General features: G+C 42.6%; 1 protein-coding gene across 1 annotated transcript; it reads left to right on the top strand.

Annotated features, from left to right (window-relative positions):
- The first annotated feature begins 16,740 nt into the window (after nucleotides 1–16,740).
- SEL1L2 (SEL1L2 adaptor subunit of SYVN1 ubiquitin ligase) lies at nucleotides 16,741–49,298 on the top strand. Its single transcript, XM_074988476.1, has 17 exons — nucleotides 16,741–16,805; nucleotides 18,157–18,319; nucleotides 18,688–18,741; nucleotides 18,859–18,918; nucleotides 19,008–19,089; nucleotides 21,334–21,488; nucleotides 22,026–22,082; nucleotides 23,137–23,205; nucleotides 26,970–27,047; nucleotides 28,018–28,080; nucleotides 28,666–28,753; nucleotides 28,847–28,995; nucleotides 33,439–33,604; nucleotides 33,715–33,789; nucleotides 44,185–44,354; nucleotides 47,383–47,511; nucleotides 49,185–49,298. Exons 1-17 carry the CDS (start codon nucleotides 16,756–16,758, stop codon nucleotides 49,296–49,298), a joined length of 1,722 nt encoding a protein of 573 aa, XP_074844577.1. The 5' UTR covers nucleotides 16,741–16,755.
- The last annotated feature ends 7,334 nt before the right edge of the window (nucleotides 49,299–56,632 follow it).

The following is a 56,632-nucleotide window of genomic DNA, read 5'->3' as shown; positions in this document are numbered from 1 at the left end:
ATTCAGCACAGAAAGAAGGGAAGGCACCCAAGGAACGGACAAGATCCGTGCTTCTGACAATACACAAGAAAGGAAGTGCATTGGAGTGCAAGAACTACAGAATAATTGCCCTAACAAGTTATCTAGGCAGGTGCTGATGATACTGACAGAGAGACTGAGATCGCAGATAGAAGAGCATCTAATGCAGGAGCAAGCAGGATTCAGGAAAGATAGAAGTACCATACAGCAGACATTGGCATTAAGATTAATGCAGGGTATGGAGGGATTAATGTACAATATGGTTTAGGACAGGTCAGTTGGATAGAAGATAAGGTAGTTGCATTTGTAATTGACAGGTCCTCAGTATCAGTCACTTTAGTAATACCCAAATACTGAACATGTGTCATTTTTAAACAAATTTTGATTTTGATTAGTTCTAGCTTATGATGAACATTCCAATCAACTTCTTTCACAAGCACTCCACTTAGAACTTAAAGCACTACAAGTCTGTACAGAAATATGCTTGATCTGATCGAGCTCACTCATTTTTTTTTCTTAAACGATGGTTTGATACAAGATGTTGGGAGAAAGTATTCTCAAGTTATCTTACCAACTGTAAGTAACAAAAAAAGTAAGGATTCGCTAAGCCAACATAAATTTTAATGCTCAAATTACATTAGATACACAGTATTCAGGTCTTCAGCTTGTTACATTCTGATTGTGTCTGCAATGCAGTCAGTACATCATGGCCGTGTCTACACTAGCCCAAATCTTTGGCCATTTAGAAGATTACTAATGAGGAGCTGAAATGCATGTTCAGCACCTCATTAGCATACCGGCGGCTGCGGCTCTTCAAAATTGCCACTTTTCGCTGCCATGCGGCTCATCCAGATGGGGCTCCTTTTCGAAAGGACTCCGCCAACTTCAAAATCCCCTTATTCCTATCTGCTGATAGGAATAGTGTAGTGTAGTGATAGTGTAGATGTAGCCCATTTGTTTTTCAACTATTTTTAAGAAAAAATGTCTGTGGGAGCTAATTGTACAATTTTAGTAATTTTGGTAATATTGCTGAAGATTATTTTGCTCATTCTTTTTCCCTACAATGGGACATTTTAAATAAATATTTTAATTTATTTTATGCATTTGACGATACTTTGCACAAAATTTCATTTGGTTTAAATGAAGAAAATATCCTTTGGTTTGTATGACTATTATCACCCTGCAGCAGGGAAGAGAAAAACATCTTGAAAATACACGAACAGTTGTAAAACCACAATGGGGCTCAAGTGTAATATTCAAAAGTACTTTTAACTCATTTTTTTATCTGACTAGATTGAAGTTGGTGGTTTCCTTCTTTCCTTCTGTATTTATGTAAAAAGTAGCAATCAGTTAACATCTATCTATATAGTGTTGTCCATGTTTGCTGACTGTCACAGCTTCTTGGGGTGACCTCTCAAGGGGCCTCAGCTTCACCTGATTGGCCCATGGGTTTGTTCTCAGTGAGGTCCATGTTTGTATTGTTGGAACCTGGTTTTTTTTCAGTACCTTTTTTTGCAGCCCAAAAATATAAATGCATATAAAAAAAAGAAGTAAAAAAGAATACATTTTCACTATTTATTCACAATAATAATAAACATAATAATATAAATCTTGGTATAAGATACTTAAGTGCCTAACTTATTGTTATTACCTTAATTACACAGGAAAATATGAAATTTACCAAATTAATAGAATTGTGCATGATAATTTGTATATTTTCTAAGGACTGGTATTATTTTTTTCCCAAGGACCAGTACTGAGCCATGGACCACACTTTGGGAAACACTGGTCTAGAGCCTTGCCTTCTTTTCAGTCTATGAGCCCCTCGCATCCTAGGCTCCTCATCACTTCCAGTTGCCTAGATGTTTTCATGGAGAACATTTCTGCCTACCTTTCCTTCTCTGCATTCTTCCCTTTACAGCAGGCCCCATTTATTTTATTAGCTGGAGCAATGGGTGCCTGTCTCCATGACTGCTGCTTGTAAACAGGAGGGACAATCCTCCCCACTCTGTGCATGTTGACTGTGGTGTTTGGTAGACTCCATTATTTATACTGAAGGCCTGCTTTGACTAGCATAGGTTACCTCCCTGGACAAAAAAAATGCAAGCTTTCTGCTCAGTGCCACCCATATCCAAAAGGCTGTAGCAACAGGTACTATCTCATGTCTGTTTTGTTTCTTTCATCACTTTCAGGCAACATAAGGGAATATAATAGCTTACTAGCGTGAACTTGTTTCCTAGGCGGTTGTACCTACAGACTATTGATAACCCATTTGGCATCCAAGCACTCTTTTTCTGTTAAGCTGAACACTTTCACACAGGTGGAATATATACTATTGGGTGTTCATCTCAATTTTCCTCTTGCGAAATGACAACTCCTAGCCCTCTCTTTTACCCTGTGAATTTTCATGAGATACAAAGACTTATAATCAGCACTGCCTATTATTAAGATTATCCAACATTTTGCTTTATAATACTGTGTTTTCAGTTGCTTATAACTTTGCAAAACTATAACCATTTGGCCTGAAATTTTACTTGCCAGCTGTCTGCCACAGGCTCAATTTTATCTGGACAATTTTAGGCAAAAAGTTCAGCTCTTTCCAAGAATGAGGCTAGGGGATAACGTGTGTTTGTATATGTTACATAAAATTGCAAAATAATGTATTTTTTCCAGTTACCTTTTCTTGATAAAGCTCTAGTGCACCAATACTTTAGTCCAGAAACCTGAAATCTGTTAGTCTTTGTTTTAGCCTTTTACCATCCTTTCAAAAATCCATCCAGATTTGTTTACATTATATGCCTTTTTAAAAAATTGCAGTTTGCTTGTGCTCAGTATAAACTTTTTGCAAGTGGTTACTAAGTATTTTTCTAATTTTCTGCCCAATCTTGGACGTGGGACCTCATTTGTTATGCTGACCACTCAGAGTTGCAACTGAAGTCTGTGGAGCTGTGCCTTGAACATATGAGAGTTATATAATGCAAAGTATCATGAAAATGAAGTCCAAGGTGTATTGTATTTGGCACTCAAAATTAGTGGAAACTTTTGATCTTAATATCTGTGCCACAGCTCCCCTCTGCAAAATAGAGATAATACTGCCCCCCTTATCTCACTGGGGTATTGTGGAAATTAATTCATTACAATTTATGAACTGATCAGATGCTATAGGGGTAAGTGTCAAAGAAAAGCCCACAAGGAAATTAATAATTGTGTCTTCAGAGCAGGGTTTGAAGACCATGTAAGTAAAATGTGGGCCACACATTGAATTATAATGATAAAATACTGAAAAATTCATCACTGAGTGAGCACTATCTATTCTGGAAACAGAATAAGTGAGAAGTTATGTCTTGCCCATCTGACATGGTCAGTTGCCATCCTTTACCTTATACTTGGTGTTTCAATCAAAGCATTTCTATTTATCATCTTTTGCATGGCTTGCACATATACTATCGAAGGTGATGTGCCTTGTCGTAGCAATCGTCACCAGGTATTTCAATTTGATGATGTAGGTTCCCAGGATTTTGGATCGATGTTGAATTTTTTCATGGCGTTTTTGCATGTGTCCTTGAATCTTAGCCTTTGGTCTTCCTCTTGTTCTTAACCCACATGACAGTTCACTGAACAGGATTGCTTTGGGAAGACGTTTGTAACCCATTCTTCTCACGTGACCAAGCCATTGTAGTCTTCTGCTGTTGAGGATCGCTGTGCGGCTGGGTATGCCAGATCTTGTCAGGACATCTGCATTAGAAACTTTATCTTGCCAGTTGATATTTGTAATTCTGTGGAAGCAGCAAAGATGGAAGCTGTTCAATTTATTATCCTGGTTCTAATAGGTGGTCCATGCCTTGAAACCATATAGCAGGATACTCAATACGCGTGCCTGGTAGATTAGTATCTTTGATTTCACTGTCATTTTAGGATTTTCCATGCTGGTTTCATAAATCTGCCAAAAAATAGTAGCTGCCTTCCTGATTCTGATGTTCAGTTCTTCATCCATGAATAGGTTTGTGGTGACAGCAGATCCAAGGTAACAGAATTGTTGAACCACATCTAATGGGCTATTATCCAGAATGACATTGGTTTGCTGAGGTACACCTTGAGTGAATACAACAGTTTTCTTCATGCATATGTCAAGGGAAAACAATTTGCAGGTTCTGGACAGAGAATCCATCAGTGACTGTAGCATGTCTTCACTGTGAGCGATGATTGCTGCATCATCTGCGAGAAGAAGTTCCCTAATGAGGACTTTCTTGACCTTAGTTTTGGTTTTGAGTCTTGCAAGGTTGCAGAGAGAGCCATATAATCTTGTGTGGAGAAATACATTGCCTGCATGAGTTTTGAAATGCGCAATTTGGTAGAATATCAAATTTATTTCTCTTGTAACCATGTCACCTTTACATTTTTTCTTTCTTCCCCTATCTCATCATGTGTTATGTCTACAGAATTTATCACAATAGAAAAATATTACAAATACAAAGGTCATGTGGTTCTGCTACTTGCAAATAAAATAAAGGATTTTTTCAACATTTCTGAAATAATGGCATGGTGGATTCTTTTCAAGTTATTTTCAGGTGGTAGCACTGCAGGCTAATCACAGAGGAGCAATTCAGTTTGGCTATGGTTACAGTGCTTTGTCAACAGAAGTCACTGACAGGAGAGTTTTCCAGACAAAACTTCTGTTGACAGAGTGTGGCCACACACAGAAGCCAATCAGGAGAGCCCTCAGCTCTCTGTTGACAAAGCAGACAGGCTGCCCCGCTGCTCTCTTGACAAAACAAGCACCTGGAAGCACAGCAGACAAGGCTGCCCATTGTTGTGGATGCCCTGTCTGTTAAGAGGCCTCCCCAGAGCAGCCACACAGCTGCTTTATTTTTTTTTTTGTCGACATTGTATTAACAGCAGCGTTATGCCTCAAAGGTTTGAGGCAGAATGCTGCCGGCAAAAGTGCTGTGTTTTGTCCACATGAGGAAGAAGGGGCTTCTAGAAGGAGGCTTTCCTTCCAGTAGATCCTCATGGGCCACATCTGCACGTGCATTTTGGAGTCCTGAAGAGCTTCTTCCGAACTCCGAACCACGTGCCTATATGCTAATGAGGGGCAGGAAATTTACATCCATACCTCATTAGCATCTTCTGGACGGCTCATTACCATGCCACTTCCAGAAGAAGTCACACATGTAGACACAGCCTCTGTGAGGAATAGTGCCTATTCTGAAATAGATATTTTGGAATAGGAACTGTGTAGACATGGAATAGGGACTAATTCAAAATAAGCTGTAGTGTGTCAAGGGCTTTAATACGAAATAGGCACTATTGTGTTTTGATGCTCTATTTTGAAATAGCTGAGCACTATTTTGATATGCATTTTGTGTCTCGATGCGCTATTTTGAAATAAGCTATTCCAGAAAATCTCTTCCAGAATAGCGTATTTCGAAATAACAATGCTGTGTAGACATACTATGTCTACACGGGCACAAATCTTCGAAACTGCCATATTTCGAAGATTACTAATGAGGCGCTGAATTGAATATTCAGCACCTCATTAGCATTAGGATGCTTCTGGCTGCGGCTCTTCGAAAGCATGCGGCTCGGTGTGGCTACATAGGGGTCCTTTTCGAAAGGACCTGCCCCTTTCAAAATCCCCTTATTCCAATCAGTGATCGGAATAAGGGGATTTCAAAAGGTGCGGGGTCCTTTCGAAAAGGACCCTTGTGTAGCCAAACCGAGCCACACGCTTTCAAAAACGGTGCTTTCGAAGCACCGCAGCCAGAAGTGTTCTAATGCTAATGAGGCACTGAATATTTAATTCAGCACCTCATTAGTAATCTTTGAAATGGCCATTAGCATGGCTGTTTCAAAGATTTGTGCCCGTGTAGATGCACCCATAGGGAGAAGCAGAGGTGACATCCATTATTCCAGACCAGGAGCTATTAAAACTGTTACGGGGTGGGGAGGTGGAGGGGGGCACTGAACTATGCTTCGCTTTAAATTTACCTCCTAATTTGTGCTAAAGGTAATCTTCTCCAGCCTGGACAGTGATCCCTGCACCAAGACTTCAAGACTTTGTACAGGAGCTCTGTACCAGGGGTCTGTGGTGTGCACGCACAGCTGAATTTCATCTCTGATATTGTCCATATATTCTGACTGTGATCCTACTGAGGTATTGGTATGTTAAAATTACCTGAAAAGACTCAGATAAAAGAATCACAAAATGAGTCTCCATATGTAAGAGTACATTCTGTTTCATCAGAAGTTAAATGTATAACAAAATGCAAGTTCTGATGGCTTTTGTTATTTTCAGAAACAGAAAAAAGTTTTGAAGACCAGAAGGAAAAAAATGTTTCAGAACAGGTAAATATGTTTCAAGGTGGAGTTTATGAATTCATTGCTTGGGGCTTTTCCTCCCAAATTATGCTTTATAATCATTGTGAAATATGGACATTGTCTGTTGTCCTCTTAATCGATGTAAAAGTTGCTTTAAATAAGGACTTTACACTAGTCTGAAGCCAGGGACTCTCTGTATTCGGTGATAGGCCACTGACAGAACAGCACTCAGATTAGAGGCAATTTTTTAAGAAGTAATATCTCTGAAAACCATTAGATGTAGAAAACATTCTGTCATGGGATAATTTGAGAGGGGCCCATTTTGCTACTACATTAATGTGCATCTGAAGTGGGGAAGAAACTAGATAGTAATCAGAATTCTACAACTTTAAGGTATGATGTCTTGCAACATGCTGAGAGTAGAAACAATTGGGAAACTAGTGCAAGAAAGCCTTTCCATGCACTAGTTTTATGCCAGTGTTGGGGAAGAGAAATCCTTAAAATCCATGTGGGATTGTTCAAGGATGAGGATATACAAACAAATTCTGAAAAGTGGCTACTGATTTTGGATATGTCAAATTTGAGGTCCAATATTAAGGCACCTTGAGTTTAATTTGCAGAGATACTAAATATCTGCATGCTCACCCTCCCGCTTTGATCTAAAATGAAGTGATCCCTCAGCACTTCTGAAGGTGTGCACTGAAGTCAAGGGAAAATATCCTCTTAATTTCAATGGATGCTGGATCTGACCCTAACTATCTCAGACTGGACTCCCCAAAACTGAACCATCCATAACTGGCAGATATTTTTTAATATTTTAGGCTTAATTAATTAAGTGATTGTGCAGTTTTTAAATCATATATATCTATCAAATGTGATCAGTTATGAATTTAAAGCTTCAGCTTTGGGTATGTATAAAACGTATTTATCATATTTGCCTGGATAACACACACAATTATATTTACTAGTACACTTCTTGAAACGTTAACCCATTTTGTGCAGAAATCTAGCTGAATTTTAATATTTTTATTTGAAATAAACAGCTATTTGGACAAAACTTCATTCTGCGCTTGTGGTTTTGTTAGAGCAAATTTTTCATAAACCTTTTTGTTCTAAGCTTTTTCTGTTAAAGACTTGTCTAGTTTAGACTGAATCATGCTTGCTTTTGTAGCCATCCTTCAGTTGATGGTATATACAGAATTCTTATCTGAACATCAATCTGAAAGCAATGTTCATTCATTACACAATTCAGCTGTTTTTGTAGATGTTGCTCAGAATATATTTGAGAAATAAATCTGTGATTTCTGGATTGGTAAGCATTATGGCAAACAGCAGTAAGAGAAAGAGTATGCACAACATTGCGGGACGGTGGTCTGGCTTGCCCTCACCTTCCAGAGACAGGACACCTGGATGCAATCTGCCATCCCCTTGGAGAAGTGGGTTGTCATCACCCTCTGGAAGCTTGCTATCCTGGACAGCTACTGCTCCATTGGGAACCAGTTCAGTGTGGGGAAGGTCACCATTGCGGCTGTCCTCATGCATGTAAGATACTCTCAGTCTGCAGGCCCTGCACATGGGGAGGGGAAGAAGTCCCACTCAAGGGGGACCATTGGGGCAGGGATGGGGAGATGAGTGGCGGGGGACCCCATCCCTGAGGCACTGTAACATCCCATCCTCACACAGATGTGCTGCCGGGATGACAGCAGGGGAGCCCAACAGGACCCAGGGACTCCCTCCTTCAGTCCCTGACGCGTGTCTGGTCTCCTCCCCTTGCGGGTTGTGATGGCCATCAACGTGCTCCTGCTCTGGAGAGTCATCCACATCACAGACCTGGACATGCCCATGACTGACTTCACCACCCTGGGGTTCCCATAATGCTTTGGGGTGATCGATGGGACTCACATCCCCATCCGTGCCCCGGACCACAGTGTGGCATGGTACATCAACCACAAGGGTCACCGCTCCATTGTGCTGCAGGCCCTGGTTGACTACTGGGGATGGTTCCTGGACATGTATGTAATATGGTTGAGCCAGGCACGTGATGCATGGGTGTTCTGCAACTCAGACCTGTGCCAGAGAATGTAGGCAGGCACCTATGTCCCCTGCTGAGTGTTGGCAGTCGGGGATGTGGAAATGCCATTGTGCATGGTGGGGGACGTCACATTCTCCCTCATGTCTGGCTCATGACACTGTACACTGGCCACCTGGACCCAGTCCAGGACTTGTTTAATGCCTACCTAAACCAGGCATGAACCAGGTTGAGTGTGCCTTCAGCTGCCTCAAGGCACATTTTAGATGCCTCCTGACCTGGACGTGGGAGAGTGCAATGTCCACCTGTTGTGTCCAATAATATCTTAAAATTTATGATCTGCACAGCTACCAAATTAAACGCATATCAGAATCATAATTTTGATTATTCTGTGTGACTTTAATGTTCATTGCATTACTATTGTAAGTTTACCAAATATTTACTTAATTTTGAAATAGGTGCTGTAAAATAAGGAACAGCAGAGTGAAACTACATTTGCCTTTGTTATCTGATGATGATGATGCATGTTAGACATGCAAGTGAACAAACAGATAAATTAAGTATGGCATTGCTAAGAGGACACAATGCTTCCCCTAATAAATTATTTGCTTCTTTCCAAAGAGTCACAGCTATTCTTTCAGCTTAGGGCTGGCTTATTGCCTACAGCAAAACTGGTTGTAAAAGGCTTACACATTTTTAAGAAAAGATGATTTAGTTATGTTTCATATTCAAAATATGAAAAAATAATCATACAGAGAAAATCAAAAAGTGCTGCAACTGAACCATCTCATGCAAGTATAATTTCACCTAGAGGTAAAAGATAAATACACATGAACAAGGTTCTCAGGCTGAAGAGGACAAATTATTTAAATACTGAATTGTCAAGATGAGATAGATTTTAGTAATTTTGGACAAAGATCTACATTCAATTAAAAGAATGGGAAAAATCCAGCCACTAATCCAGGTAAGTTTTTCTTGTCTCAGGCCACTATTATTATACAGCCAGTTTCACTGTGAAAGGGAAATAAAGAACCAAGGAAAATCCGGAACTGGAAGACTTTGGTATTAATTATTCCCAGAGAATGGAGATTGCTATTCCAAGTTAAGCCAGTTATACACTATGCTATTTTTCCAGTACATTAACTTTGGATAGGCGAGCATGACTGGGTATGCAAACCCCTGGCTAGACAAAAAGGAATTAAGTAGCTGTTCTGTGCTCAGCCAGCCCGACCCTGCCATACTGTCAAGATTTGGACAGGCTGGAGGAGGAGTTAAATGGAAAGCAGGACAGTTCATTTGGGCTGTGTTTACACTAGCCCAAAACATTGAAATGGCCATGCAAATGGCCATTTCGAAGTTTACTAAGGAAGCGCTGAAATACATATTCAGCGCCTCATTAGAATGCTGGCAGCCGCAGCAGTTCAAAATTGACATGGCTAGCAGTTGCACGGCTCATCCACAGGGGGCTCCTTTTCGAAAGGACCCCGGCAACTTCGAAATCACCTTATTCCTAACAGCAGATAGAGGATTTCGAAGATAAGAGGATTTCGAAGTTGCCGGGGTTCTTTCGAAAGGGAGCCCCGTCTGGACGAGCCGTGCGGCAGTGAGCCACATCAATTTCGAAGTGCCGCGGCTGCTGGCATTCTAATGAGGCGCTGAATATGTATTTCAGTGCTTCCTTAGTAAACTTCGAAATGGCCATTTGCATGGCCATTTCGAAGTTTTGGGCTAGTGTAGACACAGCCTTTGAGGCAGACCAGAGAACCAAGCAGATGTTCAACCCCTGTGGACAGGCCAAGAGAAGGCACAAGCTTTCCTAACAATTGCCTGAAAGGGCCTACCTGTGGGATGTGAGGGTCAGTTCATGATACACCTTGAGAGGAATGCATTCTCCCAAGTTCTCCAGTTGGTTTGTGCTAATTCCCTTTGCTTTCCATTTATGGAGTACCTTTGCAGAGTGAGATTTGGAAGTGGCCTGGCCAAAGGGCCAAGTCCCTTGAAGAGGCAGGCCACTGCTGAGGCAAAGCAACCAGTGGCAGCAGACTGCAGTGGTGAGAATACTACCATACCACACCTGGCCATGACAAGGTGCCTAAGGAGAGCTTGTAATTTACATTTTTATAACAGCAAAACTTCTAGGACAAATGCAAGATTTTTTGCTGCTATAAGTTTCGTCTTTCTTCGGAGGATATTTTTTCAAGTACACCTCACCTTACAAATGGACCCGAAGTCACTGTTTTTCCTTGATTAGAATGATAAACACCACCCTGGAAGAGCAAGCAGCTCAAGAAAGATCCCAAAAGATGTGACAATTGCCAAAGGCATCAAAAGCAAGAGTAATGCTAACAGCCATGGATGAGACCTTCTAGATAATAAAATAAGGATGATAAGGGCTGTGTCTACACGTGCCCCAAACTTCGAAATGGCCATGCAAATGGCTATTTCGAAGTTTACTAAAGAAGCGCTGAAATGCATATTCAGCGCTTCATCAGCATGCGGGCGGCAGCGGCGCTTCGAAATTGACGAGCCTTGCCGTCGCGCGGCGCGTCCAGACGGGGCTCCTTTTCGAAAGCACGCCGCCTACTTCGAAGTCCCCTTATTCCCGTGATGGGAATAAGGGGACTTCGAAGAAGGTGGCGTCCTTTCGAAAAGGAGCCCCGTCTGGACGCGCCGCGCGGCGGCAATGCTCGTCAATTTTGAAGCGCCGCTGCCGCCCGCATGCTAATGAAGCGCTGAATATGCATTTCAGCGCTTCATTAGTAAACTTCGAAATGGCCATTTGTATGGCCATTTCGAAGTTTGGGGCATGTGTAGACGTAGCCAAGGATAACTTCAAAACATCATGGCTGTGTCTACACTGGCACAAATCTTCGAAATAGCCATATTTTGAAGATTACTTATGAGGCACTGAATTGAATATTTAGCACCTCATTAGCATTAGGATGCTTCTGGCTGCAGCGCTTCGAAAGCGCCACTTTTGAAAGCACGTGGCTCGGCGTGGCTACATGGGGGTCCTTTTCAAAAGGACCTGCACCTTTCGAAATGCCTTTATTCCAATCAGTGAGCAGGTTAAGGGGATTTAGAAAGGTGCGGGGTCCTTTCGAAAAGGACCCCTGTATAGCCACACCAAGCCACGCGCTTTCGAAAGCGGCGCTTTCAAAGCGCTGCGGCCGGAAGTGTCCTAATGCTAATAAGGTGCTGAATATTCAATTCAGCACCTCATTAATAATCTTCGAAATGGCCATTAGCATGGCTATTTTGAAGATTTGTGCCCATGTAGACGCACCCCATGGGTGCGTCTACACTTGCATTCCTCTTTCGAAAGAGGTGTGCAAATGAGGTAAATTGGAAATGCAAATTAGGTAGAAATTTGCATATTGGCCCCCATTTGCATATTCTAATTTCGAAAGAGCTTCTTTCGAAAGAAGAAAGCCAGTGTAGATGCCGCTCTTTTGAAAGTAAACCCCATCTTCGAAAGAATCCTTCTTCCCATTAAATAAAGGGAAGAAGGATTCTTTCAAAGATGGGTTTACTTTTGAAAGAGCAGCGTCTACACTGGCTTTCTTCTTTTGAAATTAGAATATGCAAATGAGGGGCCAAATATGCAAATTTATACATCATTTTCATTTTCAATTTACCTCATTTGTATACCTCTTTCGAAAGAGGAATGCAAGTGTAGATGCACCCCATGAAACTTAACACTTCTGTAGCTAACTCAAACGAGAGATAATCCCAAAACAAAACAGATTTTTAGGGAATATGTACATTTTGTTCTTCTTGTGCAACATATTTTGAGGAATTTAATGTATTCTTGGAAGTAAAACTAGGATTTTCTCAGAGTTAACAATATTTGAACTGATTGTGACCAATAGCTAGTGTTATTGTGCGTCTCTTTATAAAACAGAGTCCTGACAATTTTACTGAATGTCTTCTGAAAAGCTTTGGAAAATGATGAATCCTTTTCATTAAGGAGTCATCCAGAAACACACTGATTGTGCATTATGCATGAGATTTGCTGCTACAAATTGTGGCATCAGTAGTTTTACTTAACCTGAAAAGCAGCATAGTACAGTGCTTGTAAGGTAGATTCCTTAGCTACACTAAATTCTGGTAATGTGTTGCTTTTTTTTTTTTTTTTTTTTTTTAACATGTTTTGCAATTATGGTTCAGTAGCTCATATGGTAGCATAATAAGACTATGTTTTAATATACATTGTATGCATTGAGAATAAAAGTGGGTAAAGAATTGCAACAAAGCTCATGGTAATTTCCTCTATTAATCCTAATGTGTATTATATAAGATATCCTGAAATAAAGACAGCTTAATATCCATGTACAGTTTTTCAAAAATAGTAAACCAGTTCTGAAAAATGTGTACAACGTATTTTTTTCAGGAAGCACTTAATAAAAGTCAACTATTAATGCAAGATACATCGTTAAAAGGTAATAGATTTGGTTGTCACTGCATAACTTTTATATATGCCTTCAGCTTATGCTGTGTTTAAGACAGCATTTACTAGAACTATACAAGCTTTCTAAAAGGTAGAAAATTATTCATAAATATTTTGAGCTACATAAGCTTGAAAGATGTCTAATTTCTCATATGTTTGTGATATAACATGTCCATTCCACATACCACCTGTAGTTAATGCAATACCAGCTGTTGTCTGTTGAAATGCTGTTGACTATCAAAAAGTCTGTTTTAATTTATTGAGGCTGTGGGGGATTAAGCCTCGGGATGGTTTGGGGCTTCCAGGGGGTTAAGTCTGGGGGGAGGGGGTGGTTTGAGTCTGCAGGGTGTTAAGCCTCAGGGCAGCTTGGAGCTGCAGGGAGTTTCGGCACCTTTTTTTCCTAGAAAAAAAGCACTGGGTGCATACATAATTTTGAGTGTGTGCTGAAGTCTATCAACATGCCACAAAGTACTTAACATGTGCTTGAACTTTAAGTAGATGCTTAAGTGCTTTGCTAAATTTGGGGTTCAAATTCAGTAACTGACTAAAAATAAATTTAGGCAATAGTCCATATGATAGAAAAAAGAATTTCAAATGGTGTTTGCAAAAGTATAAGAGTACCAGAGTAATGTTAGTCAAGAATTAGGTATGACCAGTTGAAAACAGATATTTCAAAGAATAGCTAATAATGGGAGCTAGTAGTGTAAGGGCAGGGGTGGAAAGGGGCTGGTTACGAACCCTGTGTCTAAACGTGCCCCTTCCTTTCGAAAGGGGCATGTTAATGAGCAGGTTCGAAAGATGCTAATGAGGTGCTACAATGAATATGCAGCACCTCATTAGCATAATGGTGGCCGCAGAGATTCGAAAGTGCGGCTTTTTGAATCACGCGCTACCCGTGGAGATGGGACCTTCCGAAAGGACTCCCCAGTTTTTGAAAGTCATTCTTCCAATCACCAGATAGGAAGAAGGGCTTTTGAAAACTGGGGGGGCGTCCTTTCAGAAGGTCCTGTCTCCATGGGTGGTGCGCAATTCGAAAAGCTGCACTTTCAAATCGCTGCTGCTGCCATTATGCTAATGAGGCACTGCATATTCATTGCAGTGCTTCATTAGCATCTTTCGAACCCACTCATTAATATGCCCCTTTTGAAAGGAAGGGGCACGTGTAGACCCAGCCTAAATGTTCAATTTTCTATTAAGCATAAACAGGAACTTCCAAAATATATGATTACATTTAGTCCAAAGAGGAATTCTTAAAAAACATTGCAAATTTACTCCTTTCTTAGAGCATGCTTCATTTCCAAAACAATATAACATATCCTGCTCTAAGACGAATAGAAGAGACAATGTTTCAGATAGAGTTTTCCGTGATCAAATCAGAGCAGACACATTCTAGTCCTTTTATACCTTAGAAACTCTTTGAACACAGTTTCATGAATACATGTTCACTTATGCTCCATGATGATACATCCTGTATCTCCATGGAAAAAGAACAAAGTCTTCAAAGCTTTTCAACATTAGTCAAATTTAGAGTCTAAAGATACTATTTTTTTAAAAAAAACAGCCTTTTGCTCAAAGAACAAACTTGTTCATAATAATGATGAACTGAGAGGATGAAAAATTCGCATTCAGCCAAAGGCAGATGGTTCCCAGTGGAGAGAAAGCAAAAAGGTATCCTTAAATTTAGGACCACATTCAATGTATTTTTAGCAATGAAATACAGATCTCAAAAGGCTTATGCCACTGTGATCAATATTGCATAGTTTATAATGTTATAATGAGTACGTGTCAGAACAGTGGTTCTCAGCCTTTCCAGAATACTGTATCCATTTCAGGAATCTGATTTGTTTTGTGTCCGACCAAGTTTCACCTCATTTAAAACTACTGTATTTTACAAAATCAGACATAAAAGTACAAACGTGCATGAGCACATTATTATTCAAAAATTGCTTACTCATTTTGTTTGTCTGAAATTTTAGTTTATACAGACTTCGGGTGTGGTTACACTGACTCAAACCATGGGCAGCAGTATGCAAATAGGTGGTTTCAAAAATGCAAATGGCCACTCATTTACCTGTTTGCTCACTGGCAGATGCTGCCGTGAGCACGAAAAAAGCTGTGTAAACATGGTTCTGTCAGCAAACCCCACCGCCCTTTGTCAGCAGCCTCTTATGGCTGGAAAAAATCAGGCATAAGAGGCTGCTGACAAAGGTGGGGGTTCACCAGCACAGCCATGTTTACACAGCTTTTTTTGTGCCAGTGGCAGTGTCTACCAGTGAGCAAATATGAAAATGAGTGGTCATTTGCATTTTTGAGACTATCCATTTGCATACTGCTGCCAGCATCAGTGTAACCATAGCCTATGTGTTTTTTATATCACCTGCATTACATCTATATGAGAGGCTTTTCCTGGAAAAACTGGGCTTTTGTCAGGAAAAACTGCAGAGCGTCTATGCAAAATGCGCTTTGTTGACAGTTGACAAAACCCAGCACATCCACCAGCAGCATTATACTTCACCCTGTTCAGGTATAATGTCTCTCAAGATCTCTCAGGACTGTGTTCTGTTGACAAAACAGCTGTGTAGATGCTCCAGGGACCTTTTGTCAACAGACAGGGATTCCAGTTCACCAGGCAGCCCTGTTTGCAGAGCTTCCAGTCAGTCATTCTGTCCAGAAAAGGCCAGGCAGTCTGGCTGCTCTCTGTTGACAGAGCAGATTGCTCTTTCAATCTGTTTCTATTCATATAAGCGATCTGCCACCAGAAGTTTTGCCAGGAAATCCCTTTGGACAGTGACTTCTGTTAACAGAGGCTTCTTGTGTAGATGTATCCCTGCTGTAAAACTAGACAAATATTTAGATGAGTTTATGTACCCCCTGGAAGACCCAGGTTGCTCCAGGGTTTAATCACCCACTTACCAAAAATAAGGAATACTCAGTCCTCACAAGGGTGGATTAATCTTTTGTGGCCCCAGTCCCCAGACTGTGCTCTTGCCTCCTGCTGCTGCTTTCACTGTGGGTAGGGAGCAGAGAGGCAGTCCCACCAACAAAAACAAAAGTAAGCACCTGTGCTCCACAGCACTGTCATTTGTAAGTGACCCAATTCCAAAGTCCCAGCCCTCCAGAGGGGATAATGCTTGGCGGTCACCTACACTGGTGCACCCCTTGAGACACTACTCAAAGAAAAAGAAGTTATTCACTTTGTGTGCTCACACATAAGTGCTTTATTAAATAGGGGTGGAATTAAACACTTATTTAGGTTCCAATTCAGCACAGCATTTACTAGGTTATTGCCTAGTAAGAGGTTATTGCCTCTTCCAACACCAGTGTCACCCTTCTGCTAAACAGTAGATGTTCAGGGCTTTTCAAATCTGTTTTCCCCTGCATAAGAAATCAGTGATGTTGAGTTTGAGTATATTCTAAGAATAATACAATCTCTTTTTTCCTAAATTTCAGACTAAAAGAAATGGCCATATCCCAGTGAGCAACTCTGCCTTAAGGTTCAACTCAAGTCTGAGACAAAGGCTCTCTTGGTGCTTCTCCATCTCTGTCTCCAAATATCACTCTACAGAGAACCTTTCATAACACAAATTCACAATGCAGACAGTTTTCCAAGATTTTATCAGAATTCTGGATGCTGATATGACAGGGATATATGACTATCCGTATTTGTTTTCCTCAGTATCAACAATTGCAACTACCTGAACTCATGGACAAATGGATTTTGAATCTCTAATCTAAACTGATTGAAAGGAGCAAATTTTCAAACATAAATCTGTCATATGTATTTGCGAATCACAGCAACTGTATCAGACGAGTATTTGCTGTAGATCAAAAAATGTTGTTTTAATTTTCAGTCATTTTAATTTATATGTTTTGTACACCTATAGTGGAAGATCTGACTAGAAGAAAGAAGAATGAGGAGCAAGGTCATCACCTTTATAAAATGAGCATCAAAATACTGAAACATTCCAAAAGCAAAAGAGAGAAGGAGGAGTAAGTCTGTACTCTAGAACTTGTGGGGCTAAATCAGTAATAAAGATAACAGTGTGTTTTAAAGACACACAAGAGCATGCCCTGACTGAGGCATTTGCAGTCCAGGCTTCAGTCCCATGAGGGATTTTATCCTATTGTACATTTCCTGGCACTGAGCGTCACTGAGATCAATAGACGCCTGTGAGAGAGAAAATATTCCTGAACACAACTTTTGGCAGGATTGGGACCAACAATGTCACGTTTAACATTACTGAATATTTCTATTCTAGCTTAAATAACCACACTAGTTGGCAATTACTTGGAATTTTGCATTCTACATTGGCAAAGCATCATGCAAAGACATACAAATTAGCCAAAAAATCAGTTTGGGTCAACGAAGTACAACAGTTGTGGAAAAAAATTAGTGAATTGAGTACAGAAATCTATTTCCAGTTAAACAAATCCACTCAATTCTTTTTTTTTTGGGTTAGGACATTCACTTTGGATGAGGGAGACTTGGGTTAAATTTCCCTTTACATCTGATATTGAGAAATAAATAAACTTTGGTCTCTCATATTTCTAGGAAGTACTCTAGCCACTGGGTCTCCTACATCACAACAGAGTAGTAAAAAAAGCAGCACCCTCACCACAGTAGTTTCAGGTTGGCTAATGCTATGTTTTCTGTGAAACAAACTAATAATCTGAAAAATTTCATCCTGCTCTACTTATCACACTAATTGAAGTTACTGTTCAAGGTAGGTGTCTGCAAACAAAGAATTTAAACTTCCCTGCTGCCAGACAAGCAAGCCTATTTTAGGAGGTGCATAATAGAAATCGCTACTTGAACTAGTACCTGTCACGTGCTACATCTCCTCTCGGTCTGTGTCTGCACTAGAGGGTTTTGTCAACAAAATGCCGGTTTTGTCGACAAAACATGGGGACCCTCCAGATTCCCAAGACATTTTGTCGACAGTAAATCGACAGAACACAGCACTTTTATCGACAGTCTTATACCACTCTCCATGAGGCATATCACCTCTGTCAACAGAGATCTGTCGACATAAAGCCAGTCTGGATGTCTCGGGGGGCCCTCAGTTGACAGACAGGGCTTCCAAGATACTGGGCAGCCCTATCTGCTGTACTACCATTTGGCTATTTTGCAGAGAGTGCAGACAGGTCCAGTCGCTCTCTGTCGACAGAGCAGATCGGCTGTGATCTGTCAACAGAAGTTTTTTCAGAAGATATATTCTGACAAAAACCTGCGTCTACAAATCGCTGTAATATAGACATAACCTTATAGACACCATTGCAGTATTTGAGGTGATAAATTAAGATTAGATGATTAAACCTGAATTTCATATTTTTGAATCAGAGCTTACCAGCTCCTTACCAAAGCAGCAGATTTGGGACATTTGAAAGCTATGGAGAAATTGGCTGCTGCTTTGCTGTTTGGTTATCATGGTCCACAAAATATAACCGCAGCAGTGACATTATATGAGACTTTGGCTGAAAAAGGATCTCCTAAAGGCCAAACTGTAAGTCGATTTGTTTTGTTTTATTCTGTTCGGGGTGGAGGGAGGTAAGTGTATAAAGTTTTAATTAAGACATTGCCCAACTGGAAAGCTTATTGCTATTTGAAAAACAGTAAGGTGTGGTCTACTTTTTTGCATTTATATTGGTACAGTGTGGGACCACACAACAGTTACATATTAATCAAAACTGTTTTTAATCATTCTGTAGTTAAATCCATTTTAAATAGCACCAGATAGTTATAACTGACATTTTAAAATTTACTTTACTTTTCACTTTATAAATTTGATTGTTTTTACAACTTTATTCATATTGAAAAATTGAAATAGACTAATCTAATGTACTAACATTTGTTTTTATTTTTGAGCTGCAGGCTTTAGGATTTATGTTTTCATATGGCATAGGAGTGGAATATAATCCAGCCAAGGTAAGAAAAATGAAAAGTGATATGCTAGTCTTTTAAAAATTAAAGAAATTACTTACCAAAAGTTCTACTGGTTTGGTTTCTTTGTTCCTTGTATAATGTTTTGTTTCTGTGTTTTAGGCTCTTGTTTATTACACGTTTGGAAGTCTTGGAGGCAATTTGATATCCCAGATGATTTTGGTTTGTAAATTATGTATCTATTTCTTGTTCTCTGTATAATAATCCAAAATTTAAAGAATACGAAAAATATTTGTTATTTATTGTTTTAGGGATACCGTTACTGGCTCGGAATCAATGTTCCAAGAAACTGTGAAGCAGCACTAACTAATTACAGGAAAGTGGCATATTTCAGTAAGCAATCACATATTTTTTCATACTTTGTTTTAGAACAAATGAAAAATAATATCTGAAGAAAGATATTTTTAATTCATAACTAGTAACTATATATATATGTATTACACCAGATTCTGCTCCCAGATGGACAGATGTGCTGTTCATTAAGATCAATAGGAACAATGCACATATTTCCAGTGTTAGCATTTAAGATATGTAGTATTGCAATCTCATGAGTTCCATCAATTTTCTGGATTTTCATATAGTAGTGACAATAATATTTTAGTAGCATGCTGGAGATTTCACAGTCAGAGTTCTAAGACAGTTTCCATTAGAAGCCTGATTCTGGCACCCCACTCTTCACAAGAGGAAGTGAATCTATTCACTTCCTGGACGTCATTGGCTATGCCATTTTCCAGGTAGTGCCACCAGTTTAAAGAGCTGAGCACAACCTCTAATGGCATGATGAGGGAGGTTGTCAAGGCAGATTTACACCTCAAATATATTGCTACTCGGTACTCCTGTCCTAATAAAAGAATCTAATCTGACACAGGAACTTTGGAAGCTCCTCAACTATGGTAACCTCAAACATGGTTCTGCCAAACCACATTCAAGCTTATAAATCAAACATGTAAGGCACCAACCCAGCCAACAGAGCCATAGCTCATGACACCTGTATTCCTTCACTGAGGTTAGAGGTGAAACATATTCAACCATTTGAGCTTTGAGCTTGTCCAAACATTTTCCTCTTTGTAAGTGAAATGCCCCATATCATCTTGAAAGCAGGGGTGGTAGTTTTATCATACACTTTAAAGCCATATATTATTATGACTAAGTTTGTTACGGAAACTAGTGAGGCTGTCCAGTGTACTGGTTGGAAGAGACCAAATTAAACAGTGATGCATAAATGTTCACCGCAAGTTTTTGGAACTCCCAACATTTCACTGGTGTTTGTTAAACTACAACACCGTGGATTTTTTAAAGTCACGTTTTCAACTTTAACTTTTTAACTCTTTAACTTTAATTTTTTATTTGTCTGGGTAAAGATATTCTCTCTGAATTATAAAGTGACCTTTACATAATATTTTATAAGAAAAATGGAAAACCTACTTTTCAGGACTGAAAGTCACATATGCCAAATTAAAGTATCTTATATTAGTAATTCATGTGGTATCTTTCCCATTTATCAATTTTACTCTTAAATCAACATCAACGAAAGTCTTTATTGCTATGCTTTTAGCAAGAATTATTGACCTTAGCATAAAAGTTATGAAAATAATTCTTACATTTTACTTCTAGTTCCTCAAATACATACAAATAATCTTTATGGGAGTTGCATAAGCACAGCAATAACCAGTACTTTTCTGGTGGGAACGATTGTTATGTTGATAAACATAATTATCATTTCTCAGGTCAGCGCATACTGGCCTTTCATCTACATGACATAGGCCGTGTCTACACATGCCCCAAACTTCGAAATGGCCACGCAAATGGCCATTTCGAAGTTTACTAATGAAGCGCTGAAATGCATATTCAGCGCTTCATTAGCATGCGGGCGGCAGCGGCACTTCGAAATTGACGCGCCTTGCCGCCGCGCGTCGCGTCCAGACTGGGCTCCTTTTCGAAAGGATGCCGCCTACTTCGAACTCCCCTTATTCGCTTGAGCTCATGGGAATAAGGGGACTTCGAAGTAGGCGGCGTCCTTTCGAAAAGGAGCCCAGTCTGGACGCGCCGCGTGGCGGCAAGGCACGTCAATTCGAAGTGCTGCTGCCGCCCGCATGCTAATGAAGCGCTGAATATGCATTTCAGCGCTTCATTAGTAAACTTCGAAATGGCCATTTGCGTGGCCATTTCGAAGTTTGGGGCACGTGTAGACGTAGCCATAATGAGCAGATGCAAATGTAGGCTTTTTTCCTTCTTCCAAGTTCTTCTTTGTCCCTGCTACATAAGATGCCGGACCTGGGAATTCCAGTCTGAATTCAGCATTGTATAGAAAAAAACAATATCTAAAAAGAGAAAATATACCTGTTTAATGCTATTGCTTTATTTCCTTAAGTGAGCAATACTCTTCTGAACTGTACCACAATTACTAAAACAGGAAAGCAGTATAGTACTGCATGTTATACTTGTTCTACTTTATTTGGCTAACCAGATTTTGCCTAATTTCATGAAAATCGATGTAATACGTACTGTCCACATTAATAATCTCGATGTTGCTAAATACCACTGTTCTGTGTTGCCGGTTGTCATTTATATTAACAGTTGTTGATAAATTAGAAAAAAATGAAGATATGCCAGTAGAAAAAGTGAGACTGATAGAAAAATCAGAAAATCTGAGTTCTAACAATGACTTCTTAGACTGGGATGTATACCAATACTACAGATTTTTGGCTGAGAGAGGAGACACACAGATACAGGTAATGCATAAAGCTAGGATGTTTTTTCTGGCAAAAATATTGACTTCTGGGGATAGAACAATAGTCATAATCTGCAAATGTTTTGTCATATTGGGCGTTGACCTGCAGCACTCAAGTCAATGGGAACAGGATTTACGTACACAAGAGAAGCGGGTACAGGAGATTTTTTGATATGATACAGAGCCCTTTGCTACCACGGGACTCCATGCAGACACAAAAGTCTGCTTGTATGGATCTGATTGCAGAATTAGGGCCTCAGAATGTCAGCTGTCTAGGCATGAACCATGCATTTGTACCATGGAGTCCCAACCTTGATTAGCGGTTTTGGGTGTTACACTAAAATGCAGAAATGAAGTAAAAATTTTATTAGGTTAAGCAAAAACCATTACAATATTTGTATGAAAGAATTTGAGATGTATTAATTGGTCAGAAGCCAGTAATAAAGTACTTTAACTACTTTTATTTTCTTCCCAGGAAATTTTTTGTAAGGATTTCAGAGACTATTTCTTATATATATATTTTAATAAATACTTCTAGGTATATCTTGGACAATTACATCTTGCAGGAAGGAAAGGACTAGAGAAAGATCATTCTGTAGGTATATTTAAATAACAGCTGATGATTTAATCTTGCAACATTAGATTTCACAACAGCCAGTTTATTTGCACGTATGACTATTCTGTAATAAACTAAAGAAATTTAACTTCATTGATTCTGTACAATTAAGAACCTCATTATACACTAAAAAGACTTTATTATACAGAGTTTCAGCTAGCATAGTTATAAAGGTAAAAGTGCTCAGACAGACTGTCTGGGTCCCGTAATTATCTCAATACCCCAAAGTAGCCAAAAAGTTTCATATCAAGATAACTGCAAATTTATATGAGAGAGAGGGAAATTAGAGGCAAGTCTCTTCCTTTTCTAGTCCTGTGGGAAGAAGAACAAGTAAGGCAGTTTGTCTCTCCCCTTTCTATTCTTGCTGTCAGAGCAGCAGATGCGACAAATTTTGACTTACTAGGATAGTGCGGCTTTTCAGGAGCTTCAGAAATCCAAAAATCTAAGGAGTTCCTTATGCCTCAGACTGACCCTGTAAAAAGACATATACTTTAATTCATGTACATATAAATAGCATGTGATAGTGTTGATATTTTGTGCCTATCTGAGTGTTTTCAGACACAAAACTAACATTGACAATTGTAAGAGGGGAAGTATTTGAAAGGAAAAATTATATTTCTGAAAGCTAATTCACATTATGGGGAGCACTAAAGTTTTTTTCTAATGGTCACATGCATTGTAACAAAAGTTTGTAAAAATTGGGTTCACATAGCCTCTACCGTGTAAATTTGCTCCTAAGCATGCTTAGCTAATGTTACCTTTGATTCATACCAGACTAAGGCCGTGATTCTCCAAAGGCCAACATGTAGTCAATAGTCTTCCTGAGTGAGCATAAAATTATACTAGTGTTCAAGCGTTTCTAGGTTCAGAGCCTAATTGTATAAAGCTATTTTCAAGGCCGTGTTGAGACACTTTTTGGTCTGTCTAAATCAAGAGAAATTGAGAAGCTGTGCAAAATATTTGCCTTGATGGAAATTGACAAACACACCTTTTTCAGGTGAAAAATATAACTTTGTTATTGCTTTTTATTCAGAAAGCTTTGTACTATTTCCTAAAGGCAGCACAAGCAGGGAATACACATGGTATGGCATTCCTGGGGAAGGTACGTATTAATTTGCATGAAATTAATTTGACAAATTGCAATGATTGAGGACTAGATAATGACTAAACCTAAAGAAGCCACTCAGGGGCTGTGTCTACACTAGCCCCAAACTTCGAAATTGCCACACAAATGGCCATTTCGAAGTTTACTAATGAAGCACTGAAATACATATTCAGCGCTTCATTAGCATGCGGGCGGCCACGGCACTTCGAAATTGACGCTCCTCGCAGCCGCGTGGCTTGTCCCGACGGGGCTCCTTTTTGAACGGACCCTGCCTACTTCGAAGTCCCCTTTTTCCCATCTGCTCATGGGAATAAGGGGACTTTGAAGTAGGCGGGGTCCTTTTGAAAAGGAGCCCCGTTGGGACGAGCCGCGTGGCGGCGAGGCGCATCAATTTCGAAGTGCCGCGGCCGCCCGCATGCTAATGAAGCGCTGAACATGCATTTCAGCGCTTCATTAGTAAACTTCGAAATGGCCATTTGCATGGCAATTTTGAAGTTTGGGGCTTGTGTAGACACGGCCAAGGTGTATTGGTAGTCGGCCTTTCCCTTCACGTCCCCATGTGGCCACCCCAAATCTTGGCTCAGAGATCCTTCAGGCAAAGCAGACTCCATATAACTGCTATTCCCTACCATGAGATGGTAGGTGGGAAGGGACAAGAGGGGACAGCATCCAAATTCAGTAGAACTGAGCCAATATACGGGGGGCGGGGGGTAGAGAAATATTTGAGAACTGTTAAGAGGGGGTTAGCAAACTATCCCTTCTCCTCCCCACCCACTCCCCAGAGCGACACACTAGAACCTAACCTTTAGAAATCAAGTATCTAGTAACTCTGGTTAGAACTGTGTAATTAAATTTAGATACTGTAATGCCCACAAAAAATCCCTACTGAGGAGGCTGACAGCTAGCGTGGGTCCTGGGATAAGGGAGGAAGGAGGCATAGCTCCACACCCCCACAGGGAGTGGGGCCAAAGACAGAAGAGGCAGGGCCTAGGGTAGTCAGCCTCTGTACTGCTCCAATTGTTGTGCTGGGCCCACACTCCTTCCCTCAGAGCAGAGTGGAATGGCACAGCTGCACTGCCACAGCACTTGAAAGGGCCCTGGGCCTCTGGCCGCTGCTGCTGCCAAAGTAGCAGCGATAGCAGCCAGAGCCCCAGGCCCCTTTGACATGCTAGGCCCCTGGGCAACTGCCCCTTTTGTCCCCCTGTCACAGGATGACCATATTGTGCCATGCCAAATCTGGTACACTGGGTTGGGGGTAGTTCTTCAGCTGTGGCTGCCAAGTAAGTGCAGCTCCCTGGCCACCTAATGCCATGGGGCACCGGAATGGGGCTGCCATCCCATGGGGGAGCTCTCCAGTTGCAGGGGCAGTTGCCCTGTGGAAAAGAGGGGTTTGCCGGCTGCCCCACACTGCTGGGCTCCTGGACTGCTGCAGGGATGCTTCCTGGCTCCAACGGTGGCTGCCCTGTCGGGGGGGGGGGGGCGGGGAGGGGGGCGCTGTCCTGTGGTGGCAGTGCTCCAGGAATGGGGCTGCCACCCCTCCCGGGACCTCCCTGGTTGCCCCACACCTCTGGGTGCTGGAAATGGGGCCGCTGCCCTGCCGGGAGGGTGCCTCCCTGGCTGCAGAGGGTGCTGCCCCACCCCTTGGGGCACTGGCGGTGGGGCTGCTGTCCTGCAGAAGAACTCTGTGGCTGTGGGGGCTCCCTAGCTGTGGAGGCGGCTGCCTCATGGGGAAAGGAGCAGCTACATGGGAGGCTGTCCTGCGGCAGGGATTGAGCTACTTCTCCACAGTGGTCTCCCCAGCTGCAGGGGCAGCTGCCTCACGGAGGGTCTGCCCAGCACTGCTGGGGCACCAGGTCCCCCTTTAAAATCATAGAGATGGGACAAAAATACACTAAACTACCCCCCACCAAACCCTGCCTTACCGGTATGGCAGGGCCCCTGCCTCCCTCTCCTGCTGCTTCCTGTACTGGCCAGTCAGTACATGTTGCATGCGTTGTCCAGACAGCTCCTGACTGCTTTTACCTGTAGCTGCAACTGCACTGATTTGGGGAAAGGGCAGCTCAGCAGGGGGAGTGAATATACAGGACAATTTGCCTTTTTGTTAAAAAAAAAAAAGGCAGGGCACCTCCCTAAAATATGGGACTGTCCTGGTGAAAATGGGATGTATGGTCACCTTACCCTGTCAGCAGCCCTGTGTCTACCATAAAGAGACAGAAGACCAAAGACACGTTCTGTTTATGACCAAAGCCACCAATGAATCAAAGTTTGTGGAAATACTATATAAAAATGAATTATTTATTTCAAACCAGTTCTAATTTTATATCATCTTATATATTATTTTTGCTGTGTCTGTCTGTCTGTCCAGGCAAGGATTTACCATGTTTGCCTCCTCCCTGCATTGTGCCAACCCCAGCCCCTCCCCGACCAGCACAGAACACAGAGGCCCTCCCATGGAAGGCTTCCATCATGCCAGACCCTCCCCTATCCATTGCAGGGCCCAGTCCAGACCCCCAACAGAGTTCCCCCTGCACCATGCCAGCCCCAGCCTCTCCACAATCCAGTGTAGGGTCTGGTCCAGACCCCCCTCCCAATGTAGCACCCCCCCCCACACTGTGCCAGCCCTATCCCTCCCTCAGCCAGCACAGGGACTGGCACAGCCCCCAAGAGAGCATCTTCTGCAGCCATTGTGGAGTTTTACCCATACACTTTAGATGTGTATTACAACAAGTTTCCATCTAGAACTTTCTTCCAGCCCAACTTCTGCTTGCAAGCGGAGCTGCAACCAGGCCTCTTTTTTGTGTCTAATGATATAGATCCAACTTTGCACTTCATTTACATTGAGCTCAGGGAGATGCCAGAGATAGAATTGAGGACTGATTTACATCCACAATACTTATCATGATTAAAATTACAGTGGAATAGAACTTTAAATTGGTGTTTTCATAAAGGCCAGGTTTGGGGTCCAAAGTGCTTTAATATTTGTATCTGGTGAGAGACATATAAAGTTTTGCTATTCTGTCACCAAGTAAATATAAAAAACCCTATAAAATTAGTTGCTCATCATAAAAACAGTCATTCCCTGTTTATACTCCGACCTCTGTTGATACTTAATACTGCCAATGGGAAAACAAACCAAACCAAAACAAAACAATGTAGATACCCTAGGAGGCAATCAGTGTTAACTAACTATTGAAACGATAAAACTGATAGAGAAAAATATGTCTTCAAGCTACCTAGGCCAAGGTTTTCCAAATTGAATCACAATTTGGGTGCCTCCATTTTTTGTGGTGCATTTTGAGAGGCCTTCTGAGGGCCTAATTTCCAGAGGTGGTGGTTGACCATTTTCTCACCATCTCGCTATAAGATGTCTCAGTTTGGGTGCTAAAAGGGAGGCACCCAAAGATCACCAGTTACTTTTGAAAATCATGGCCTCTGGAGTTACTGCAAATAACCTAATGGCTTTTTTTTTTAAGAAAACAAGTTACAAACAAGTAATTAACATGATTCTGTTAGTGTGTACTCAGTAAGAATCATTTTAGAAAGTTAATCTAGTCAGTAAAACTTATAAGTGGGATAAAACTGGTAAATTTTTGTTTTGAATTACACCTGTACAATGTCATTGGCCTTACGGGGGGATGTATAAATGGAAATAGGAGCAGACATTGTTCCACTCTTTATAATTTTTTTTATGAAAAACTGAATAGGGATGGATTTGTAACACATATCTAAGGAGCAAATCTCCTTTTCTTTACATTGATCAGATGTTTTTAGAAGGAAGTGTTGCAGTGGCACAAAGTAATGCTTCTGCCTTTAAGTACTTCACAATGGCAGCTGAAAAGGTAATGTAAGAAAAAGTATCTGTTTGTATATAATATTTTAAGAGTGTACTTGATTTATGCCTCAATTAGGCTGCATCTTCACTGGCCCCTCCCTTTCGAAGGGGGTATGTAAAGGAGGGAGTTCAGAAGATGCTAATAAGGCACTGACATGAATATGCAGTGCCTCATTAGCATAATGTCAACTGCGCGTGTTTCAAAAGTGCCACTTTTGGAACGCACACTGCCTGTGTAGATGGGAGCCTTTCAAAAGAATTGTATTTTGTCAAATTCACAAATGCTGATGAAAAATGTGTTTTGTCATTAGTAGTATGGAGGGGGGAGTAGAATACCCTGCTTTTGTTTTACCATTCACTGAAGCCACATTTAAGGAGCCTTTATTAATGGTAATGAAATAACATATGGATAATAAAGGTTAAAGCCATTTTTAAACATAAGATATGGTCAGCGGAACTAACAGCTGCTGTGGGCCCTGGGGCAAGATGGGGGTGGGGAGCTTGGCTCTGTGTCTGGGAAGGGGCGGGGCCAGGTTGGAAGGGGCACAGTCAAGAGCAGTCAGCTTTCAGCCCCACCCCAACAGTAGCACTGCAGCTGGAAAAGCACTGCTGCAGCACTTCAACAGGTCTGAAGCTCCAGCCACCACCGCCAAAGTAGCAGAGGTGGCAACCAGAACCCTAAGGCCCTTTGAAACATTGGGCCTCTGGGCTACCGCCCTCTTTATCCACCCCCTTCCTCCTGCAGCAAGCCAGATATGGTATCTCTCCACGAGCTCTCATTAGAATCATCAGAGGATTACTACTTCAGCACTGATCCTTAATCATTATCAGACTTCATAGTTCTACATTCACTATATCTTAGAAAAAGAACACCAAAATATCTAATTGGTTAGTAACTTGTCTGATAGATGTTCATTACAAGTGTTTTTCAATGTCTTTAATGAAAAATTACATTCAAATTTAATACATTATTTTAGGGTAATGCAGTTGGACTGTGGGGACTAGGCCTTCTTTATTTTCAAGGAAAAGGTGTTCCAGTGGTAAGAATTATTTTAGTCTTTTCAAATGTTATTCACAGTATAACTAGTAAAAAAATCAGAGAAAATAAATATCTACTCTAGATTAACACACCCTTTAACAGGAGACTGTAGCTCAAATAGCTGCAATGTATCTTATTCAAGTGATGCAGTCAATGGGCAAATACGAGTAATTTTTCTTGTATAGTACTCTGAATACAATCATGAACACACCATTGTGTGTCTTTAATGGAGTTCCTACTCTTGTGTACTAGGGTATCTTTGAACAGAATGAGGCCCAGTGTCCAGTTAAATAAATGAAAAACATTTGTAGGTGTTATTCCATTGAGCTCTGTGGAGTTGGAATGTGGATAATTGGTGTGAAACCATGATTAGGACCCTAATCTCAAACAATATACAAGCTGTACATCAGAGAAAAATGTTAGTTTGATTTTTGTTCTCACTTTGTTTGGGATACAGCATAACAGTCTGTCATTAAATTGTGCCACTCAGAAGTGGGACAAAACTTGTCTTTTTCGCGAACTCACAATTCTTATCTTGCTGGTAGGCACATAGAATTTTCATTAATGGAGGGTAATTACCTTTCAGAACTATACTGAAGCTTTTAAATACTTCCATAAAGCAGCTGAGAAAGGTTTGGCGGATGCACAGTTCCAATTAGGAGTCATGTATTACTGTAAGCACTATACATTTTTAATTAAAATGTGCATTAATTAGTAGTTTATAATTTTTCAAAAACTAAAGGCTCCAATCTCAACTTGATTTGCAGCTGGCTCTGGAGTAAGGAAAGACTATAAACTTGCCTTCAAATATTTTTACTTGGCCTCCCAAAATGGGCAACCCATTGCTGTTTATTATTTGGCTCAGATGTATGCTGCAGGAACTGGAGTGTTTAGATCATGTCAAAATGCAGTTGAGGTAAATAGTATATTTTTTAAAGTTTTGTGATTAGTTATAGAAGTAATACCCAGCATTTTTATTACTATTTTAACTTCCACTTGTATGAAAGTTCCCTGTATGCTATGATTTAGAGTCAGAAATCTGCATTTTCTGAAGAAGGAAAACTATTATATCTGAGCCAAATTCTGTTTTGAGCTACACTAGTCTAAATCCAGCACAAATCCATTGATGTCAGTAAAGTTGTTCCAGACAGGACCAATATAAATTAGAATAGAGGATGGGGACCCATAGCATGCAGGTATAATGGTCTTTACACCTTGGAGTCACAGGATATGTATTCACAGCTTTTTAGAGCAGAAGTGACTATTGTGGGGATTCTGTGGGGGCACCAGCCACATAGCTTGGCCCTGCTCCCTCCATCCCCCTCCTCCTCCACCCATATTCCACCTCTTCCCCACCCATGCCCCCTCCTGCCCCATTCCACCCATGTTCCACCCTCTCTCCACCTGGCTCTGCTCCTGCCCGCCTCTTCCTATGGAAGTACTACATCACTTCCAGTGAGTGTTGGGCAGTCTTCCCACTCCCCAAGAGTGGCATGGCCTGAAACTAGCGTGAGCTAGGAAGCTCGCACTGCTCTTGGGCCACACTGCTCTGGAGAGGGCAGGACTGCCCCCTGCGCTCATTAGAAGTGGCACCTATGTTCTGGAGTAAACCTTCCAGTCCAGGTTGACGGATTTGGGCTCGTGGAGCTCACACTAATGCTCTAAAAATAGATGGGTAGATAGCATTTGAGGTTGTGGCTTCAGCTGCAGTGAAAGACTGGAAGGCTTTCTACAAAATGCTACGTAGACAATCCATAGGCCATGGCTACACTAGCCCCCACCTTTTGAAAGGGGTATGCTAATGAGCCACTTTGGCAGATGCTAATGAGGCACTGCCATGAATATGCAGCACCTCGTTATTCTAATGGCGGCCAAGTGCATTTTGAAAGTGCCACTTTCGAAATGCAAGCTGCTCATGTATACAGGGGCCTTTTGAAAGAACCCCCTGGATTTTGAAAGCCCCTTCTTCCCACTTGGTTTTAGGAAAAGGGGCTTTTGAAATATGGGGGGGGTCCTTTTTAAAGGCCCCTGTCTACACGAGCAGCATACGTTTCGAAAGCGGCACTTTCGAAGGCAAGGCATAATGTTGCCATGGCTATAGCATTTAAGGCCAGAAGGGATGTCAAACATCCAGGCTGGCCTCCTGGACCTCACAGGACACTGGGATCACCTAGCACCAGCACAATAAACTCAGCAACTGAAATTAACCCAGAGTATTAAATCCCTCAGCTCTAGGCTCAATCTTTACATCTATTTCATAACTCATCACCCAAGTAATTTACAAATGTAAGTACAGTACTTATCACTTTGCCGCTCCCTTTTTTAAAGTAAGTCGAGTCTGCCTAAAATGTCAAGGTTTGATTTAACTTGGAACCATACATCCTAAGAAATCCAAAGTACTTGTATAGGACCATTGATAAAACTGTTTAGGGAAGAGTTGCTGTGGTTGTTTTTATTCCTTGCCCGCTTTGTTCATGCCCATTTTAGAATTCAAGTATCGGAGGGGTAGCCATGTTAGTCTGGATCTGTAACAGCAACGAAGGGTCCTGTGGCACCTTATAAACTAACAGAAAAGTTTTGAGCATGAGCTTTCATGAGCACAGACTCACTTCTTCAGATGCTGGTCTTGGAAATCTGCAGGGCCAGGTATAAATAAGCCAGAGCAAGGCTGGGGATAACAAGGTTAGCTCAGTCAGCAAGGGTGAGGCTTACTACCAGCAGTTGATCTGGAGGTGTGAACACCAAGGGAGGGGAAGCTGCTTCTGTATTTAGCAAGCCATTCGCGGTCTTTGTTTAAGCCAGAGCTGAGGGCATCGAATTTGCAGATGAATTGTAGCTCAGAAATTTCTCTTTGGAGTCTGGTCCTGAAATTTCTTTGCTGTAGGATAGCTACTTTTAAGTCTGCTACTGTGTGGCCTGGGAGATTGAAGTGCTCTCCTACGGGTTTTTGTATATTGCCATTTCTGATGTCTGATTTGTGTGCGTTTATTCTTTTACGTAGAGACTGTCCAGTTTGTCCGATGTATATAGCAGAGGGGCATTGCTGGCACATGATGGCACAAATTATATTGGTAGATGTGCAGCTGAATGAACCCACGATGGTGTGACTGATCTGGTTAGCTCCTGTAATGGTGTTGCTGATGTAGATATGTGGGCAGAGCTGGCAACGAGGTTTGTTGCATGAATGGGTCCCTGAGTTAGAGTGACTGTGGTCTGGTGTATAGTTGCTGGTTAGGATTTGCTTCAGGTTGGCAGGTTGTCTGTGGGCAAGGAGACAATCTGCCAACCTGAAGAAAATCCTAACCAGCAACTATACACCAGACCACAGTCACTCTAACTCAGGGACCCATCCATGCAACAAACCTCGTTGCCAGCTCTGCCCACATATCTACATCAGCAACACCATTACAGGAGCTAACCAGATCAGTCACACCATCGTGGGTTCATTCAGCTGCACATCTACCAATATAATTTATGCCATCATGTGCCAGCAATGCCCCTCTGCTACATACATCGGACAAACTGGACAGTCTCTACGTAAAAGAATAAACGCACACAAATCAGACATCAGAAATGGCAATATACAAAAACCCGTAGGAGAGCACTTCAATCTCCCAGGCCACACAGTAGCAGACTTAAAAGTAGCTATCCTACAGCAAAGAAATATCAGGACCAGACTCCAAAGAGAAATTTCTGAGCTACAATTCATCTGCAAATTCGACACCCTCAGCTCAGGCTGAAACAAAGACTGCGAATGGCTGGCTAAATACAGAAGCAGCTTCCCCTCCCTTGGTGTTCCCACCTCCAGATCAACTGCTGGTAGTAAGCCTCACCCTTGCTGACTGAGCTAACGTTGTTATCCCCACCCTTGCTCTGGCTTATTTATACCTGGCCCTGCAGATTTCCAAGACCAGCATCTGAAGAAGTGAGTCTGTGCTCACAAAAGCTCATGCTCAAAACTTTTCTGTTAGTCTATAAGGTGCCACAGGACCCTTCGTTGCTATTTTAGAATTGTAATGGCAGTTCTAGTTTTATCAAGTTTTCCGTGTACTATAAATACATTCAGTTCAACTGGCCCCTTTTCAGCTGAGGCAGTTAGATGGCAACATGTGCACTGTATCTAGATTTTTTTTTTTGTTTTACATTGCTGGCTTTCTTAGGAAATACATATGCATTCCAAGACTTTTTATAGTTACATAAGAAGTATTTCTCTAAGACATACTCTTGCATAGGAATCTTTACATCTTGCAAAAATTATCCAACCACAGAGCAGGGTGGGTTCCCCTCTCCCCCAGCACTCAGGGACACTGTTCTCCGATACACATCTTAATTGTGGTGTGCTTTAAGATAACGGGAGTGGGGAAATGCTAAAATATTATTACATAGTGGTGGTACTACCATGTCATAGCTAGTCTTACAGTTGAATCTCACCAGCAGATGTTAGTTACAAATGACCAGTGAATTTGGGGGCTGTCGTGTGGCATAAGCTATGAACAAAGATGAAAACAAGGTATCCAGGTTGAGTTCTTCTCACTTTCGCCTGTTGAAGCTGTCCCACTTTTCATAAATTGTTGAATAGCTATTGAGCCAAAAAATGATAGTTATGGGGGAAGCAAGAAATCCAGGTTCAAGTTCCCATAATTATTTATACTTAGTGGAAGAGTTTCAACAAGAGCGATTGCTAGAGTCCCTGCATGCAGGCTGGTGTTTGAGGAATTCAGTAGGGAGAGAGGAGATCTGAGTTCAAATCCCTGCTCCGGAGTAGAGACTTAAACATTTATCTCTCACATCTCAGGAAGTGCCCTGATTATTGAATGTGTAGGGCAGATGGGAGAACAATCAGCTGGGTCTTTTGTGACTGGTGCCAAGTCCTCTTGAGAATCTAACCCAACACATTTTATTTTGTCCAATAGTATTTGGCAAATATGTCAAATTCACAAATAGTTTTGTCAACACAAAAGTCTGAAATTGTCTGAAAAATTGTCTGACAAATCTCTGTCATCTCTAGTTGCAATCCTATTTGTGGTTTAATATTCAACAGAGCGTCTTAAAATATATAATTTTTTGTTGTAAAAAGGAAAACATTTTTGCTTTTCATCAATGAATTTTTCTTTATATGCCACTAAGAAAACAACTTTAGAGTCACATTAGATATGGATTTACCTGACTTTTAATGATTTAATACTTTTTGTACCAGTAAAGAATGCTATTTGGCATATTTTTTTGTAAATAATTCATGCACATGTTGTGAATTTAACCTTTGTGTCCCCGAGTAGGAGCTGCCAACTCCTCAGATTTAATTGCTTTTGGTGAAGTGTAAAACCTCATGGGCTTATTCTTTCACTGTTCCCCTGTTCAGCTTTACCGAAGTGTTTGTGAATTAGGAAGTTGGTCTGAGAAATTCCTGACTGCATACTTTGCTTACCAGGATGGTAACATAGATTCATCTCTGATTCAATATGCACTATTAGCAGAAATGGGGTATGAAGTAGCTCAAAGTAATTCAGCTTACATTTTGGAATCTGGTAAGAAAAGTTACATTATTTTCTCTGTCTACTATATATTTGAGTTTGTTTGTCTGTCTGTATGTCCAAGTTCTATTGTGAATTATGCAAATTCTATTTTTCTCTTACAGAACGGGTTAAAATTCTCACTAATGGTCAGATGTATCCACTGGCATTTCTCCTGTGGAACAGAGCTGCAGCTCAAGGTATGGAGCACCAAGTTAAAAATAACTTGCAGTTAGCTGTCTACTCTTATAAGTATGATTTTCTTCAACTGCTCATCACATTATACAGCTGGAAGAGAAATGAACATTCAGTGGCCCAAGAGCATACCATAAAAAACTTAAGATAAGCTAACACCTTTAAAGGGTTGATTCTCATATATTTAGCTCATGATTAAAAGGACATCTATACTGCAGGCTAAGACAGGTTAAAAACTATCTAACATTCAGGAACTTCTCAACGTTCCATGTTAAAACACCCAACTACTCATTTATCCTCCTTTGATTAATCTTCATGCATGGGTACTTTATCATGAAACTTGGACTATAGCCTTCAAAACTGCATAAAAATGATTTCTTGCAAAGTGAACACCAAGCAAAACTGACACATACTCACTAAGAATAATTATAGGAATTTAGAAGTGTAAAGATAGGCAAAATAAGCTTACTTGTTAAATGTGCAACATTTGTATGCTCTACTGCAGTACAGTTTCAAGAATAATTTGGGATCTGGAAAACCATCTTTACAATTTGCAATTATCTACCTGGGGAGAAGATTTCTAATCTGCAGAGCTTATGTTATCATAGCTCTATCAGTATAGCCACCTAGTGTAGATGTCACATATATTGACAGGAGTTTTTCTGTCAGTGTAGGAATACCACCTCCCTGGCTAACATTAGCTATTTCAAAAGACACATCCTTCTGCATCTACAGAGTGTTTATTGATGCAGCTGTACCTTTGGGTGTGTTTTTTCACACCCCTGACCAATATAATTATGTCAGTGTAGGCCAAGCCTAAAAATAAAGGGTTCCTTATTTTAGCTGACAAAGACGTAACAGTCATGTCTACACTACAAAATAACTTTGAAGTTAACTTCGAAGTAAGGAGCTACTTCGAAGTAACTGCAGAGTGTCTACATACGCTTTCCCTTATTTCGAAGTTAACTTTGAAGTAAGGCAGGCTAACTTTGAAGTCAGTACTCCATTCCCAGATTAAAATAGTGCACTACTTCGAAGTTTAACTTTGAAGTAGGATGTATGTAGACGTTCTGCACTCACTACTTCAAAGTAAGGGGTCAGCCATGGCCATGGCTCTATGGTCCCTTCTGGCCGCCTGACAAGAACCAGCTCCCTGGCAACCCCAGGCAGGAAGTTGAGAGCGTGCCACAAGCAGGGGCAGCACAAGCTCCCACTTGGACTGCCCCTGCTCGATTCACCAGTCAGCATCCGCACCCCCCAGCCACCATGGCAGCATGGCAGGACCTCCCCTCCCCACTGGAGTCCCTGGACAACAAGTCCAAGGGCTTGCAGCACCTGGGCAAGAGGCATGCTAGGAGGGGACCATCCTGGACCGAGAGGGAGCTGAAGCACCTCCTTGCTCTATGGTGGGAGGAGAAGGTCCTTTGCCAAACCAGCTCCCACTAGCGAAATGCGGATTCCTACAAGAGGCTGGCCAGTGGGCTCACTGCCCGAGGCCACCCTAGTTGCACTGGGAACAGCACCCACATCAAATTAAAAGAACTGAGTCAGGCCTACTGCAAAGCACGTGACACTGCCAGCCAGTGGGGACCTGCCCACTGCCCCCACTACAGAGAGCTGCATAGGCTCCTGGGGCCGAGGGTGGTGGCCACCCTGGAGCACCTCGTGGACACCACTCCCCCCTCCTCCACAACGGGACCCTCATCGTCGCCATCCCATCAGGAACACCCAGTCATGCCTCATCCAGCTGAGCCTTGCCCGATCCCCTGGAGGTCACAGCTGGTAGGTACCGAGTGATCCGGATGTCACAAAGCCCGGGGACGGGGACCCCCCAGAACAACCCTACAGCCCATCTGTCCAGGAAAGGAGCGGGGGCACCAAACATGGCCCGACCCTTGCCAGGTGGGAACCCCTCAGCACCCAGGGTCCCACAGGAACCACGGGCCATTGGACAGCAGGGGAGTGGGGTGGGGGCCAGTGTAGCGGGGGTCCCGGTTCCCAGGGTTGGGAGCCAGCACTCACAGCAACCATCCCCCGTCCCCTTCTGTCTCCACAGGTCCTTCATTGGGCAGCCGCCCCAGCCCATCAGAGTGGGCTGCAGCCACAGAGGCCTGGGAGGCTGCCCCATCACCCCAGCCTGCGTCCCTGTGTGGCTGCAGTCACGCCACATGTCAACAGTGCTGGTGGGATGAGGAGGTGGCTGCTAACTGGGTGGTCATACAGGAGATGACCAGCGTGCTCTAGGACTGCCTGGCGATGGAACAGGAGGTGTGGGTGCAGCTGGCTGGCTGGCAGCCTGGACACCCTGGCTCAGGCCTTGGCCGCCTGCCTCATCCAACCTCCTGCCCCCCTTGCCAACCTGGCCCACAGCTGCCCCCCTGCAGCTGTCCCCCTGCAGCCAGCCCTCCAACAGCCACTGGCCAAAGGGTCCCACTATGTGCAGACCTGTCCCCAGCCACCTACATCGAGCTGGGTCGGTGGCTCCTGGCTAGGGCAGGCGTACCTGCCCCAACCCTTTTGGCCCCTACCCCCTCACACCCTGCAGAGGCCGAGCTCACTACACCCCCACCCCATCTCTACCTCCCTGTGGTCCCAGTCCCATCGCAGCCCTGCAGGGGGCCCCGGACCCAGAGCAGTAGAGACAGCCATAGCTACTGCAGCTCCTGGCCCTCCACGCCACTGGGTGACTGAGCCTTCTCCCATCCCCTCCGGCATCCAAGTTTGGTCTCCAACCCCAGCCTCCATCCACGTGTGGTTCCCCCATCCCAGCCCCCCCACCTTCCCTCCATAGAGTGGTGAGGTGGGGAGCAAGAGACGGTGCATTTGGTGGCAAAGCTAGAGGGATGGGGGTGCGGGGCATGGGGTGCCGAGCGTAGCTGTGAGGGTCAGGGCAGGCCCTCAGCCAAAGCCTGGCAAAAGGCCTCCTGGACTCCGACCCCATCCCTCTGGGGCTGGCAGCACAGGACAACAGGCAGCTGCTCATACCAGGCCCTTGGGTCTGCAGCCCAGCCCTGAATGAACGGCTCCCGTCTGCCCTCCACAAGATTGTGAAGGACTCAGGAGGCGGTGACCACTGTGGGGAGGTTGATGAGGCTGATGTCCAGCCTCGTGAGGAGGCTGTGGAACCTCCACTTCAGCCTACCAAACACCTGCTCGACAGTGCCCTGGTGTGGTTCAGCCAGCCATTGAAGGTGTCCAGGGCCGGGGTGGTGCATCCAGTGTAGAGCCGCATGAGCTAGAGGTGCAGCAGTTACGCGGTGTCAGCCACAATGCAAGGGGGCATTGTGATGTCCCTGAGCGGGAGCTTCTGTGGGGGACATATGTGCCCTCCTGCATCCAGTGTCCCAGTCACAAAATCTGGAACACCTGGGCATCGTGGTCCCTGCCCATCCACCCCATGCTCATGTCCAGGAAGCAGCCCCTCCCATCCACCAGGGCCTGGGGTACTTCTGTGAGGTACCCCTTCCTGTTGATGTAGGTGCCCCCGCTGTGGTCCAGGGCCCAGATTGCCACATGCACCCCATCCAGTGCTCCAAAACAATTTGGAAACCCCAGCTCCAAGAACCCAGCGAGGGCGGCATCCAAGTCCCTGAGTGTGATGTTGCATCAGAGTAGCACCCTGTTGATGGCTTGGATGACCTGCGGGGGTGGAAGGAAGACACATCCATGAACACCAGACCGGGTGGCCTCCCTTCCCCTTGCCCCATTCCCGGCAGTGTCCCCCTTCCTCTTGCCCCTTTCCCCCTCCCTGGCAGGGCCCCCCTCCCCCTTGCCCAGTAGCCCCTTCCCCAGGGTGGGTCTGTGGTGTGGGCCAGGCTTACCTCTATCAACACCCTCCAACAGTGGCCTTGCTGACTCGGAATTTATGGCCTAAAGACTGGTAGTTATCTGGGGTGGCCAGCCTCCACAGTGCGATGGCCATGGTCTTCTGCACAGGGAGTGCTGGCTGCATCAGGGTGACCCGGTACTAGAGGACTGGGGCAAGCCAGTAGCGGAGGTTCTTGAATGTCTGTTAGGTCATTCCGAAGTTCCTCAGCCATCGCTCGTTGTCCCGGTCCCCCAGCACTAGCTGGTCCCACCATTCAGTGCTGGTGGCGAAAGCCCATCGGTGCCGGATCAGCGGGTTCCAGGGGAGGGGCAGCAGGGCCTTAGCCAGGGCCTGGAGGATGGGGCCTGTGCAAGTGATGCAGCTGTACTGCTGGAAGAGCATGGTGAGCAACATGGCCAGCAGGCTGGCCACAGTGGTGAGGAGCTCATCCTCGGGGAGTGTCTGGCCGGGCAATTCTCCAGCTCTTCTCCCCAGCATGCGGTCTGCCCTGCTGTGTGCAGCCTAGAAGCCTTGAGCACATGCGAGGTATGTGTGTTGGGAGGGACCCTTTAAGGAGGCAGCTGGCTGCGAGCCCAGAAGGGCTTGTCGCCATGCAACCCCATGCCTTCATCATATCCTGGCCCCTTTCTTCAAAGTAGGGACTGTTGCTGTGTAGAGTCTTCATGTTGAAGAAGAGGGACCCTACTTCAAAGTAAGGGAGGGGTGCTTTTTGTGTGTAGATGCTCTACTTTGAAGTTGCACTTCAAAGGGAGCAACTTCAAAGTTATTTGTAGTATAGATGTAGCCAACAAGATCCAATGGCTGCAAATTGAGACCAGGGATTTCAGGCTAGAAATAGGAGGCAATTTTTAACAGTGAGAGTAATTAACCATTTGAATAATTTCATAGACTCATAGAATGCTAGGGACCTTGAGAGGTCATCGTGTCCAGCCTCCTGCCCTCATGGCAGGACCAAGTACTGTCTCGACCATCCCTGATAGACGTTTATCTAACCTGTTCTTAAATATCTCCAGCGATGGAGATTGCACAACCTCCCCTGGCAATTTATTCCAGTGTTTGACCACCCTGACACTTAGGAACTTTTTCCTAATATCCAACCTAAACCTCCCTTGCTGCAGTTTAAGTCCATTGCTTCTTGTTCTATCCTCAGAGGCCGAGAAGAACAAGTTTTCTCATTCCTCCTTATGACACCCTTTTAGATACCTGAAAACTGCTATCATGTCCCCCCTTAATCTTCTTTTTTCCAAACTAAACAAGTCTAATTCTTTCAGCCTTTCTTCATATGTCATGTTCTCTAGACCTTTGATCATTCTAGTTGCTCTCTTCTCCAACTGGGGCCTAACCAGCGCAGAGTAGAGCAGAAGAATGACTTCTCGTGTCTTGTTCACAACACACCTGTTAATACATCCCAGAATCATGTTTGCTTTTTTTGCAACAGCATCACACTGTTGACTCGTATTTAACTTGTGGTCCACTATAACCCCTAGAACCTTTTCAGCCATATTCCTTCCTAGACATTCACTTCCCATTCTGTTTGTGTGAAACTGATTGTTCCTTCCTAAGTGGAGCATTTTGCATTTGTCTTTATTAAACTTCATTATGTTTACTTCAGACCATTTCTCCAATTTGTCCAGATCGTGTTGAATATTGACCCTATCCTTCAAAGCAGTTGCAACCCCTCCTAGCTTGGTATCATCTGCAAACTTAATAAGCCTACTGTCTATGCCAATATCTAAATTGTTGATGAAGATATTGAACAGAACCGGTCCCAATACAGACTTTTTATACCTTTCCAGCAGGATTGAGAACCATTAATAACTACTCTCTGAGTACAGTTATCCAGCCAGTTTTGCACCCACCTTGTATTAGCCCCATCTAAGTTGCATTTGCCTAGTTTATTGATAAGAATGTCATGCAAGACCATATCAAATGCCTTACTAAAATCTAGGTATACCACATCCACCACTTCTCCCTTATCCATAAGGCTTGTTAGCCTACCAAAGAAAGCTGTCAGATTGGTTTGACATGATTTGTTCTTTTCAAATCCATGCTGGCTGTTCCCTATCAGCTTACCACCTTCCAAGTGTTTGCAGATGATTTCCTTAATTACTTGTTCCGTTATCTTTCCTGGCATGAAAGTTAAACTGACTGGTCTATAGTTTCCTGCATTATTCTTATTCCCCTTTTTATAGATGGGCACTATATTTGCCTTTTTCCAGTCTTCTGGAATCTCTCCTGTCTCCCATGATTTTCCAAAGATGATAGCTAATGGCTCAGATACCTCCTCCATCAGCTCCTTGAGTATTCTAGGATGCATTTCATCAGGCCCTAGTGACTTGCAGACATGTAACTTTCCTAAATGATTTTTAAGTTGTTCTTTTTTTATTTTATCTTCTAAACCTACCCCTTTCCCACTAGCATTCACTATGTTAGGCATTCCTTCTTCAGACTTCTCAGTGAAGACCAAAACAAAGAAGTCGTTAAGCATCTCTGCCATTTCCAAGCTTCCCGTTATTGTTTCTGCCTCCTCACTGAGCAATTGGCTTACCCTATCCTTGGTCTTCCTCTTGTTTTTAATGTATGTATAAAAAGCCTTCTTGTTTCCCTTTATGCCCGTAGCTAATTTGAGCTCATTTTGTGCCTTTGGCTTTCTAATCTTGCCCCTGCATTCCTGTGTTGTTTGGCTATATTCTTCCTTCATAGTTTACCTAAGGATGTGGTGAATTTTGTCATTTCAAGTCCTTGAATCAAAACTGGATGTTTTTATGAAATTTTTCAGGTCAGTTAGAATTTATAGGCTTGATGGAGAAACTGATGGGTGAAAGTGCTTTAGGCTGGAGTTGAAACTGGATGATCATAATGGTCCTTTTTGGCTTTAAAAATCTATGAAATTAAATCACCAGTCTTCTGCCTATCACAACGAGGACAAGTCTGTACTACAGAATTATTCCAGAATAGTTTATTCCAGAGTTATTATTCTGAAATAAGATATTCTGGAATAAAGCATTCACAGTACATGAAAGCCCTAGATAAACAAAACTTATTCTGAAATAGTGCGTACACACACAATAGAGCCTATTTTGGATTAGAACCCCCAGAAGCACACCAGGGAGGGTACTTCCTATGGGTGCTTGGCCAGGAAAGCTGCTCTGTATGGCAGTCTCACAAGTCACTTCACCACTGCCTCTCCCCTCCTGAGGACATAAAGAAGATGCACTCAGCGCATGCAACCCTATGCTCTGGTTGTCCTTGTGAAGACCACAGCACTCACAGCATGGACCCAGAGTAGCTGCAACAATTGCTGGGCTCACAGGCTTCGTGCTGCATCTCACAGCACACTTCCTCTAAGCCACCTTCCGATTAATCCAGCAGGATGATGACAAGGATCAGATGGACTCCCCTCACCCACATTCTGGTGCTCCTGCTGCTGCATGATACCCTCAATAGCCTGCACACTGTGGAGCACCACTTCTAGGGGCATGTCACTTGGAGGGATGGGACAATCAGCAGTGGCTGTGGAATTCCTGCATGAGGAAAGCTACTTTCCAGGAGCTGTGCAAGTGGCTCACCCCTGCCTTCAGACAATAGGGCACCTGCATGAGACCCACCACGCCCGTGCAGAAGTGCATGACCATCACCCAGTGGGAGTTCATGTCATGTGACTGGATTTTTATATTGGGTATGGGGGCCATTTTATGTGTCCAGTGTATCCATTGACTCTGAACGTTGCGCCAAGGGGTGCGTGTGAAGTGTCTAATGAAACTGATAATGCCCTGTATCTATGTCTGCTACTTATATGTCTGTATCATGTATGTGGGTAAAGTTACAGATTTTAGCTCTGTAACTGTATTAGAAAATGTTTGAGTGCTAAGCTTCACAATAGGCGGTTTGAACTCAGCCCCAGCCAGGATGACTGGACTACAGCCGAAGGCTCAGACAGTCAAATCCACATCCCAGAGGCTCGGGACTTGTCAGTGGAATGCAGCCCACTGGTCAGATGACCTGGCCTGAGCAAAGAAATTGAAATGAGATGCCCACGCATCCATCCCACCTGCCTTGTAAATGACTGGGCAGTGCTAGCAAAACCAGCAACCAGTGGCATTTTGACACAGCGGCTCACCTGGGTCAGGTGACTTTTGACCTTCAAGGGCCTGATAGGAAGAAGAAAGGCCTTTGTCCCTGGACAAAAGGTAGAACATGAAGGTGGACTTAGCAGTGTCCATCTTGGTCTGGATTTTGCTTCTTTGTTCTGGGGCCTGTTTCCATGAGTCCCTGTCCCACCATGTTGACCCCAGCAGTACAGATCTACAATTCTCCAGTAACTAAAACCTGATATGGACCTTCAGAGTCTTTCAAGAATCAGCAAATAACACCATTGGCCTGAATCAATAACTGAAACTTATGTATGTAAAGTGTTGCTGTAATTATTTTTCTCCCTAACCCTGTTCTTTCTTTTTTATTAATAAATCTTCAGATATTTAGATATAAAGGATTGGTGAGCATGGTGATTTGGGTAAGATCCGGCTATATGTTGATCAGGGGCTGTGGCTGGGCCCTCTGGGTCTGGGAATAATCTGTGTGGAGTAGCTGAAACAGGCTTAAGAGCTTCTCACCTGAAGTTGTGGGTTGTGGGTCTGGGCTCGTATAGCAGCTGGAAAGTCTGTGGGTTTGCTTGTATGGCTTCTGGCTGACTAAGGGCTGGCAGAAATGCTGTTGTGGCTGGTTGGATTTGCCTTACTGAGAAGAAAATCACAGCCTGGGGCTGCGAGTAACCCGGATTTTAAGCAAAGTTACAATGGATTGATTTCTGTAGCTGTCCTGAAACCCTGTCCTATTAGAGCTCACCATGCTGGATAGCTATCGCTCCATTGGGAACCAGTTCAGCATGGGGAAATCCACCGTCAGGAAACACCGGCCCACTCTCCCAGCCAGGGGAATGCTGGGGAGCTCCCCAATTCCCTCTCTGTTTTATGCAAAATTTGTCACCAAGATGCCCATTTACCGCTTTTTCCTGTCCACACTCATGCTGTTGCATTATTATCTGTTTGCCTTTGACATAAAATCGCCCCTTTTCTCTCCATCCCCTGAAGGCCTTTGGCATGGCACTGCTCCTAATGGCTACGTCTACACGTGCCCCAAACTTCGAAATGGCCATGCAAATGGCCATTTCGAAGTTTACTAATGAAGTGCTGAAATGCATATTCAGTGCTTCATTAGCATGCGGGTGGCAGCAGGGCTTCGAAATTGACGCACCTTGCCGCCGCGTGGCACGTCCAGACGGGGCTCCTTTTCGAAAGGGCCCCGCCTATTTCGAAGTCCCCTTATTCCCATGAGCTCATGGGAATAAGGGGACTTCGAAGTAGGTGGCTTCCTTTCGAAAAGGAGCCCCGTCTGGACGCGCCGCGCAGCGGCAAGGTGCGTCAATTTCGAAGCGCTGCTGCCGCCCGCATGCTAATAAAGCGCTGAATATGCATTTCACCGCTTCATTAGTAAACTTCGAAATGGCCATTTGCATGGCCATTTCGAAGTTTGGGGCACGTGTAGACACGGCCAATGTCTCATCTTGCTGCCCTCAGTTTACCCAAAATCTTGCCACCATTTTGCTTCCTTTCTCCACCCGCTCCACATAAAATCTCTCTCTTGTCTTTCATAGCAAAGTGAAGCTTTCACCTCTAAGGTTGCATGCCAACTCTGCCCAACGTGTAATTGTGTTCATTTCCTCCTACTTTTCTTTCTGCTATCTGCATTTCAGGAGGCTCACATGTCAGTCCATTTCTTATTCTCCTGCATTACCTTTTTCATGCCATTCCTTACATGTAGGACTTCCTTCCTACTTCTGTACTGTAAACACCTTGCTTTTTTTTACCCCAGATCCTTTCTATTTCCTATCCTTCATAAATTATGATAATTTTTACAATGACTAAAACCATAATGCTTAAAATTTACATTTTATTTACAGTAATTGCTCGATTTACAAGGAGGTTGCATCCTGGGCAACCTCCACATAAATCAAATTTCGCATAAAATGCAGAGAGGACTGGGGAGACCCCAGAATTACCCTGACTCGGGGTGGGTAAGCGTCTGCAGCATCTGTGGAGCTCTGCTGCTCCCCAGCTTCTCCCCCTGGCTGGGAAAAGTGGTGTGGCCACTGGCTCCAGCTGTTGGCTTCCCCCAGCTGGGGAAGCGGGGTGGGCAGCCACGCAACCCCTGGCTTCTCCCAGCTGGGGTGCACACAGCTGTTTGCAGTGTGCCAAGCTCTCCAGGAGCCCGGAGCGCAGACAGAAGCTTGCGGCATGGTTTCTCCCAGCTGAGAGAAACCGCACTGCAAGCAGCTGTGTGCCTGTTGGGCTCTCCCAGGTAGGGGAGCTGGGGGAGGGTGGTGGTTTTGATTTGCACTTACCTCATGTTAATACAAGTTAAGCGCAAATTGAAATTGCACTTCTTGAGGATTTTCTGTATTTTATTTATATTTAAGAGAAAAAAGATAATTTTGTTAGAGGAAGAAATTTAGCAGGAGGAATAGTTTAATCTACATTTTTGTTGTGGCTTTTCTTTTTAATGTTTTCACCAGGCAATGCATTTGCTAGAGTTAAAACCGGAGATTATCACTTCTACGGTTATGGAACCAAGAAGGATTATGTCACAGCAGCAATTCATTACAGCCTTGCAGTTGATCATCACGTCGCTCAAGCCATGTTTAATTTGGCCTATATGTATGAACATGGTTTAGGTATTCCAAAGGTAATGCGGACTCCATATGGTGTAATCCATGTGTAAAATTAATCTTAATAGGTATTGTTGAAAGCCAAAGCTATTACAGCTATAATATTCAAATATAATGTTCTGAGTGAGGCAGAATCTCCCATACAGAGATTATTAAAATTATAAAGGAATGTCAGGTAGGCTTTCTTTGAGAGAAACACATAAAATAATAGATGATATGGTGGGGCCAGTAAATGCTTTTTCATCTTGCCAGAAAAAAACAAGAATGAGAAATGAAAATAAAGTTGAAGCATTAAATATGGAAATTCCCTTTTAAGTAGCAGATGATCAAACTGTCAAATCTCGGCCCACATAATATCAATGAGAGTGGTTCAGTAATATTCAAAAATATAATTGGTTATTTACAAATAAGAAAAACATCTAAAGTTGCATCAGAAAGGCTGGAAATATACAAAGCTATAATTCTTCATGTTTCAGTGGTCATTCAGTTGATGCCCTAGAATCATAAAGGAGTCCCACCATAACCTCATGCTTGCAGAGCATAAGATGGGCTGGTCAGCCTGAATGATGCCCTACCTGTGGCCTGATATTGTCTACTGCTCAGTACAATATAGAAACAATGATACAACTTACTATGTCTGAAGTTTTGTGGGTTTTTACCATTTTTGTTGTTCTTTCCCCCATTGCTTCTTTCCACCTCATTTTTTTCCATACCTTTTTCTCATTCCCCCTCTTACTTTTTGTGGCTTCTCCTTTTTATTTCTATCATCTTCCCTAGTCTCTCTTGATTTTCTTCTTCCTCAAGCACAATATCTCTGTGCCTCTCTTTTCCACCTCTCCACAGCTCTGTCTGGCTTCTCTGATCTCTCTCCTCCCCGGAGATCTTCAGCATCCGTTCCCAGCTCTCCCCCTCCCCTAATCTCTTTACTCCTTCCCAAACTAATTTCTTCCCTCATAAATATCCCCATCCATGTAATTTTGATGAATCACTTCTAACTAAACCAGCCTCAATATAGAGTGCTGGCAAACAACACTGAATAATTTCCCCAAATCAGTCAATTTGAGAAGACTTCAGTTGTCTTGCAGATAGTCTATAAGCACAAAGTAATAAGCTAAATTAGTTTGGTAAAAATAAGAGCAGAGCTAGTCATTCCTATACAGACACAATCAGCTGAATTATTGTAGCCCATAAGCAGACAGTATCATCTTTCAGCCTTTAGTTTTCGAGACTGTTTTTCAACAATAGTTTGGATTTTAAGAAATGTATAAAAACAAATGTTACTAAACTAAACTTTGAACAGTGCTTAAAGGTTGATATCTGCTGTCCATTTTATTTCCTTGGTTAGGTTTTCTCTCTTCATCTTTGTGTTTGTTTGTTTATTTTTAACCTAAGTGGTATCACTTTTGCTTCTTTTCTCCCTGCCATTGGTGAACTCTTCCCAATCCACTCTGCACTCCAACTAACTATGGTACAGCTCTCTTATTCAGTCTTCCTTTTACGTAACTCTCCTTTTCCTCCTGAGCTCAATCTACTTTGAATGGTGTCCCTATTGTTCCTAGTAGTGTGGGTGTTCCACTTCAAATGCATGTGTATCCCATGTGCCTTCAACTGGAAATTTTCATGAGCAGTGCAAACATGCACTCCAGAAAGCCTCTTAGCCCATACTAGGCTAACATAAAGGTGAATCAGGCCTCTTCCTCCCTCCTCCCCACGTCCCATGTCAGATATATTTCAACTTTGTTTTGTTAGAAAGGTTCATTCTTAAGGAGGGGAGAGAATTAAGATAGGCTTTTAAAATGTAAAGCACATAGGATGGAAAACATGGGCAGACAATATAAGAGGGAGGAAAAGGCAATGCCATCCCAAACCATCAGGCTGGCCCTACCCACACTCCATACCCAGCTCCCCAATTCAGCATGGGTCCCCACGTCTTCAGGGGCTGCCTGGGACTCAGCCCCACTGAAGGTGGGACCATGCTGCCAGCCTCACAAGGTTGGGGCCAGGTGCTGCCTGCACTCTGAAGCCAGAGGGGCCCCTGCCCTCCAGGGGTGGGGAAGCTGCCTGCCGTCTCTGTGTTCTGAGAGAGGCTGGGGCCATGTGCCACCAGCCGATGTTCCCTCTATTTTTTTTTCCATCCATACATGGACTGATGAAACGTGTGTGAATGTGCACCAGGAATAGAAACACAAACCTAGCTGTAGGTGCTGTGCTAATCAGCTGGGTGGCAACTGAATCTCTCCTGAGTGGTCACACAGGCACACAGCATATACGGAACAGTGCCATTCATCCCTCCCCATGCAACTGGGGCCAGGGAAGGCTGTGACCCTGCACCTACCACCTGCCCTCTCTACCCATGCTCTTGGGGCTGGTGAAGGCTAGGACCTCACACCAACTGCCCTCCCTCCTCATGCTCAGGGGAAGTGGGGGGCAGGAGCTGTGTGCCTCCTGCTGGGAGGGGTGGCCTGTCCCTACAGTCTGCGGGGAGTGGGGATGGGGACCTTGGCTTCCAGGGGGTCCCAGCATGGCAGATATGGGGTCTTGGCCAGAAGGGGCAGGGCTAGGGATTTACCTACCCCTAGGCCTAGGTTCCTAGTGGAAACGTCAGTTTGGCAAGTATAAATACACATTCAAAGATGGATGTGATGAGAAGGTGTGAATACTAAAGGGGAGAAATTACTTTTTGTAGTGAGCTAGCCACTCCCAGTCTCTACTGAGACCCAGTCTGATAGTGTCAAGTTTGCATATGAATTCCAGCTCTGCAGTAATTTGGCACCGGAGTCTGGTTTTGAAGTTTTTGCTGACATATGGCAACTTCCAAGTCTGTTACTGAGTGTCCAATGAGATCGAAGTGATCTCCTTTTGATTTTGGAATTTTACTATTGCGGATGTTCAATTTGTGTGCATTTACTAAGCTATATAACACTTGAAAAGCAGAAACCTAAAAGACAAATAGAAATGCTTTTAAGATTAGCTAAGCATCACAACATTCATCTAAGCACATTCTACATTTTCTAAGTAAAAGAGACTACCCTCCCTTTTTTTAAGGATATACATTTGGCTAAAAGGTGGTATGACCTGGCAGCAGAAACAAGCCTGGATGCTTCCATTCCAGTGTTCTTGGCACGTATGAAGCTGGAAATTAATCTTCTACTCACCGAGATGCAACTTTTCAAGGTAAGTATGATAGGGACATAGTGACATGCTTTCACCAGGACTAATCCTAACATTTTTCATCTGTAATTGCTTTTTACATTTTATTTCATACTTTTAGATTTGCTTATTGTACCTCTTCCAGACACTGGGTATACTACATAATAAGAACTGTTTCAGAAAAGGAGGCCTGCCACCCAAGACTTGTCCTACAAATTGCAGAATATATTATCTCCCCATCTTCATGCTGCAATGTCCAGTTGTATAAATGCAGAATACTCTGCAAAAGAGAAACGTGTAATCTTAGTTGTTAACTCACGTGGCTTGAAGCCCCTCAAACCTTTAGCTTAACTGCAAATCTGCCAAGGATAGTGGCAATGCATTGCCCTCACAATACAAGCATCAGAGAGATAGCTGTGTTAGTCTGTATCTTCAAAAACAACAAGAATTCCTGTTTCACTTTATAGACTAACATATTTTGGAGCATAAGCTTTCATGGGCAAAGTGGGTCTTTGCCCACAAAAGCTTATGCTCCAAAATATGTTAGTCTGTAAGGTGCCACAGGAATTCTTGTTGTTTCTCACAATACAAGGCATCTGAATTTGTGTCATAGGCTCATCAGGGCCTGGGAGCACATCATGCTCCTCTGAAGGCCGAGGGGGAATGTGTCCTTGCTTATTCTTAAGCAATCTACTCCCCACAAGACCGCTTGTCCCTCCTCTTCACACAGTGAAAGGACCGAAGTATTTCTGGTCATCTATTCTGACATCTATCCACCATCTTCTCTCAGAATCTGAGATCTGGAACGCAACCTTTAGTCACAATTTCTATAGGAATGGCATTTGGTTCTTCAGTGCAATGCAGAGAGTGTAAAGCTGTTCCTATACTACCTCCTCATGTGATGGGGGTTTCACATAGTAAGCAAGCTTGGTGCTCCCTTGGAGCCAAGCAGGAACTGTGCACCCAACTACAGATGTTTCAAAAGGCAAAGCAAACAAATAGGTAAACTTAGAGTGTTTATATTATACAGTTGTGAATTTTAAAAAAAATTAGATAAGTTCACAGAAGATGGGTCTTAGTCAAGATGATCAGGGAGGCAAGCCTATGCTCTAGATGTCCTAAGCCTCAAAGGGTATGTCCACATTGTGATTAGGTACCCACAACTGGCCTGTGCCAGTTGACCACGGCTTGCAGGGATTGGGCTAAGGGACTGTTTAATTGTAGAGTATATCTTCTGGCTCAAGTTGCAACCCAAGCTCTGGGATCCTTCAGCCCAAGCCTGGACATCTGTACTCCAATTAAACAGCCCTGAAGTCCAAGTCAGGTGGTATGGACGAAGTGCAGCTTTATAGTTGCAGTGTAGACAAACCCTAGCTGCCAGAATCTAGTGACAGAAAACTGGAAATAGATCACATATATATTGTCCTCTGCTGTTCATTCCCTATGAAGCATCTGGCATTGGCCCCATCATAACAGAAGATAGGCTACATGAACAATTGGTCTGACCCACTATGGATATTCTTATTATAAGGTTTATACAACCTGCACTGATATAAGCTCATTAATCGTAGCATTGTCTAAAACGAACATTAAAAAGAGCATAATGCTTTCATTTTATACTTTTGAAAAATAGTTTCTATTTTACATGTAAAAAAGTATTTTCTGTATTGCTGAGTTCTCCCTTTCTGTCCTGCCAGTTTACTCCAAGTTGGAAATTGTCAAAACTGAACAACATGCTGCAAGCACAATGGGATCTGTTTACAATGGTAGTCATAGTTATTTTGCTTATACTACTGATAAGAAATAGGTAAACTGAGAAAAAGTTAATTTGGAAATCTTTTGGCAGTTGCCTTTATATTCTAAATAAAAATTCTATTATTCATTTTCCTAACATCTCTTTTTAATGCTTATCTAACAAAGTGAAAATATATGTAGCCCTGGGGAAAGTTAGTAAGGAAAACTAGGTTCTTAATTTAAAATGGGTAATTTGCTTATGGAAACTAAAACTTGTCAGTTCAGCAAGTTCTTCCATTTGCATGCTGACAGAAACATTGCACATAGCAGCTATCCTCATTCTCAGGGGTATGTTGTGCTGAAAAAAATCCCTTATTTTATAAGCCACTTAAATACTGTTTACACTGCTTATTTTAAAGAATTACATTAAAAGATCAACTCAGTGATCTTTTAATTGCATTAAAAGATCAACTCATGCATCAGGAAAGCAGCAAGAATTAACAAAAACTTGCCAGTAAGAAACTAGACAGCAAACACATTTTATTTACTGTGAATACGTTCCATTTCAATAGACCAGACATGCCATTAATCCATTGTTCAGTCACTGAAATAGATTCTCTTCAGTTTGTTACCTGCTTACTGCTTTAATTAAGTACATATAATGTTCACCACAGTTTCTACTACCTCAGTGCTTCCCAAGCTTTTCAGTAACACAGCACACATCAATTAGACAATTCCACAGTACACCCACTTTTTCAGCTAAATCAATTGCTCATAAACCTCACGTTTACTATGGTTACAGTCTTACTAGAGAGGTTTACAACATAGTGCATACAACAAGCTAAACAAGGTTCAAATGTATGAATGTTTTGAATACACAATCTTCAACAGTGAGTACAGACACTTTTTCAAAATGTGCTTAACACTGTGCTAGGGATGTTGAGTTATCAAGTAACCATCACTGGAGTCAAGATATGACATTTAAACCGCATTCTATCTCCAATAGGCTCTTGCCCTACCTCCATTCCCCTTGCAGAGAGTGGAGGGGAGGGCGGGGAACAGGCTCCCTGTCAGCTCATTTGGGCCAGGAAGCAGCATTTCAGCTGCCTCCTGGCACGAACAAGGTCCTGTAGGGTCATCATTTCCCCTCATGATGGCTCTGCAAAGAGCTACCACGGGGAAGAACTGACAAACCCCACACCCAGCTGGGACTCAAGCACCCCACTGCTTGAGCCCCAGCTGGTGTGGGGTCACCTATTCCCTGCCCCCTCCTCAAATTTCCTGGCACACTTGGACAATTCTCATAGCACACTGGTTGAAAACTATTGTAGTAGCTAACAGAGAACTTCATCCTGCATTCAGAGTTAATGGCAAAAACTTTCTGGACAACAGTGGTGGAAGTTCAGGCCTCAAGCATGACATTGAAGAAAAACATTTTTTCTAAGGGAGAAGACTTCTGCGCATCTGATCATTTTGTATCTGTGCTGCGCATGTTACTTGTTTTGTCAAGCTACGAGATCCTTTTCTCTTAAGGATTCGCATCTCTCTCTCCCATGTAAACTGCAGGTAGTTCCTAGTTTTTGACCTAACTTCTGTCAGTTCCATTTTATAATTTTTCCTTCCTCTTAGAAGTCATGTTTAATATATTCATGAAATAATAAAAGGCCAGATTGTGGGTCCCTTATTCTCCCTCAAGAGCACTTAATCACTGGAATGGTTTCAATGAAATTAGTGTTTCTAATTGGATAAGCACAGGCTCAACAATCTGCCTCCCTGGTACTTTTATCTTGGAAAACTAGATGATAAAATGTGAAGTGAATGAGACCAGTTTTAAAAGAGGTAGGGTTTCTTGTAATTGCTTGAATTGTAATTGCACATACATATATATTGTGGCAGGGTCCATGTAACTCTTGGACCCCAGTCCTCTGTTCAGTCATGGTCCTGCAGCGTGGAACCCTCTTGGAGGTCCAGGCTTTGGTTCCAAGTCCCAAAGTGCAACAGGTAAGAGCCATGCCTGGCTCAAACAGGCTCAGTCCCCTCAGCCTTTATCTGAGCCCTCAGGGAACCTGCAGGAGCTGCCCCCACTCTCCCAACTCCACTGTCTCTGGGGGTGAATATCTGGTCTCTGGACCACTCTCTAACTCGCTCCTTGCTTGTTTGAATCTCCAAACTCCTTACCCACCTCCTCCTACACTCTCTCCCTCAGGCCTTCTGGGGGAGGGTTTTTAAAGGCAGCTTTAAGTGGCACCAGATGGCCCTAATAGACTTAGGGCAGCCTCTTCCCCAGCTGCTCCCACTCAGCCTGATTGCCAGGGCTGTGTCGAGCTGGTTTTCCTCTTGTTAGTTGCTCCACTGGTCTCACCCTGTCACTATATATAACAGGAAGATATTCCCAATATTAGCAAACACTACTGTATGAGCAAGAACAGCAATATCAAAATTGAACTAAACATACAAGTGGAAGGTTTTTTTTTAATTAGACATGAACTTCCACTGATGCAATACAAGGCTATATCACCAATCAGATTTTTGATTGTGTATATAACTATCACTTAACTGACCAAAGGATCAAGAACCTGTTTACAAGACAGTGGTGAGAGCACATCTACAAAGAAAGACAAATTGGCTTGCATTGAGAGAAGTAGTAAATGAATATTAGCCTACAGACACTGATCTATTGCATGAGTTACAATTAGAAAAAATACTAAACATAAATAACCCCAGAATTTCTCAAATGACTAGTAATTTTGTATGTTCAGCACAGTACATCTCAAAGGGCTTGATATTAAAAAACTACCAAGCACCTGTCCCATGGAAAAAATAATGACTTTTAAGGATATCAAATTGGCTGTCAGATTAAGACCTCTAAACATTACTAGATACTTGTGAAAAGGTGACCTAACAAAGATTTTCAAGCACCTAACATTTTAAAGATCTAAGGAAATATTTAGGGTGTTAGAACATCGGGTAGTGGAACAAACTTAAGAGGGTGAAAAGGCTAGACTGTAAATCAGAATTTTTATGTAAAACATCCTTGATTGTAGGACTGGTGAAAGGAATATTCAATACTCTAGAAAAATGAACGAAATTACCAAATAGATCTTTTCCTTCTCTAATGGAAAGGAAAAGTTGTGGGGAGGGAGGAAAGAGCATACATCATTACTGGAGTACTACGATATATCTGTTTTTATACATCTTAGACAAAGTTTCATTTAATTGTGCCCCAGATTGTCCTGTTTGGCTGAATGGCATGGCTTGAGGGAATGCTAGCCTTTAAAGCAGCCTTTCCCAAACTGTGTTCTGAGGAACACTGGTGTTCCGCATGATGTGAACAGGTGTTCATGAAAAAAAGAATTGATGCTAGTGATATTTTTCCTTCTAAAATATTAAATATGAAGTTATGTGTGTATCAAAAATACTAATGTATTTGAATGGTATTTTGATTGTAGGAATATTAAAGTTTATAACACATTCATAATTGTATAGTTATTATGCAACTTGTGCCAAAACAATCAGATGGTTCAGATTGTTTCATCATGAGTCGTGTTCAGAGAAATCACATGATGCTGCAGCTGACAGGAGGATCCAGCTCTCCAGCATCATTGCTAATATTAAGCAGATGTGTGACCAAAAGATGTGAAAAGACTCTTCCCATTTAAAAAAATGTTCAAATGTTACTTGTTCTAATTTTCCAGTAGTTTCCTATAAAAATAAAAAAATTATAAAAGAACAGAAAATTTAAAAATATTTTCCAGACCTAATTTGTTTTGCATTTCTTTTTTCATAAAAATGCTTTTTAAGCTTTAAGAAAGGACAGTCCTTTTGTGAACAATATTGTCCTATCTATTTTTGTACAAAAAAGAGTGACACTAACCATCCTTCTTTCAGCCGTTATATTGATTTTGTGTTTTGGATTTGTACTTATTTTTTAATTTTTATACTTAATTATAGGGTTGCTAAATCTCCTCCTGTCAGGACATTAGTCAGATGATTTTCTCTTATTTTTTGTTCTTTGTTAAATAAAGACATCTAAAAAACCTAACTCTTTTAAATGAACTTTTGAGCATTGGGTGTGGCAATTTTTCAGTGTGAAACCCTCCACTCCCCTTCCTCCCAACCAGTATGTATGTGTTCCATCAATATATTCCAAGCCCAAAAGTGTTCCATGGCCAAATTAGTTTGGGAAATGCTGTTTTAAAGCAAGATGGGCATCATCCATCTCCAAAAGGGTACAAATATAGCCAGTGGAGCCTGGTAAATATTGTGGCAAGCTGTAATGACTGGTATTTGACACCTGGATTTTACAATCTTGTATCTATTGAGAATTTACAGAAAGACTTGAAAAACAGCTATGGGATATACATATAGGTTGCTCAATGGTGTTTCTAATTATTATCTGTCTGAGCTGAATGTCTGTGAAGCATAAACAGGTTAATTTCAGTTCTAATGTACTTGCTGACTTTGCTAGCTCAACATATGTACACTGCACAGTGGGTTTGTTTGTGAAGATTCTGGAATCAGATGGGTTCACAAAGCTCCTGTACATGAAAATATGAAGTTTGTTCTTCATTGTTTAGCCTTAATTTTAAATCAGTTATAAAGCATGTCAGCAATAACAAAAGTTCTTTTCCTATTTTAAACTCAAAATACATGTAAGTGTGGCTATGAAGATCTTTGATAGCTGAATTCAACCTTCTATGTAGGCTTCATCTCTGAAAGCTGTGGGATAGGATTTTTTTTTCATTAAATCAAGAGATGTTTCTGTGAAATTAAGAACAGCTGAAAGGCAGCGAACAAGGAGCACCCTAATAAATGGTAACGAACTATAACTGGATTAAACAGTTCAAGAGTACCTTTGTTCTGTTAGGAAATGTGTTGATAAGTGCCATACAAAATATCAGTGAAAAGCTCATAGTTATCATATAATGTAAGTGCAAACATAGCATGCAAATTCATGGACATAAACTAAAGCTATCATTTTTGAGATGCATGTGTCAGACAGGAATTAGCTTGCTGTGAGAAGTGAATGTGATTTCCCCAACCAGTTCTTCTTGGCGGTCACTCGATGATGAGTAGGATGCCTTCATGTCACCCTCCTGTTTTGTGAATCCGGTGATGGCTGATAAACCCAATTCTGGAGCCAGAGATCTATCACAGAAGGGGCAGGTATTAGTAGCTATTGGAGGGGCGTGGGGCAGTTTTTGACTCTCTTTTCTTCTTATCTGCCTCTCCTCATCTGCACTACAACAGGACTTCTCAAATTGTGCCACCCACTCATGGATTACCCGTTCTCCACTGGGGATGGTTTTGGACAAGCTTCTCTCAAGTGTCGACACCAATGCTGCATCTGTTCATGTGTGCTTTCAGCATGTTCTTATATTGCTTTGGCTGGCCTCCCAACTCTCCTGTGTCCTCCCTCCAGCTCAGAAAACTGAGTCTCTTTTTGGGAGGTACTGATCAGACATCTGAACCATGTGTCAAAGTTAGACTCAGACTCACAATTTGTCAGACCACTCTGTTTTATTAGCAAAGCCGCTCTGCTAATACATTTAGAAGTGAGCCCCCCAAGTGGGGCTTGTGTCTCTTAATTTATACAGTTTTTTGGAGAACAAGTTACAGACAAGTTACAGACAAAAGAAGAAAAAGAGTTTAGTCACCACCCTTCGAGATCCCTGAGACCAGTCACCTATCTTCAATTACCTGCCACCCTTAACAATCTCCTTTAACAGCTTCCAGTTAACTTAACTAATTGCCCTTCACACCTTCCATTCTGATGCCTGCTTCTTAGACGCGCTGGCTCCATCTTAATTGCTTCTCCATTCAAAAGCTAACTGTCCCTACCTGTGCTCCCTCAGATACTTTGTAACATGTTTTGGCATGCCCTCTCATATACAATGTATCCAGCATGTCCCCTTATACAATGTTATACTTATACAATGTTATACTTCCACACATGTGACCGGTTCCATGAAGTTGATGAATGATAATGGTTTCAGTATTGGTCATGTTTGACTCTTCCAGGATGCTAGTGTTTCAGGAGATATTTAGGATTCTCCTGAGGCAGCAATGATGACATTGTTCAAGAGACTTCAAATGATGCTTGTATGTTGTCCAGGTTTCAAATGCATGCAGTAGCATTGGAACAAGCACTGCACAGGACACAAGGAGCTTTATCTTGGGATAGATTCCCCAGTTCTCGAAGACCTTTTGTCTCAGATGGGTGGAAGCAGAGCTTGCGTGGCTCAAACGATGCTGGATTGCCACATCAATGTCAACTTGAGCCAAAAGTATGGGAAGTGCTCTGCATTTTCGAGCAGTTCTCCATTGACTTCAATAGAAGGTACATGAGATTGTCCCGTCAGCGGCAGTTGGTGGAGCACCTTGGTCTTTTTGATGTTCAGTACAAAACAAAAAAGCAGTCCAGTAGCACTTTAAAGGCTAATAAAATAATTTATTAGGTGATGAGCTTTCATGGGACAGACCCACTTCTTCAGATCTCTGTTGATGCTCAGTGTGAGGCCAAGATTCTTGTATATGTCAGGGAAGGCACTTACAGTGGTCTGAAGGTCTGCAGGAGAAAGAGAAGCAATCATGTTCTCATCCACGTATTGAAGCTCCATGATCAAGGTCATGGAGCTCTTGCTTTTAGCCTTCAGGCTGCTGAGATTGAAAAGCTTCCCATTTGTTCTATAGACAATCTGCTTGCCATCAATGAGGTGAAGAGTCATGGTGATGAAGATGCAGAACTGTAATGAGGCAATGACGCAGCCTTGTTTTACTCCAATTTTGACCTCAAAGGGGTCTCTTTGGATCTGTTGTTGATCAATAGAGTGGCAGTGATGTCGTAAAGTAGTCTCAAGATGGTAAGGAATGTTTTGGGGCAGCCAATCTTTGAGAGGATGGTCCGCAGGGCACTATGTTTGACCAAGTTGAATGCTTTGGTCAGGTCAATGAAACTCATGTATAAGGCTTGGTTTTGTTCACAGCGTTTTTCTTGCAGTTGCAGGGCAGTGAAGATCATGTCCACTGTTCCTTGGAATGGTCGGAAGTCAGACTGGGATTCTGGGAGAATTTCTTCTGAGAGCGGCAGGAGTTGGTTTGCAAGGATTCGAGCTAAGATTTTCCCTGCCATTGCTAGGAGGGAGATGCCACAATAGTTTTCACAGTCCAACTTATCACCCTTCTTGCAGAGACTGATGATCAGTGTGTCTGAAATACCACAGTATCTACTCTTTATCCCAGATCTTGAGAATCAGGAGGTGGAGTCTGTGGAGCTCTGGCCCGCTTTCTTTGAAGACTTTGGTGGGGATTCCATCTAGTTCAGTTGCCTTGTTACACTTCATCGTTTTGACTGCTTGGGCCCCACTCAGGGTAGGAAGTGTTGCAAGATCATCCCTCAGTGGTTGCTGAG

This window comes from Carettochelys insculpta, chromosome 3 (genome assembly GCF_033958435.1).
Source record: "Carettochelys insculpta isolate YL-2023 chromosome 3, ASM3395843v1, whole genome shotgun sequence".
Lineage (NCBI taxonomy): Eukaryota > Metazoa > Chordata > Testudines > Carettochelyidae > Carettochelys > Carettochelys insculpta.
Note: the sequence above shows the minus strand (reverse complement) of the source record. Positions and strands in the feature narration are given on the sequence as shown.

What these genes read in the sequence shown, in the direction of transcription:
- SEL1L2 (XM_074988476.1), top strand. Translation starts at nt 16,756, where the DNA reads ATGAGCATCAAAATACTGAAACATTCCAAAAGCAAAAGAGAGAAGGAG. An exon ending in TCACAATGGCAGCTGAAAAG is followed by an intron (nt 27,048 to 28,017) that starts GTAATGTAAGAA and finishes ACATTATTTTAG; the next exon opens with GGTAATGCAGTTGGACTGTG. An exon ending in GAACAGAGCTGCAGCTCAAG is followed by an intron (nt 33,790 to 44,184) that starts GTATGGAGCACC and finishes TGTTTTCACCAG; the next exon opens with GCAATGCATTTGCTAGAGTT.